We start from the raw sequence: 53549 nt of genomic DNA, 5'->3' as shown, positions 1-53549 counted from the left end.
CATTTTGCATCTCAACCCGACTCCCCTCTCTAATCTCCATTAGTCCTCCCTAGCCTATTTCTTGAAAGCATTGCCTATGTTTTGAAAGCAATTCATAAATTGTCTCAGTTGCCATATGATCTTAAGAAATTACTCTGAGTGGATGGGATGGGTGTGTTGGAATGCAATAAAATTTTTCTGAAATAAATTTTTATTGTAGGTTGTGTTCGAACGTAAGGAATCGCGTTTGAACGCCCTCGTTCGTGCCTGCATATGTTCGCAAATATAGTGGGCGTGTTTAGCATGTTCGAATGCGTTCCAACGCCCCTGATCGAACTTTTGCATACATTCTCAAACACAATAAACGTATTTAGCGCATTAGAATGCGTTCAACCGCGTTTGAACGTGATCGGCAAACCTACACTCTTTCTAGAGCTTTCTTTTGATTGTTTTGCTTGTTAGGTTAGCTTCTAAATATATGGGAGGCAACCTTATGATCATTATTGAATGAATTTGAGTTTTTTTTTCCCTAAATCTTTTCCCATTCTCTCTTATTTTTTTTTGATACACTTAATTATGATATTTTTTTTATTATATTAGGTGTTTATTTTTATTAAAATAAAATTCTTGTATGTTGCGTTCGAACACAGTGGGGTCACGTTCAAACGTTCTTGTGAACGCCTACATCAGGTTCGCAAATACAGAGAACGCATATTGTGCATTCGAACGCGGTCGGGCGAGTTCGAACGCCGCGTTCGAACGCCTCCGTCGCATCGAAAATCCAGAGAAGGGCTTTTTGAGTGCATTCGAACACGATCGGGCGCGTTCGAATGCGATCGACGGGAATCCTCTAGAATTAGGGTTTCATATTGCTTTAGAACTTGTTGGCTAGCCTCTATAAATATGTGGATGACAGCCAACTTCATTATGTTATTGGATTATTGATTTCTTGCCTCCTATCTTCTCTCTAGACTTCTCCCTCTTCCCTCTTTACCATCCTTCCACATCTACCGTTGACAAGATTTCTACTCGCTTCTAATCTCCCTCGACTATCAAGCCACCCCTCTTCTTTAGGATCTCGACCGTTTCGTTTCCTTCATCTACTTCCCTTGATCATTTCCATAATCCACCCTCATCTCCATACCCATCCATAACTATAACATCCACTTCACCCGTCACCACCACCATCACTCACATTATTTCGTATTTTTGTCCCTGCTACAGTTTGAATCTACGAAGGGCGTAAATACAAAAGTTGTAGATCAGGAAGTTACAGATCCAACCTAATTAGTTTCGTAATTTTCTGACTATTATAGAATATCTGACAAATATTTTCCTACGGTTGTGCGGACTATTTCCTATAATAAATTCAGATCTTAAGGAATTGTTCCATAGTTGATCTTTTGGTTCCAGATCCCATTAATTTGGTATCAGAGCAGGCGAACCTCAGATTGCTATTAATGGTTGAGATAAGGAAGATGACATCAACAATGAGACATATGGAGAGCACACTGACAAGAGAGGACTTAATGCACGATGATCTTAACCGTGAGGCCAATTTCGTTGGAGCGACCACGGCAGAACCAAGTCAACCAACGTCCATGGGTTCGAATATGAACGAATTAAGAGGCATGCTCCAAACATTGTTGCATAGAGTTGACAACATACACAAGGATCACAATGAATTCAAGGAATATGTCGTGAATCGATTGGGTTTGTCATCTCATCGACGATGAACGGAGTTTCAAGAAAGACCAATGGTGGGACCCCATAGGTCCAGGTGGGTCATATGAGTGTCAATGATCTCCTCCTACCTATGCCTTCACATCATCCCCCACTTTCGTTACAAAACCCAAGACCGGCGGTGGTGGAACTCGAGAGGCGTGCGGCATCGGTGTGCTTCGTCAATGAGGAGGATTGGCACTTTGAGGATGAGGTTGATCTCTATGGAGATGGTGATGGACGTGCTCGAGGATTTGGAGAAGGTGATCAACATGTACAAAGGTTTAGACCTGAACCGAGGATCTTTCACGAACCTGACATGCTATTCGGGGGAGAACCGCACGTTTGGACTTTCTAAAATTCTACGGCGGTGATCCAACGGATTGGGTATTTCAAGTTGAACAATATTTTGATTATTAAGGTACAGCGGAAGATGCAAAAGTCTAAATGCCAATCTTTCACCTCCAAGGAACGGCATTGTATTAGTATAGATCGATAATTTATGGTGGTGGATTTGTCGGATAGGCTGATTTTTGTAGGAGGATTACATGCAGATTTGGGACAGCGGCATATGAAGATTTTACTGCCACATTAAGCAAGATGGTTCAAAGGATATCCGTATCGGAGTACCAAGTTGAGTTTGAAAGAGTTAGTAGTCATTGTGAGCCACTGGGGCCCGAACGTACATTGATGAGTACATTTATTTCAGGGCTGCGAGAGGAGATACAAGCGGACGTTCGTGCTCTATGTCCTACTACTCTTGAGGAGGCCTTTGAGAAGGTCGTGAGGATGGAATAAAAGCATAGGGCTCTAAAGATGGCAACGAAAACCAATTGGGGCAACCGAGATGGGCAGTTTGCTCCTAGAACGCCGGTTGGAAATTCTGCGGTTTCAAAAACAGCGGCTGCGACTACTAGATCACGACCACCTTTGAGACCTTCCGACGTTAGAGGAGGTACTAGACCCCCCGTTCGAACTCTCACACCTGCCCAAGTGGAAGAGCGAAGAGCGAAGGGCCTTTACTTTCGATGTGATGAGCGTTTCACCCCTGGTCATCGGTGTTCTAAATCGATCGGGAGTGTGATGCTTATCGATGGTCCTGAGGAGGATGATGAGGTAGTTGATGATGGAGAGGGTCTAGAGGAGACCCATGAGGAGATTGTTGAGGAGGGAGTGGAGGAAGATATTCAAGCTGAAATATCGATGCATGCATATTTTGGTACTTCTGCGCCGAGGACGTTACGGGTAAATGAACTCGTTAGAAAACATTGTGTGCACATCCTCATCGATTCGGGGAGTACACAACTTTCTAGACGAGAGGCTAGTGAGGAGATTGGGTTTGGATGCCGAACCGATTAGGGGGTTTGATATTGCTATTGGAGAAGGTATGAAGCTTAGGGCGGAGAACTTGTGTTGTCGAGTCGGTATACGAGTGCAAGGACACGACATCATTATGGAATTGTATCCATTGGCGCTGTGAGGAGCGGACATTATCCTTGGTGCTCAGTGGTTACAGAGTTTAAGACCCGTCACATTTGATTTCTGGAGCATGTGAATGAAATATAAACAAGGAAACAAAGATGTGCGGCTTGATGGTGTTCGGTCTTCATCGATTCCTGCGATGCAGCCTATAGTGGGGCTGCCTTGTGTGTATGATTTGACCTATCTTCTTCAGTTAGGACTAGTAGGAGATGAGTCTCAAACGAGTTCAGGTATTACCATTGAATTGTCTAATTTATTAGAAAACTTTTCTGGACTATTTGACGAGCTGCAGGAGTTGCCATCGAGGAGAGCGGCGGACCATCACATAGAGATTGTACCTGAGGCTGAACGTAAGGCCATATCGGTATCCACATATGCAATAAGAAGTTATCTCAAAGATGGTAGCCAAGATGTTGGAGTAAGGCCTCATACAACAAAGTCATAGTTCATACTCATCCCCCGTGCTATTGGTGCGAAAAAAGGACAGAACACGGCGTTTTTGTATCGACAATTGAGCACTAAACGCTATTACTGTCAAGGACCGGTATCCCATTCCGGTTATCGAGGAGTTGTTGGACGAGCTTGCAGGAGCGACTATATTTAGTAAACTTGACTTGAGGGTCGGGTATCATTAAATTAGAGTTCATTCGGCGGATGTGCACAAAATTGTATTTCGGACTCCGGACGAGCATTACGAGTTTCGAGTGATGCCTTTTGGTCTCACCAATGCTCCAGCTACCTTTCAAGGCCTCATGAATGATATATTTCGGCCTCTTTTGCGAAGGTATGTCTTGGTATTTTTTGACGATATTTTGGTGTATAGTAGGACTGAATTGGAGCATTGGCGACATTTGGAGGACGTGCTGAATTTGTTGGAGCAAAATTAATTGAAGATCAAAAAGTCCAAGTGCCTATGGGGAGTACCAAAGATGAAGTATTTAGGCCACATAATTTCAGTAGATGGTGTAGCGGCAGATCCTCAAAGGGTTGCATGTATAGCCGCTTGGCCTATTCCTACTATTACCATCGGATTGAGAGGATTTTTGGGGCTGACTGGTTATTATTGTCAATTCATCGTTGGGTATGGCAATATCGCTGCTCCTCTCACTTCTTTGTTGAAGGACTCTTTTAGATGGACAGATGAAGCCACTTCAGCTTTTGAAAAATTGAAAACGTCAATGATGACGGCACCCGTTCTAGCGCTACCGAATTTCACCAAAGAATTCATTGTTGAATGTGATGCATCGGGTGTTGGCATAGGAGCTGTACTAATACAAGAAGGACGTCCCATTGCCTATCTTAGCAAGGCTTTATCGCAAAAATCTCAGTAATTATCAACTTATGAGAGAGAGATGATGACAATTCTACATGCGGTGACAAAGTGGAGACCTTATTTGATCGGTAGACGATTTATTATCCGAACCAATTAAAGGAGCCTTCCATACTTTATGCGACAATGCATGGACACTCCGGCACAGCAGCGATGGGTCACAAAATTGCTGGGGTATGATTATGAAATTCAATACAAGAAGGGAATGGAAAATAGAGTGGCGGATGCATTATCGCGCCAACCCGATACCGTCGAGCTTGCAGCCTATTCATCTCGTACCCTTCCCTTCCTTGACGAGCCGAGGTATGCATGTACATCTGACCTAGATATTTTTAGATTGTTGTAGGAGGTGATGGATGATCCGGAGCGCTATTCTGAGTTAGAGAATCGAGGCAGGTTGCTGCTGGATCGCAGATGCATTCGGGTGCCAGCAAATGATAGATTGTGGCAGAAATTGTTGGAGCATTTTCACCACACTCTAGAGGCTGGTCATGAGGGTGTCTTGAGGACTTATTAGAGAATATCTAAGAGTTGCACGTGGCTAGGATTGAGATGGGATGTGAGGAGTTTTATCCATGCTTGTGAAGTCTGTCTAAGGGCTAAAGCTACCACCTTGAAACCGGCCGGATTACTACAGCCTTTACCTATACCGGACTGTGTTTGGGAGGACATTTCTATGGATTTCATAGAGGGTATTCCGCTGGTACATGGTTATTTTGTTATCTTGGTGGTGGTTGACAGATTGAGCAAGTATGCGCGCACCTTTCGGCATTGTCACATCCGTTTTTAGCCAAGACGGTGGCTGAAATTTTTGTTAGAGATATTGCTTGATTACATGGCATGCCACGCACGATTATCTCAGATCGTGATTGTGTATTTATGAACGACTTTTGGACAGAGTTTTTCAGATTGCAGGGGACTCTATTAACTTTCAGTTCGGCCTACCATCCATAGACGGGCGACCAAACCAAGGTGGTTAATCGAGGCATTGAGTAGTATTTGAGGTGCTTTGTTGGAGAAATACCGAGACGATGGTTGGAGTTCTTACCGTGGGCAGAGTGGTCTTATAACACCGCCTACTATAGTAGCATTGGCATGACTCCATTTGAGGTGGTGTATAGACGCACGGCTCTGACGTTACGCGCTTATGATCCAGTGGCATCGGCAGATAGGATGGAGGTGGACTTAGCATTGATGGATAGAGAAACCACATTGAGAAAGTTGCGTGCTCATCTTAACCTTGCTCAAAACCACATGAAGCAAGCTTATGATCGTAGCCATAGAGAGTAGGAGTTTGACATCGGTTTTTTGGGTATTTGTGAGGGTGCAATCGTATCGATAGGTGACCTTACGTCCGATGCGAAACCAAAAGTTAGAACATCGCTACTTTAGTCCATTTCGACTGTTGGAGCGTATTGGTTCGGTTGAATATTGTTTGGAGCTACCGGAGGGGTCGAGAATGCATCCTGTCTTTCATGTTTCATTGTTGAGAGAGCGCGTTGGAGATCATGAGATTGTTGGATTGGTTCTACCGGAGCCATTGGAAGAGAGAGAGATCATAGAGCTAGTTCGAGTACTTGCTAGACGTCGATGACGACATGGTACCAGATTGGAGATGGAGATTCTAGTTAGGTGGCTTGGCAAGCCATCTGATGAGGCGACAGGAGAGTTTGAGACTGATATCTTGGAGCATTTCCCTGACTTTTCACCTTGAGGGTAAGGTGGGGGAAGCATGGTGGGCTGATACACTTAGTTAGGATTTTTTTTTCTTATTGCATTAGGTGTTTATTTTCATTAAAATAAAATTTCTGTAGGTCACGTTCGAATACCTTTATAAACGCTTGCATCAGGTTCGCAAATACAGAGAACACATATTGTTTGTTCGAACGCCTGTGTTGCATTCGCAAATCCAGAGAAGGGGCTTTTTGAGTGCGTTCAAACACGATCGGGCACGTTCGAATGCGATTGGGCGTGTTCGAACGCGATCGACGGGAATCCTCTAGAATTAGGGTTTTCATATTGTTTTACGACTTGTTGGCTAGCCTATAAAAATATGTGGATGGCAGCCAATTTCATTATGCTATTGGATTATTGATTTCTTGCCTCCTATCTTCTCTCTAGACTTCTCCCTCCTCCCTCTTAACCATCCTTCCACATCTACGAATCATGACCGGCCATGCATCTCAATATGCTTGAGATACACGAAGCCTTAATAATACTCTCTACGTGTACGATGACAAAATAAATAAATAAAATAAAAATGTGCTTTATTAAATTTTTAAAACTAATTGTAATAAAGATAAAACAATGGCAATGTTTTTGAGTCTCTAAACTAAATAAATAAAACTTCTAATCTAAAACATAAAATCTAGAAGAGCGAAAAAGTAAATAGGTGAATCCTAAGTGGAGGTGGAGTCCGGGTACATCTCGCTCAGTCGCCCCGCTGACTATTACCTGAGATAGATAAATAAATATAAAAAAAAATAGAATCCATGAGCCAACAACTATAGCTCAATGAGTGGAATTTACTCGAAAACCAAATAAAATTCTACATTATATTAATGCTGAAAAAGATTAAATTAATAGCAACAATATCCATAATAATTTGTAATAAGCATACTCTTTAAATAATAACAATGATTACAATAGAGAGAGTCACTACTTGTAACCTTACATGGTTTCAACATATTAATCTCTTTTTAATATTTATACTGTCATATGTCTCGATGGGTCTAAAACCTGTGGATCCACATCAACTAGAAGTCATCTCGAGATGATGCTTGGGACTTTTCTTCATAGCTGATCCGGTTAGGGTCATCAGATGGTATCATCCTGTGATCAACACACTCTGTCTTTTCCTCTAACCGTTGAGAGAAGTTAGAGTCACCTAGGAAATTTTCTCATTCATCCTAGAACTGTTCCCTAACCCCGCCAGAGTCAACTAAGAAAGTCACCGCAGTGATCTAATTTATGACTTTCCCCTGGACTTCCAGATAGACTTGAGTCACCATGGAAAATCGCAAGCGATTTATACCGGGACTATTCTCTAAGTCATACCAATACTAATCTCATTTTTCTTTTCACAAATTTCAATATTTGCACGAAGTATGATGATGCACTGAGTATAATAATTAAATGCACACAGAAAATATAACAATAAAATTTTCACACATACGGATAAAATAACTAGATTTGTACACAGAAATTGTAACAATTAAATTTTTTTGCACGTAAGGGTGAAATAAATAATTTGCACATAGAAAATTTACATGGTTTGACAAAGGTACGAAATATAATAAATTAAATATGTGAGTGAATCCACTCACCTGAGTCTAGGCAAGACAATCAAAATCTCAATCTTTAGCTCATGTACTAAAAATCACCACCTTAAATAATAAATAATATTCAAAATTTTAATTTGAATAATATCAATATTTCTAAAATTAAAAAAGAACTAAAAGAAAAACTAAATGGGTTTAACCCACCTATTGGATTGGGCTGGGCTGCTGATGGCCCGGCCCAATCCAAAAAGAAATCAATTAAATCGGGTTGGACTGAGGCCTAGCCAAGATTAATTAGGTTGGGCTCGGGCTAACCTGCAGCCCACCCAAATAAGTGGTTCAGATCGGGTCTTTGGATCCGAAATCCAACCCGAACCCAAACCCAAACTTTAAAAGAAAAGGGTTGGCTCGGGTTTAACCCGAGCCCCACCCAAACCCTTCTCTTCTTATGACCAACGCGAGGAAGAGAAGGGTTGAGGGAGGGAGTGACCGTCGGCGACCCTACCGGCGGCCCTACCGACGACGGTTCACGACCACCCTCAACCTCTCGGCTCTCTCTCTCTCTCTTTCTCTCTCTCTTCATTGTCCTCACGAGGTGAAGGAAGACTCACCACCGACGGCCGACGCCGAAGCTGGCGTCGATTGGAGCCACGAGGGCTCTTCCAAAGGCATCCATGGCACAAGGCTAACGACATGGAGCTCTCGAGCACGAGCAACAGCAGCCCGAAGCCGTCGGTCGGCGAGAGTTGCCGGCGAAGCCGAAATCCCCAATTTAGGTATTTTTGATTTACCTTTTTAAATTTAAATTAAACTAGAGGGATGAGAGAGGGCTCACCTGGGAGGAGTGTGGTGGTCCCAAATTCCTTCGGCGATGCTCCAGCGATCCGATTCCACAGCGATAACTCCGACGGTGAGAAAAAAAAGAAAACGAAGGAGGAGAAGAATGCTAGGGGAGGGGGTTGAGGAGAGAGAGAGGATTAGGGTTTAATTTATAGATTAGAAGAGGATCAAATCTAATCTGATTCGGATTAGATGAAATCCCCCTTATCTGCGCCACGTCGCGTGCCAGAAAGGGAGAGGGGAGAGGCTGCACGTGCAGAGCACATGCACTCTCCTCTGTCAACCCCCAATTAATTTTTTTTTCTTTCTCTGGTTCTGACAAGGTTTCTCCTCGTTTCTAATCTCCCTCGACTGTTGAGCCACCCCTCTTCTTTGGGATCTCGACCACTTTGTTTCCTTCGTCTACGTCTACTTCCCTTAATCACTTCCACAATCCACCCTCATCTCCATACCCATCCATAACCCTAACATCCACTTCACCCGTCACCACCACCATCACCCACGTTATTCCGTGTTTTCGTCCTTGCTTCAGTTTGAATCTGTGAAGGGCGTAAATACGAAAGTTGTAGATCAGGAAGTTATGGATCCAACCCAATTGATTTTGTAATTTTCTAACTATTAGAGAATATCTGACAAATATTTTATCACGGTTGCGCGGACTGCTGCTCGCAATAAATTCAGATCTTAAGAAATTGTTCCGTAGCAGATCTTTTGGTTCCAGATCCCATCACTTTCACACCATGGCTACGCCATGTCTAATCTGCTCGTCTGGCCTATCTCCCTAGACCCATAGGAAAGGCCCCCTTCTTTCTCTTCTTTTCTTCTTGTTTATACCTAAATATTTTTCATTGAGATCGAGATCACATAAGTGGTATTAGAGCCACCGGTTCTCGGACTCATGACCACCACAAGAGTAATGGCCAATTGACGCACTACAATGGAGGTACCCATGGAGACCAAACCTAATACGCCCTCAACGTCGGTGGGTAGAGCGGATGCTAGCACGAGCGCGACCTCGACTAGTTCGGCACCTAATGTGGATCCAACCTTGGTCTCCCTCTTCCAACAAATGATAGATCTACAACGCACACAGTAGGAGGAGATGAGAGGCATGAGGGAAGAGTTGTAGAACCTCGCAGCCACCATGCGCATGACAGAAATTCCAGCGCCAACAAATCCAACTGTGACGGTGTTGTCTCTACCAGGAGCTAGGGCAAACCTTGCCCAAAATGAACCTTGCTGCCACCACCCAATGGCCCTAGAAGATCTTACCAAGGTCCCTATGATCTACCAAGGGGCACGAAAGCGGGCGCATCCAAATCTAAATCCCAATTGCGCCGAGGTAGATACAGGTTGGCCGAATCGAGATAATCCCAATTGGCACCATGAGTGAGATGATTGAAGGCGTCAAGAAAACGATGCACCGATTCTACATCCTCCTAACATTGGACCTAAATTCATGTATGATGCAGGGTGTGATAATCTTATGCGAGGAAGAACAACGAGGCTTGAGTTTCCTAAGTTCAAAGGAGGTAATCCTTTGGATTGGATTTTACGTGTTGAACAAATTTTTATGTACTAAGGAACAACGGAAGACGCTAAGGTGTTGTTGGCAAGCTTCCATTTGGAAGGCGCAACATTACATTTGTGTCAATCCGTGAGCGCACACCAACTATTCGGTGGATGGTCAGCGTTCGTAAATGCCCTATCTAGGCGCTTTGGAACCGAGGGCTTTGAGGATTACAACACCACTCTATTAAAGCTTGTCCAAAAGACGTCGGTTATTGCTTACTAGGAGGAGTTTGAACGAATCAGCAGTCGATGACGACCACAATGGCCACAAGAAATCCTAATCAGCACTTTTATTTCTGGGTTATGCCAGGAGGTCCAGGCTCATGTACTTTTTCTACAACCCAGGACCTTGAGCAAGGTCTTTGAAGATGCAATTAGGATGGACCAAAAGCATCAAGCCTTGAGAAATGCTAACAAGTTCGGCTGGAACAATAGGTTTATGCCACGGGCAACCAGGGCAATTGGCACGTCGAGTATGACTACTAGAGCACCAGTGGCCACAACAGGGCTGCGGGCCATTCCAAGGCTTGTTCTAGGAGTACGAGGATGTGGAGCACCCCTCGGGGTCCGTACTCCTACACCTGCACAGGTGGAAGAGCGACGAGCTAAGAGGTTATGTTTCGATTGCAACGGGAGGTTCATTCCGGGCCATTGTTGCGCCAAGGCGACGGGTGCTTTATGTTGATCGATGGGTATGGGGATGACACGGAGGAGCTTGATGGTGATGACTTGGTGTTTAAGGAGGTTAGGGAGGAGACATATGGGGAGCTAGAGGAAGAGGTACCGGTTGAGATATCCATACATGCTTATTCTGGCACGAGCGGCCCAAAGACCCTACAAGTGGACGAAATAGTCAAGAAACAGTATGTACGCCTCCTCATCAACACAAGAAGCTAATACATTTAGTTAGGATCTTTTCTTATTGCATTAGTTGTTTATTATCATTAAAATAAAATTCCTGTAAGTTACGTTCGAACGCCCTTGCGAATGTCTGCATTAGGTTCACAAATACAGAGGACATGAAAAGTGCGTTCGAACAGGGTTGGACGCGTTCGAACGTTTACATCGCGTTCGTACATACAGAGAACGTTTTTTGTGCGTTTAAACGCGATAAGACATGTTCGAACGCGATTGTCAGGATTGCACTAGGATTAGGGTTAGTTATTATATTAGGGCTTATTGGCTAGCCTCTATAAAGGTATGGATGGCAGCTAAATTCATTATGCTATTGAATTATTGATTTCTTGCCTCCTATCTTCTCTTTATTCTCTCTCCCTCCTCCCTCTTCACCAACCTACCACCTCTACCGTTGGCAAGGTCTCTCCTAACTTCTAATTTCTCTCGTCTGTTGATTCCTCTCTCTTCTTTGGGATCTCGACCACTTCTCCCTTCGTCTATATTCCTTAACCACATCCACCATCCACATTCGTCTCTATACCCATCCATAACCTTAACATCCACTCCACCCGTCACCACCATTATCACCCGCGTTCTTTCGTGTTTTCGTCCTAGTTACAGTTCAAATTTGTGAAGGGCGTAAATTCAAAAATTATAGATCAGGGAGTTATGAATCTAATCCACTTGGTTTCGTAATTTTTTTGACTATGAGAGAATATTTGGTGAATATTTTTCCACGATTATGTGGACTGATTCCTATAATAAATTTAGATCTTGAAGGAATCATTCCGTAGCCTATCTTTTAGTACTGTAACCCATCAATTTGGTATCAAAGTCAGGCGAATCTCAGACCTCCATAAATGGTGGAAACAAGGAAGATGACATCAATATAGAGATCAATGGAGAGCACACCGACAAGGGAAGACTCAACCCACGACAACCCTAACCGTAAGGCCGATTCCTTTGGAGCGACCACGGCAAGACCGAGTCAACCAACATCCATGGGTGTGAATATGGACTTGGCAATGAACTTATGGGTATGTTCCAAACATTGCTGCATAGAGTTAACGCAATGCAAAAGGTTCACAATGATTCAAAGGAATATGTCATGAACCTATCGACTTCGTCATCTCCTCAATGAAGATCAATACCTCAAGAAGAACCAGTAGTGGGACCACACCGATCCGATACCCCACAGGTCCAGGTGCGACATGTTAGTGTCAATAATCCTATTTTACCTATGCCTACACATCATCCCCCATATCCGAATGCAAATTTCAAGACCAGCGATGGTGGAACCCGAGAGGCGTGTGGCACCGGTGCGCTTCATCGATGAGGGGGATTGGCAGCACTTTGAAGATGAGGTTGATCCCTTTGGAGATGGTGGTGGACGTGCTTGTGGATTTAGAGAAGGAGATCAACATGCACAAAGGTTCAAATCTAAACCAAGGATCTTTCGTGAACCCGACATTGCTATTCGGGGGAGAACCGCACGCTTGGACTTTCCAAAATTTCAAGGCGGTGATCCACCGGATTGAGTGTTTCAAGTTGAACCATACTTTGATTATTAAGGGACAGCAACAGAGGATGCAAATGTCCAAATGACAAGCTTTCACTTCTAAGGAATGGCATTACATTAGTATAGATTGGTTATTTGGAGTGGAGAATTTACCGATTGGGCTGACTTTTGTAGGAAGAGTACACACAGATTTGGGACGGTGGTATATGAAGAATTTGCTGTCACATTAAGTAAGATAGTTTAGAGGACGACCGTATTGGAGTACCAAGCTGAATTTGAAAGAGTTAATAGTCATTGTATGCCACCTTGGCCCAAGCCGATATTGATGAGCACATTTATTTCAGGGCTGCAGGATGAGATACAAGCAACTGTTCGTGCTCTTTGTCCTACCACTCTTGAAGAGGCTTTTGAGAAGATTGTGAGGATGTAGCAAAAATATAAGGCTCTTAAGATGGTAGCAAAAATGATACGATCTCCCTTTGGGCTAAGGTTAGATCTATCTTGATTTTTAGATCTTGACACGATCTGACACGAAACTTTAAAAATAGATCCCGAAAGATGTAGCCATCGGATCGACGTGAAATTTTGATATGTTATAACCTTGAAAAAGAGCTTTCGAACAAATCTTGCCTCAGGGAAATCGGACTGTGGGATCTCAAAATATTGTGCGATTAGTAGACGAATGTTAAAGAGTCCGTCTTTCGATCCGTGGATGGAGGCACGAGATCCTAGTGATACGATTCGGACTTCACCGACGTCGTATCGAGCATAGATTCACTCTAGGAGTGCTTTTGTTTCATGTTTTAGTGTTTAATTTCCATTAAAATAAGTTTTCTATAAGTCGCGTTCGAAGGCAGGTGGAGTGAGTTCGAACACGGTTTGTGAACAGGGTTGTGAACGTGGGTGAAGAGAGTGCACTATGCGTTCGAACGCGATGCGTTCGAACGCACTGTGAACGCCTGCATCGCATTCACAAATACCGACAGGCGCATTCTATCGTGCGTTCGAACGCCTGCATCGCGTTCGCAAATCCAGAGGAGCGAACTCGGTGCGTTCGAACGTGGTCGGGCAAGTTCGAACGCGGTCGGCAAAAATTGTATTGTTAGGGTTAATTTGAATTGTTGGTTAGCCTCTAACAGGATGTGGATGGCAACCAAAGTCAGGATTAATTATTGAGAATTGAATTTGCCTTGCCTCCGTCTTCTTCGCTCCTGTTCTCTCAATCCCCAGCGACGCCGCTTCTAACCTCCCTCGACCGGCCAATCACCCTAGTCACTTAGGGGCGGCCCTCTCCTCCCCCTTCTTCCAATCTATCCAACACTTGCCCTAACCCTTCCATCAACCATAACCCTTCCACCACCACTTTTCACCGGTGCCACCCTATTAACGTCGGTCCACCTTCAACCACCATTACCTAGGATCACGTGCCTCCATTCACGGATCCAAAACATACCACCCTGACCTTCATCCATTAATCGGATGATATCTTGAGATCCCCACATCCGATTCGCCTGAAACTAGATTTGTTGGAAAGATCTTTTCTGGTATCAAAATTTCACGTCGATCCGACGGCGGCATATTTCGGGATCTTATTTCAAAGTTCTGTGCTAGATCTAGTTCAGATCAGGAAATCGGAAGAGATTGAACCATAGCCCGAGGCGTGATCGTATCAAACTTGGTATCAGAGCTCCATAGCCAGAGGCAAGATCGTATCAATCTTGGTATCAGAGCCATCGTTCCCCAGACAAGCACTTCCTATGACAACCACCAGAGCCATGGTTGCACGGCAAGATGATAAAGAAGAGATTCTCCCAATAGAGAAAGGGGAAACGGTTGTAGGGACGTCCATCCACGGAACCGCCCGATCTAATCGGAATACGGTAGAAACTAGCGTTCAAGCCGTGTTGGGGTCTCTTTCTGAGCAAATGGCCATCAATAATCAAATGATGATGGAGATGATGCGGGAACTACGGGCGACAAGGGAAGCAATGGCGAACGGGAATGCACCCTCGACCCCACGACACGAGTCCACCCCCTTGAACCCACCGCCACCGGTTCAGCCTTTGTAACCACAAGAGCCGCTGCTGCCACCACCCTTTCGGTAGAGGCAAGCAAGGATGGTTACACCAGGTCCAGTTGCAAGTGAACCCATCTGACGAGCGAACCACTATGGAGACCACTTTGGAGATCAAGATTCGTGGGCGGGTCAATACGTACCGGAACCACAGCAAGTTAATCAAAACCAAAGGAGGGATCATCAAACCTTCATGGTGCATCCTCCCCCGGTTAGATAAGGACTTGGACATGATCCAGAACGAGACAACGGCATCCGTGGACAAGTCGTGCGTCTCGAATTCCCCAAGTTCAAAGGTGGCGATCTAATTGATTGGTTGTATAGGGCGGAGCAATTCTTTGCATACCAAGGTACGGCGGAAGAATACAAGTTGACACTTGCGAGCTTCCACCTTGAGGATGCGGCGCTTCATTGGTTTCGAGTAGCTAGTGCCATTGAGGCCATCGAAACTTGGGTTGAATTTTGTGCTGACATCACACGGTGATTTAGAGCGTCGGGGTATGAAGACTTTGATGCTCTCCTCTCCAAGACTGTGCAAAAGACTATGATTGGGGCATACCAAGAAGAATTTGAGAGGATTAGTAGCCGATGTCACCCACCTTGGACGGATCAGCAACTTCGCAGCACCTTCATCTCCAAACTACGGGGTGACATACAAGCCGATGTTAGGGCTTTAAGGTCTAGAACTTTAAAGGAGGCCTTCGAAGATACGGTGCTTATGAAAAACAAACATAGGGCCATGAAGTTACACCTGAAACAGAGTTGGACGAGCCAAGGAAGCCGTAATCAATCTCAACCAACCATAGCGGCAGGAAACATCACCGGAGCACCAAGAGTTGCTGTTGCAGTGGTTCCTCCTCGAGCACCCTTGAAGCCATCCCAAGATGTGAAGTACGCACCTAGAGGTCCGGGACGAGCACTCACACCTGCCCCAAGTGGAGGAACGAAGGGCCAAGGGCCTATGCTTCCATTGTGATGAGAAGTTTGTACCCGAGCATCGCTGCGCTAAACCGATGGGATCGGTGATGCTAATCAATGGATTGGAGGAAGCGGAGGGTGAGTTTGTAGCTGAAAATGAAGGTGTGGCTAGACATCAAAGAGAAGAAGATGAGGAGCAACCCATGGAGGACGTGATAGCCGAAATCTTCCTCCATGCCTACTCGGGGACAGCTGCGCCTAAGACCTTGCGGGTGAACAGTATAGTCAAGAAAACCATAGTGAGAATCTTGATTGACACCGGGTCCACCCACAACTTCATTGACAAGAGGCTCCTTAGGAAGATTGGGCTTGAGTTGGAACCCACGGAAGGGTTTGATGTGACGATTGGAGATGGCATCACATTGTGAGCAGATTTTATTTGTGGAGGGGTGGAATTGAAGGTGCAAGGCCAAACTTTCACATTAGACCTTTAACTTTTGGCCTTGCGAGGTGCCGATATTGTTTTGGGGACTCAATGGTTTCGAAGCTTGGGGCCCGTGACATTTGATTTTACAAGCCTCATATTGACATTTTGGAGAAATGACTAAAGAGTGCTGCTGGATGAAAGTAAACCGCTGCTTGGACTTCCAAACGAAAGGGACGCAAGGGAGCTCGCTTCTTTCTCGGCACCCACCTTTCCTTTCTTCTTAGATCTACGAAGAGCCAGTGTAGAGGATAGTGAGCTGGTCCGACTCATGGAGGAGTTGAGAGAGAACCCCTCAAGCCACCTCGAGCACGAGGAGCGCGATGGGTTAGTACTAGAGCGCGGGCGAATCAAGGTACCCCGGAACGAAGAGCTACGGAGACTATTGATATCACACTTCCATGATACTCTTATAGTGGGTCATGAAGGAGTATTACGTACCTACAAGCGACTGGCCCAAAATTGTACATGGATAGCGATGAAGACGGACGTGAAGAAGCATGTGCGTGAATGTCAAATCTGCCAACGAGTCAAATCGGAGGCACTCAAGCCCAGCGGACTGTTGCAACCACTACCTATATCGGAGCGTATTTGGGAGGATATCCCCATGGACTTCATCGAGGGGCTTCCGGAGGTTCGAGGGCAATCGGTGGTGTTTGTTGTGGTGAATAGACTGAGCAAATATGCTCATTTCATAGCATTGTCTCACCCGTTTTCAGCGAAAAGGATTGCTGAAATTTTTGTTCGAGAAGTGGCACGCTTGCATGGGATGCCTAGGACGATCGTGTCAGACCGGGATCGCATCTTCATCAGCAAGTTTTGGTCCGAGTTCTTCAGATTGCAAGGGACTCAAATCTACCTTAGTTCAGCTTATCACCCCGAGACGGATGGCCAAACCGAGGTGGTGAATTGCGGACTAGAGCAATACTTGCGATGCTTTGTGGCGGACCGACCAAAGGGTTGGGTCAAATTCCTTCCATGGGCTGAGTGGTCATACAATACCGCTCATCACTCTAGCATCGGCATGGCCCCCTTTGAGGCGGTTTATGGGCGCACTCTCCCTGTCTTGCGTGCTTATGATAGACTCACGGCGGCGGATAGGACCGAGCTTGACTTGGAGCTTGCTGATCGAGATGAAACATTGAGGCGGCTCAAGACTCACCTAGCCACAGCCCAAAACCGCATGAAGCAAACTCATGACAAAGGCCGATGTGAGCGAGAATTTGAGGTGGATCAATTGGTGTTCGTTCGAGCTCAACCGTATCGGCAATCCATATTAAGGCCAGTATTGAACCAAAAGTTGGGTTACAAGTACTATGGTTCGTACCGAGTACTACAATGAATCGGTCTAGTAGCTTACCGGTTGGACCTACCTGAAGGAACCAGGATACATCCGGTCTTCCATGTATTGACATTAAAGGCCCAGATCGAGCCTAACCATGTGGTGGGTTCGGCCTTACCCGAACCAATGGAGGAAGATGGCTCCAATGAACCGGTCCGAGTCTTAGGCCATAGGAAAAGACGCCATGGGTCTAGATTAGAGACTGAAGTGCTGATTGAGTGGCTGGGCAAACCTACTGACGAGTCTACATGGGAGCTAGAGTCAGATATCATGGATCGCTTCCCAAATTTCAAACCTTTAGGACAAGGTTGCGGAAGTGTGGTGGATTGATACGATTCGGACTTCACGGACGTCGTCTCGAGCATAGATTCACACTAGGAGTATTTTTGTTTCATGTTGTAGTGTTTAATTTCCATTAAAATAAGTTTTCTATAAGTCGCGTTCGAACGCAGATGGAGTGAGTTCGAACGCGGTTTGTGAACAGGGTTGTGAACGTGGGTGAAGAGAGTGCACTGTGCGTTCGAACACACTATGAACGCCTACATCACGTTCGCAAATACCGACAGGCACGTTTGATCGCGTGTTCGAACGCCTGCATCACGTTCACAAATCCAGAGGAGCGAACTCGATGCGTTCGAACGCGGTCGGGCGAGTTCGAACGCGGTCGGCGAAAATTGTATTGTTAGGGTTAATTTGAGTTGTTGGTTAGCCTCTAAAAGGATGTGGATGGCAACCAAAGTCAGGATTGATTATTGAGAATTGAGTTTGCCTTGCCTCCTTCGTCTTCTTCGCTCCCGTTCTCTCAATCCTCGGCGACGCTGCTTCTAACCTCCCTCGACCGGCCAATCACCCTAGTCCCTTAGGGGCGCCCTCTCCTCCCCCTTCTTCCAATCTATCCAACACTTGCCCTAACCCTTCTATCAACCATAACCCTTCCACCACCACTTTTCATAGCTGCCACCTGATTATCGCCGGACCACGACCAACCACTATCATCTAGGATCTCGTGCCTCCATCCACGGATCCTGATTAGACCCCCCTGATGTTCGTTCACTAATCAAACAATATCTCGAGATCCCCACATCCGATTCGCCTAAACCTGATATGTTGGAAAGATCTTTTTTGGGGCTACAACATATCAAAATTTCACGACGATCCGATGGCGGCATATTTCGGGATCTTATTTCAAAGTTCTGTGCTAGATCTAGTCCAAATCAGAAAATCGGAAGAGATCGAACCATAGCCCGAGGCGTGATCGTATCAAACTTGGTATCAGAGCTCCATAGCTAGAGGCAAGATCGTATCACCTAGGTGATGATGGTTGGTGGTAGACCGATGGTAATCGGGTGGCACCGGTGAATACGTGGAGGTGGAAGGGTTATGGGTGATGGTAGGGGTTAGGACAAAGTGATAAATAGATTGGAAGAAGGGGGAGTGGGCCGCCCCTAAAGTACTAGGGTGAGTGGCCGATCGAGGGAGGCTAGAAGCGATGATGCCGGGGAACGAGAGAACGAGAGAACGAGAGAGAAGAAGATGGAGACTAGGGCAAAACTCAATTCATTCAATAATTCCTTCCATGGTTGCCATCCATACCTTTATAGGCTAACCAAACAATTCAAAAATGATAATTATTAACCCTAAAACAGTAGATTTTTGCCGACCGCGTTCGATCGCGTTCGAATGCACATTTTGGATTCTCTGTATGTGCGAACATGATGCAGACGTTTGCAAGCGCGTTCGAATGCACATTTTGCACTCTTTGTATTTGCGAACTTGATGCAGGCGTTCGCAATCGCGTTCCAACGCACTCCACCCGTGTTTGAACGCAACATACAGAAAACTTATTTTTCTATGAATTAAACACTAAAACAAGAATAAAAGACACCCCTGAAGTGTATATCCATGCTCGAGACGACATTGGTGAAGCCCGAATCTTCTCAATCCACCACGCTTCTACAACCTTGTCCTGAAGGTGTGAAATTGGGGAAGCGGTCCATGATATCTGACTCTAACTCCCAGGTAGACTCGTTAGTGGGCTTGCCTAGCCACTCGATCAGCACTTCTGTCTCTAATCTGAATCCATGGCGTCTTCTCCTACGGCCTAAGACTCGGATCGGTTCAGCTGGGCCATCTTCCTTCATTGGTTCGGGCAAGGTCGAACCCACCACATGGTTAGGCCTTCAATGTCGATACATAAAAAACCGGATGGATCCGGGTTCCCTCAGGTAGGTCCAACCAGTAAGCTACTAGGCCGGTTCGTTGTAGCACTTGGTACAGACCATAGTACTTGTGACCCAACTTCTGGTTCAAAATTGTGATACACTTACTTAAGATCTTTTCTTACTGCATTAGATATTTATTTTTATTAAACTAAAATTTCTGTAGGTCGCGTTCGAACGCAGGTGGGGTCGCGTTTGAACGCCCTTGTGAACGCCTGCATAAGGTAACTTCTAGTAGGTGTGTTTGAACGTAAGTGGATGGCTTTCGAACTCGGCGTTCGAATGCTTGATTCGCGTTCGCATATCTAGAGCCCTGTTTTCGGGCATTCGAACGAGATTGAGGGACCTTCGAACACGCGTCAAATAAGTTGTTTTGTAGCAGGATTTATTTAGGGTTTTGGGGTGACTAGCTAGCCTCCAAATATGTGGAAAAGCAGCCTCTTTAGATTATTGATTATCGGAAGTTGTTTTGCATCTAGACTTGAGCCAACATCTCCCTCATCCTTCCTCCCCCTCGATATTCAACACAAGCTTTCATCTACAGCCGAGGTTAACCCTCCGTCGCTTCTTCCTCCTAACTCCAGGGACCAGCCACACTTAGAAACCCCCTTCTCCCACCTCATCTTATTCAAAGCATTAACCCATCCACCATAACTATCATAATTTTCGATGACCCCAACCAAATAATCCACGTCCATCTTATCACCTCTTGACCTTCAGTCATTGTTTACTATATAACTTTCTATCTACCAACTTGATCGACAAAATTCTAGTTCCATTGGAATTCTAACTTCTAGAGGAACAACATATCTGAATCTCAGATCTTTCCAATGGTTGGATTGATCCCTATTGCCTTCATAAGTTTCATGTTGAGTTCTGTCCAGATTAACAAATTAAATAGACAATCTTTTTTTCACAAAAGGCAACCGTAACACACCAATGTTGGTAGATCAGAAGAAAGACGGCATATGGCAGTTCTGCATCAACTATCAAGTGTTCAACACTATCATCATGAAGGAATGGTATATTGATCATTGAGGATGATATGAACTTGGTCAGATCAGATCCATTCACGACACATTGAGCTCGCTTGGGTTAAATCTAGTTATCTAGTTTAGTCATTTACATCTTTTAGCACCTACTAAATATGGACTCAAGTTATCAATTAGTTAATTAGATTTGCATAAGTCAATTAATTATTTTAGTCGAGTTAGGACATGTATCATGAGTCCTAATACCACTAGGACAAGCCAAGTCACCTTCATTGTCAGTGTCCGAATCTAAGTTAGTCAAGGGTTAGCCTCTATATATACATATGCAGAGCAGCCTTAATTCTCATTAAAGAGAATTATTTGATAAGGCTTGTCGCCCCTTATCTCCTCTCTCCTTCTCTTGGCCGTCACAACTCTCCCCACCTACAATCGAGCCACTTTCTTCCATAGGCAAGGTTCTCGACCAACTTCTAACGCCTCTTCGTCTCTCCTTAATCTTATCCTCAACAATATCTACTCCCTACACTCCATCCAAGAGCACATCAACGTCTGCACTAATTTAGCCATTAAAGGCAACAAGCGTGCAAATCAAACCAAGTAGATCCAGTTCGGACCTTTATCCCACAAGTCTGATTCTCCGACTTTCATCCACTGATTTAATGATATCTCTAGTCTAACTATCAAAATTGTAAGATGTTGATTTGTTAGAAAGCACTCTTCCATAGCTATAACAAGATAATTACATATTTACACACAAAAAAAAATCCATCTCAATTCATCCTCTTTCATCAATTTGCTGTCAATCCAACGACTTAGATCAACCAAAGCAAAGCTGTTCAGGACTGCACCCTTATTACAATTTCACCTTCCTCATAGATAATTGTAATAGGGAGCTACTGGTTGAACTCATAAAGGCAACCTACATCAGCAAGCTTGATGTAAGGGCATTAAAACCACCAAGGTGAGTCCAATAAGATGGCCAATACGAGTTCAAAGTGATGCATTTTGAATTCACGAATGCACCGGCCACCTTTCTGCATTAGTTTTAAATCCTAAAGTTTCAATCTATATCAAATTAATATTCATTTATTTAGGATATAAATTTTATTATCATTTTAATAACCGTATCCACGTATCAAATTTGTATCCAAAGAAAAACAACGCATGCGGACGTGGATTGAAGACAATCCAATCTATCCTCTCCTTTTCTTTTTCTTTCTTGAGTACACACGTGTATGTGGTAAAACTAGCAATGTGCGAGCGGCTGCAACAGCTAAAGCTTATTTCAATTTAATGGACCACAGCTACTGAACAAGAAAAACTGTCCAAACTATTCGAAATAGGTTCATAAAAACAGCTGCTGCAACACCTCCCTTTCTCTCCTGAGATTGATCGCTATTGCTTTTGCTCTGTTTTCTCCTAAGAATGAAACTTCCATCAGAAACCACTGACTTCACGTTTCATACAGAATCATGCGCTGATAAAGTGTTGCAGATGTGATAAGAGTTTATAATGAATACCAGCCAAGGCCTTTGGAACCCGACCAATAAAAATTGGGAACCAATACAATCAATATGTGAAATAAGTAGAGAGATAACGTATCATAATTTCCTTTTAACCCATTGTGATGATATGATTTATACATCAGTGAACTTCAATGATATGTCAACAAGATGGTAAGGTAAATCAAACTTCATGCAAGCCACCATCACCGCTTATTTGCTTTCAGCACAGTTTCCACATAGTAGTATAGCCTCCATAGTGTTACGTTATCCTAAGAAAACAATAAGAAATTGCATTATCCTAATGGAACCATAAAAATGATAACTCATGAATTTATTGCTCTGTTTCCAGTCTCAGCTAGTCAGGGAAGATTTACCTGTTCTTCCAAATTAATGAAGACATTATCGGAATGCTGTCTTGCTGGAAAGTTCCTTACTTCAAAGATCTCCACCACTCGATCAAGTGCTTTCTCAGGAAGCTTCTGTATTCGGCTTCCAAGCTGTTGCTTCTCAGCATGAGTCATCGGTCTGCAGATTGTTGAACATAATCAACCTTCAGAAAATAAATTTACCAGAGAATCTTGAACACAAGCATGCAAGCCACCCTCAAAAAACAACCTATCATAAGAATATGTTACATTGAACAGTATGCAAAAACATCCTTCAGTAATGTGATAATGTGGCAAACACTATTACTTAGTTCTTACTAACTGAAATGTTCTACACTGTATTACATAAAAAGCAAATGAAGTTTGAAAAAGAAGAATACATAGCACCCAAGATCGGAACTCAAGAAGAGATGGGTGCTGGCATAATGACATTAGGATAATGGTGCAAAGATAAAATTGGTGGTTCTGGAAAAAGTTTATGGCAAGCTCTCATGGCTGCAACAATGGAAGTCTTTTATCCTCCAACCTGTGTTTGTGCTTTGGCAACTTATAACGATGTTCAGACTCAATGACCCCATAATGAGCCAAAATCAGCTCTATTGCTCTGGCATTTAACAAGTTGCCATTACATCAAACAAATATTGAGTTGGTATGTCTTCTTGATAGGTGGGTTTGCTGCCCTGTTTATAGATGATGGCATTTCATGCATGGCATTTTTTCCTCAACTAGAGAGATACTATACCTGCAGTGAGACACCACTTCATTTACATATTCATCAAGATCCTGTTCCATCTTGCAAAGCTGAAAAAAGGAAGACGTCTCACACTCCAATCACCATCATTTGTGAAAACTCCATAGATGCTACCATGCACCAAAACAATATCAAAGAAACATTGGTAGGAAAATAATTCAACACTATGATAAGCATGGAGCCACAACAACATGGTTGATGGTACTTTTGGTTCAATGTGGCATTTTAATCCAAATACCTTTCCTAATAATTTGGCAGAATACATTCCCACTGCTTCTTGAGATATTTCACCATCGTCTTGTATAGAATGGATATCTTTATATACCTAATACAAGTTAAGCACCTAAAACTGTTATACTTGATTATGATATCAAACAAAGTTTTGCATTATATCATACAATAGCAGCAGCTAAGTTCAAATATAGCATGTTTCTTTAAAGATCATAAGAAAATCACATACCAAAGTACTGGACTGAGTGATTTCTCAAAAGGCTCGAGCTATTGAACAGTGACATATTAATACTTACCCCTCTCATGTAGCTCAACAATATAGTAATGCCCAAAATTTGTAACTTCAGATATAACAGAACAGAATTATACATGGCAGAAGGTAGATCAAGTGAAACAACCTTGAGAACCTCCTGTTCTGATATCAAATAACTAAACTGATTTCTCCAAAAGCTAAGTTGTTGCACAACTCCAAATTATATTTCTATATGCGCAGAGCAATAACCACCTCAAATGTCTGAAGCTTAAGTTGCAATAGCAAATGGAGGGAAAATTATAAGCCCATCAAGAGCAAAACTTATGCAATTGACAGAAACTACGAAAAAGTTATATTTTCTGTGATGTTCTATGTTACAAGAAAAAAGATATGAGATTGCAGATTTGAAAAAGAGAAGGGCTGATGGAGACTCGGATAGCTCTGACATTAATTTTGATATGAACCAACTTAGGGTATTCGAGCTCTGGTACCAAATTATACTGACCTAACTAAAGATCGTGATCAAATCAGCCTGAGGTGGCAAATAAAGTCTTTGTTATATGACTGATGCACACTGAATCCAGGGTTTATATGTAGTAGATGGCAACTAAATTAGGGCTAGGATTAATGTAGATGATGGTTGTACGTGGGTAATATCTTTGGCAAGGTTGCTCATGGTGAGAGAGTACCGTCGTTGTGAAGGTGAAAGCTACTAATAAGATAGGGCAGCGAAGGAATAGGACATTCTAGATGATAAGAGATAAAGCTAGAGAGACGAGAGATTAAGAGATTGAGGGAGAAAATTCAATTCATAAGAATGCCTAAGGTATAAGCTATAAGGCCATATTTATAGAAAATAAAACAAAAGAATCATAAACCAAATAAAAAACAAATAACTAAACCTATTTAAACTGTCTACCGTCGTCTAACTCCTCTTTGGATTGTAACTCTATTCTACCTCAGATATTGTTTGAAATTGAAGAAAGTCCAAATACAAAAATTGTAGATCATTGACTTCACCAATCTAATCCATCTGGTTTTATGTCGCATGAATATTTTATGAATATTTTCCCTTTCAAAGATTTAGACTACTTTCTTACCCAAAGTCAAATTAGAATTGGATTGTATCAAGGGGACTCTCATGCAAGAGGCTCATGCCTATGCATATGGGAGAGATCTGTGTGCCCCTCACTCACATTTTTGAGATTGCAAATGCTATAAGATAAAAAAGCAAAACTATCGAAAACATTATGTTTTTTGCTTTTATTTTCATTTACATCCTACCATATAGATATTTATCATTCGACCTCGTATATTTTGCCTATCCTCAAAAATACCTTGTCATTAGTTTTGTTAATGGTTAATTATCATATAAATGAGTTAAGATAACTATAGGTGAAAATTGACCATACTACCCTTCTATAAGTTTTTTAGGCCAAATAAACTTGAATGTAGGACTATATTTTAAAGTCAAATGAAAGGCAATTTAGGTTTTCTTTTTTTTAAAAAAGTAATGGAATACATTGTTAATTATCATCTAGATGAGTTAAGATAACTATAGGTGAAAAATGACAATACTATCCTTGTATAAGTTTTTTAGGCCAAGTAAATTTAAATGGAGGAGAATATTTTAAAGTCAAATAAAGGCTAATTTAGGTTTTCTTTTTAAAAAAAGAAAGTAATGGAATATTCTCTATTCCATTACTATTGTTAGGATCAAATTAACCTATGGTGTTTTTAAAGAATTTTAAGCAAAATACAGGTGTTAAATGATAAATATCCATTTGATATAGTGAAAACAATAATAAAGCAAAAGTAAAGGTGTTTTTGATAGATTTCCTAAGATAAAATTAGATGGCACATAAAAATATATAAGAATGAGGAATTTCTTCCTAAGAATAGAAATTTTGCTTGCTTTCATAATGGAATTATTATAAGTTATCTGACGAATAGTTTTCTATCATGAAATCCACAAATAAGTTCTCTTCCTTTAAATTACTCCTAGATTTTTGAACTTACTCAGTAATTCTTCTATGATAGAGTCGAACAAATAGTTACATGTTATGAGTTAGGGTCGCATCATTCATTTTATCAATACTTTTCATCACCTAGGATCTCGTGCCTTCGTTCACAGATCCAAAATCACGTTCTGATCTAAATCTTGCAGATCGGACTCCCTGACATTCGCCCACTTATCCAAAGATATCTCTAGATCCCGCCGTCCAAATCACCCGAGATTAGATTCGTTGGGAAGCTCTTTTTTAGGGCTACGACCTATTAAAATTTTAAGTTGATCCGACGATTATATCTTCAGGAATCTCCTTCTAAAATTCCATGCAAGGTCCTGCCCAAATCTGATAACGAGATAGATCAAACCTAATCCAGGGAAGATCGTATCAGATGGCCTTGTCAGCCGCCTTGTCACCTGCCTTCTCCCTTTCAAAACATTAGTAAGGATCACAACTGGCATAACAAAATTACAAATAATATAATAATAGAATCATGGCCAGTTTTTGCATAATCAAGAAAAAGGTCCATTTTATAGTATATAAACCATAAATTGCCTTGTAGGCTCAGATTCTGTGAAGAGCATCCAAATTTCTCTTTGCATATAATGCCACTTTGTTTCTGGATTCTGCTAATAAGCAAATCAAGATTGCTTCTAGTTGGTTATTAAGCATTTGATTTCCTTCTAAATGAGCTCTAGGATTATGAATTCTCATAAGAAGAGGAGGTGAATTCACTGATAAACTCATGCTACTACCCAGATTGTCTTCCAATTCTCTGATTTATTAATTGTGATATCTATCCAATGATGGATCACAGATTACTTACAAATCCATTGACCAAGCAAGACTAACACATTGACCCAGTTTTCTGTCTCCAACTTCAACAGGAAATGCCTATGCAGCTGTTAGTCCTATATAAGCCTTGAGATCCATGGAAGGCAAAGTAGTTAATTTAGCTTGCATATAATAGGGACTGTCATTCTAGGACTATTAATAATGACTTCTTGAAATGACAGAAAGACACTTACATGCAATCACAGAAAGGTAAGATATGGTTTTGGTCAAACTACTATGCCCGAGAAAATGGATCAAATCAACCAACTTTAGATGGAAAGCTGCCAACTTTCCATGTGCAAGTGAAATGTACTTCTATCCTATGTATTAGAGAGAAGAATAAGCCTATTACATTCAATGGCAAAGCCGGAATTTTTCAATAGGGGGGCAAACATGAACATACAGAAACATGCAAAGTCTGAAAAAATAAATAGATACATAAAAAAAAAACTTAAAGAAAATTAAGTATTAAAAATGATTCATAACTGTCCACGACTAGTCATATTCTGAAATCCTTGCATGGCAGCTTTTGAAATAATATCAATAAATTTTACTTAGATTTCTACAGTGTTTGAAGTTATAGCAAAAATAAACAAACATACACACCTCATTACAAGCAGTAATTTTCATAAACAAATAATAAAAATAAGAAAGCATAAAGTTCATTTATATTGAGTATTTTACAGTCGCAATTCAATTAGATGTTCTAACATTAAATAATAAAGAGGAATGATATATTAATATGAGAGAGGACACTTACACATACAAATTGAGATTAATCAGTTTGCTCATCATTTTCTTCTTAAGCTCGATGTAGAAAAATTGATGAGATAAAGTATAGAATAAGAGTAACGGATTAGATTAGAATATCTTAGATAATTATTGTCTTTGTGGGTTTTTATTTTGGAAAACCAATCACAAAAAGATAGATCAAAGAAAATCTAGTAGTTTTAAACGAAAAGAAAACCTATTCTAAATATTCTATAATCATGTTGCCATTCTGTAAAATTGCGATGTTTTCCTCTCTCTCTAGATAATTGCAAAGCTACCATTTATACAATTAAGAGGGGGCCAAATTGCAAAGCTACATAAATTGAGGAGGCTACATGCAAAATTTTATAACGTTCCTACCTTAATGCATATAATTAAATTTTAAGGGGGCCACAGCTAGCCGTAATCATTGGGAGAGCCGAGTGGAGTTTGAGCTTAGCTTTTCAAGCTTATCGGGCTTAAATATTTGTTCACGGCATGACTCACCAATCACTCAGGCCGAGCCGGGCTAGAATATTTTAGTCCGTTACCATCCACTAGTCCATTAGATATTGAGTTTGGGTTAGATATAATGGGTCTAACATAATGGATTAATATAAAAAATATTATATCTTATTAGGCTGAGTTTAATTGGCTTCTATAAAGAAATTGTAGTTATTTTCATAGGAACATACATATATATTGATATATAGTTTACTAAATAGCCAATGTGGGGCTAAAAAAATATAGAAATATGCATGCATTATGGGTTGGGCCATTAATAAGAGTAGTGGATCGAGCTTTTGGGCTGGACTGGGCGGACAAAGGCTTAATCCATGCTGCGCACTACCATCTCAGGCTCAGGTCGGGCTGGGCCTAAATCGGACTCAGGCCGGGCTTAGCCCGGTTAAAACCGGGTAGGCCAGGTTTGGGCGAATCGAGTCTAATGATCATGTTTAACCATAGAAACCCCACCATGAACGTTGCTCCGCCCTTGATTACAGTAGATATACAGCTGACAAAGTAAATGATTTTGTTCTTCCAAAAGGATTTAAATATGTAATACTCTAGGTACAATACCTGTGTCTACATAACAGCTAATCAAAGAAGAGACAGAAAGGAGAAATGCATACTTGCAAGACAGTGTATGATTTAGGAAAAACATTGCTATAACCAGAAGAGGTGGGGAGGAGGAACTAATATACCTGTTCAATAGTTTCAAAACTTGGAAGGCTAGAAAATTTTTCAGAAGCATTAGACATGAGAGAAGGGGATGCTTTTCTCTTTTTCCTACAAAGTGGACTGGGCACATCCTCATCAGGTCCACTTGCATAGCATGACAACAGCTTTTCCTTTTGATCAGATCCAATCCGGAATGTTGCTAAAATATGACCAAGCATCTGCAATGGTTGTTAGTTGTTACTACTTTTCTTATCTCAAGGCTCCAACAGAAAGACACATTAAACTCATGACTGCAACAGTATACTATTCAATATCACCACAAACAACTGAAACTATGAAGGTACTAAAATGGTTTCTACATTTTGGAGTATAGTCAAGCAAAAGATATCCTTCCACACATCCTATAGTTAAGAACACCTGAAGAGGATTCTCACTTTTCAGACCATCTTGACTACAAAGATCACCAATAAACAAAGATGTTTTAACCATTGAAAAAAGCTTGAAAAGAGAGCTAGGAGAAGGTTAAGAAATTTGCTGCAGACTTTCAGGCATAAAGATTATGTCTACACTCTATATACCAGACTCTTTAAGCAAAATTCGTCAGTACTCAGTTCAATAGCCAAAGCACTCAGAGGAAGAAAGACAATTCCAAGGTAGAAAGCTCCCATCGTTGTACCTCATCAGCTTCTTGATTAAGAGAAACAGCTGTTTCATGGAGAACCGATTTCAACCTTTCCTTCTTATATTCAGGGAAGCCTTTGCCTATCCCTTCTGTAAAAAAAGATACAGAACCACTGTAACTTTTACTTTTTCCACTATCTTGCCTATAAATGCCTTGATCTCCTTTTGAATGCCCCATAGATGGTTCAGCTGATTCCATGACAGGAGAATTGCTCTCCTTGTCGTAAAGCAGCTCCATAAGAAGATGCTTGTAGTAACCAAGATAGTTAGGTCCAAACTCATTTGGCTCAGCAGAAGTATCATTGGACATTTTCAAGGATGAGTGATTCTGCATATGTGAGTTTATTGGAACTTAGCAGAATCCTTTCCAACAAAAATAGGAGAGAATTTTCAAAATTGCATGTGAAAGCAATATGTGTGGTGTTACTTTTCAAAAAAAAAAAAAACTCAAATAATCCGATGTAAGAATAAGAGTAAGAATCATTTCACATATTAAATAGTGAGTTTCAACTATCAATACATAAGGTTGGGAGCATCATCTCTTTCTACATGGAAACACATGTCTGGCACCTTCTTGAGGCAAATCACTAAGTAATAAAATAAACTATTAAAACTTGTTGGAGAATTAAGAACATTATGGGATGTCATGTGACATCTACAATTTTGAACCACTGCTTTATATGGTGAAGGTTACTTATCAACAATGAGAAAATTGTGACTAAATACAACAAAAGAAGCTGTTACATCTTGTGGTGTCTGTGTCAATGTGTTCACTATGATATTACTAGCCTTCTATGAAGATTCGAGACAAATACAGGATATGCATATGACATGGTAATATAGTAAGAGTTGAAAACACAAGGATATGATATGTTGAGGATGCATATTATGTGTGTGTATGTGTAAGGACCTACAAGTGGAATATATATCTCTTGTAACACCCTGAAATTTAAAAAAAAAAAAAAAAAAAAAAACGCCCACACATGCACCGAGCGTGCGTCCTGCTAGCATCCTTCTCCTCTCTTCCTTCTTCTTCTTCTCTTGCCGTGCACGCCACCATCACAGCCCTCTTCTATTTTCCCCCCCACCCCACCATCTCTCCCTCCCTCACCTTCTCTCGGGTTGCCGACGCCGGAGCCAACAAAGCCCTGGACCCAGAGCCGATGAGCCATCCGTATGACCCCCCCTTGATAAGCCCCTACCCCGCCGTTAATTTCAGTTAATTAACCCGGCCCCCTCGCCGTCATTAGAGTCCTCGACGGCTAACGACTTCACGTCTAGCCGCCGGTCCGAGATCTCCGATGGAGGTGGGTTTCTTTACATGGGCTTCGGGCCCTTAGTGAAGGAGGGAGGGGAACCTCCATGGCCAATGGCCATGGGGTGCGCCTCGCCGCCCCGTCAGCCACCCCGGTTGCGGGGCGAGCTACTCCCGCTCCCCCATAGGCGGGGAGGGCGAACAACCGCTCCGCACGGGCTCAGGCTACGCCCCGTCGCCGTCGAGTCCTCCTCCTCTTCCTCTCTTTTCCCTCCCCTTCCCTCCGGCTAGCCACCCACCCCAGGTGAGGGTCACAGGCCGCCAACCTCGAGGGCGGGCTGCCGGCGACGTGGGCCACCGACAGCGCCCGGCCCTTCTTTTCCTTTCTTCCTCCCCCTTCTGTCTCCTTTCCTCAAAAGGAGATGGTGAGGGAGGGTAGGGGTTTGTTTAACCCTAATTGAAAGGAGATGGTTTACAGCCCACCAACCCAAATCTTGGTGGGCTGCCAACCCAAACCTTTGGTGGGCTGCCACTAAACCAAAGATTTGGGTGGGCTACAAACTGCAGCCCACCAATCAATTTTTTGGTGGGCTGCAGTTGGACTACAACCCACCAAGGCCTCTCTTGCCCTATTGGGCTGGGCTCGAGCCCATCCCAACACCCTAGCCTAAGCCCATTGGGGTAATTTGGACCCTATAGCCCCATTTCTCTATCCCACCTAATTATTAGTCTAACCACACTCCTAAAGACAAATTATTATCACCTAAATAGTGTGCGCGAGGAGGATTTTGGAATTCCGAAGAAGCCGGCTAGTTGAGGATAACTAGAGTACTGTGGAGACCCCCCATACGAGTAAAGTTTATACAAGTCTAGAACAATGTAATTGTAGCTGTTATACCTTCCATGACACTATAGGAATGCTATTAATACATACATCTAGTGTACCATGATATATCTTGACATGCGCAGTTATTGATAGTTTACTCATCATGATGTTATGAGAATGTTAAGGTTAGCACATGCATTAGTGTAACGATGATCTACATGTATCCTGTATGAAAAACTCTTGCATAAATATCTGTTATGAATATAGAATGTAACAACCATGATGACTATAACATGACTTATACACCCACAGACACTAGACCATTTTCACCTATCATTAGTAGTTAGGTTCTGACTAGGCAATGCCCCTACTTGCTTAGCCCAGGGTTAAGGATAGAGTATATCATATATGACTTATATTATTAGCGGCCTACACTTGAGATCGGAAGCCTGAGTGGCATTCAAGTAATTATACTACATAATCAAAACTAGATTATAATGATAATAAGAACATAATTGTGAGGCGGAGATATATCTCTAGCGGTATCCGACGACGTAGGGTTAGGGCATCCACTGATGAGCTGAGGGTTCGTGACTATCCCACTGAGGGCGGTGATGATTTAGCGATAGTGAGATATAGGCCTACGACCGGAGTGCTTAGTCTGATGGCCACAGACAACTGATCACATACAGTGTCGCCATGCATGTTTGGGTGACATTACTGCTAAATGTGTATATATTCCTTCTCGATTATGAGATGATGGATGGTTATGTGATGGATGATTTTTGGAGAATATCTATATTATGTGGTGAATGGCTTGGTAAGCTATGATAAAACATGATTAGTACATTAGTGAGTATGTAATGACTAAACCTCCCTGACTTGCGAAAACTACTCTTTTAACTTCTAAGCATAACATGTAAATGTTATGATTGAGATTTGTATGAATAAGATATTACATCAAGTTTTATATTTGTGTAGACTTATCCTGATATGTTTAGGAGTTAGCATGTTCAATAGTACTATATAGTCTTTATCGATTGTATTGATTTAGTAACTAATTGTAAGTCATTTAAGTAAGCTTATTCTATTGTTAGCGACTATAGGCAAACATTGAGATATGCACCTGTGATTTCATTGTTATAGATTGTATAGATTCTACTCGCTAGACTATATGCTCACCATCTCTTGGTAGTATCATTTCAGAGCTAGAAAAAGCAGGTGCGAGTAGCAAGAAGTAGCTGCCTTTATTTTAGTTAGAATTATTTTTATTAGTTGTATTGAGCCCCTGCGAGGGTGTTATTATTGGAGTTGTATTTTGGATGTGTATCTTTGAAGACTTGTTGTGGCCTATAAAACTTGTATCCGGACTCATATTCGCTTGAGATCATTTATGGTATGAACCTATATTTTATGTGCCTTGTGGAAATATATTACTGATAGGTCACGTGATGCACCGTGTGGGGGGATTTTAACCACGCGGTATACACGTGTATTTGGAGGTTTTGGTATTTCACCTCTGTGCAACAGTTGTCCTGCCCAAGGTATAGGACACGCTATATTGAGTGTAGGCATGCCTTAGCATGTCATTGGCACATTAGCACGGCCTTGTCATGCCCTTAATTAAATGTTTATGGCTTTAGAGCTGAAAATAGTTTTTAATAGCTAAATGGGAGTCTTTTAGCCTAGAAATTGGTGTAATACATCCGGTTTTGTTACAAATAGGAATATATGCCATCATCAAGGCATTAAAATGCTATGAAGCTAAAGTTGCATGTTTAAATAATCTTTGAAGGACAGTTTTTGAAACTTGAAACGGGTTAGGGCAAATTATAGTTTATCCCCCTATGAGTTTGGCCCAATTTCAACTTATCTCCATTTACTGCAAACTGTTAAGTTGAACTCCGGCCAAATCACAAGGGGTTAGTTTGTAATTTACCTAATAGATTACCACCTAGAAGGTAAATCTACTAAAATGATATAAGAATTTCGAATCCAAATGGTAATTTTCTCCAATTTCTTTTTAACATTTCTATTCAACTAAGGGAAATTTAGGGCAAAACACAATGTTATATTTATGGTTACAAATTCAACCAATAAATTACAATTTATGGTTGGAAACAAACATATCTCATAGATATACTTGAATTCCACTCCAATTGTCTCTAATTTTATGATTTTCTTGCCTTCCGCACATTTGAGATTAGGGTATAAAATTTGGGAAAAACACTGAAATTATAATTAAACAATCAATAAATCAATTGGTTAAGATCAATAACTCTTACAACCATTAAGATCCTACTTTATGAATTTTTCCTTATATTTTTCTTAACTAGACTTGATACCTAGTGGCACAAAGAGAATCTTTGGGTTGCGTTGCCCTAGTGTCTTATGCTGCTCCATCACGATACATGTCGATCTGCACATCCTTGCTTGTGCCTGATTGCATTTATTTAATTAGGTAATTATTGTTATAACATGTGGTAAGATATACCTAGCCTCATTTTTAATTTACCCATCAGCAAAACTAACAATTTGTAACAAACTAATAAAAACTAATTTCCAAGCAAAGGAGATAATTTGACCTATAGATCATGATGATTGTAGTATGAAATCCTAATTCATAGATCACACCTTTGGCCGAGGTTTATTAAAAACAGCACATTCTTAACCTAAAAATAAAATATTCAATTACATATCTTTGAACTTACAATGTACCCAAGTAGTCATGTTTATAGGATTTATCATTTAAATGCAAAAATGTAAAGGAAATATTTGATAAGTTTCAGTAAACTTCCTAAGTATCGTATCCAATATGGTGTCAATTATAAATCAACAACTTTAGAATTATCCATGGATTTTTTAAAAAAATCCGTACTTTTTAATAATGGATTGCGCAGTCAAAATAAAGATACTCAATTGTTTTTCAGCATATTCTACATTTTTAGTGTGTCTACCTCTAAATCCTTATATAAATTCATCAAAACCAAGTTTATACAGTTGTACCATCTAAGAATGTTCACTGATATACACAAATTGTTTAATCTCTTGCTGGTCCATTAGATCATTCTGAACATATGCTCCAAAATACCATCTTGTGATTACAGACTAGATCTGAAACGATCCGTCCGTAGGATGATGGATGATTATGAAAATTTATGTGAAAATAGCCTCGTGAGTTAGAGTTCTAATGGCTCTAGTTTCACTTAAATCAGAGGTTGAGATTAAAAGATAAAAATAAAATAGTGAAGATATATCAGGGAGGGCAGAACGGTAATTTCCGACGTTGTGGCAATCGTCAGAGGGTGTTGAATGGCTAAGGGTAGTGGTAGACGGCCGTGTAGTAGGGTGGCTACTAGAGATAGGAGGTGACTAGGGTTTGGATACTTGTAAAGGATCAACGATTATAATCTATTCCTATAAAGATAAAAACAATCTAACGACTAATGTAAAAAGATAAGAACGAAAATAATAACCGGCTAAACTCAGATTTCTCTCAATGATTCAATTCAATTCCATCCATAAAATTATCAATACATGTCCACTTCTATTTATAGGAGTAAAAATCTATAGCGGATCGGATCCACATACGGATTATTTAAATTATTTGAAATTCAAACAACAAGATAAAGCCAGCTAACTAATTAAATCAGCCTTCCTTATCTTTCTCGGATTAATCCTTCATTTCACTGTAGATAGATTCTGAATTTGGAGAAGTCGTGAATACCAAAATTGTAAATCTAGAGGTTGGCGATCTTATCCAGCTGGTTTGATATTATTCGGATATTTATAAAATATTCTACGAATATTTTTCCAAAACTGCACAGAATTAGATTTAGCTAATTAAATAAAATGCTAACCTTTTAACTAAACCAAATAAGCAAATAAGATAACTAGACTCAATCCATTGAGTCTAATCTCCTCTTGATGTGATCCGATTTGACCCGGTTCGCATCAATCCACCACACTTCCGACCACCTTATCCTCAAGGTGTCCATGGTGGTTTCTAAACCTTCGTTCGCTCTCGAAATTTATGTCCTCTATCTTCATGTGGGTCTCGTCTACCACAAAGAGAGGCCAATGGTGGGTTTTGCTCTAGGGTCCACCGTTTTGAGCCATAGTTCGTCATAGTCACAGGTGGCTTGAGCCAAAGTCTTAGCACATGAGGTTTAGGCCATGGCTCAAGTGCAGCCGGTCCAAGAAAGGCACTGACAGTGGTGGCTTGGATCGAAAGTACCTGGATCACCATCGGTGGAAACTAGGGTTTCGACCTTTATTTTCCACCTCTACCGGAGAAGATGACAATAGGGCTGTTGCTAGGGGCTGCTCCGGCGTTGCTACAATGGAGGGCTCGATCTGCAAGGATGGAGGGTGATCCACCGCAACTGGGGAAGGGATGGTTGTCGCGGTTTGGATGGTCTCCACGGTTTCACCATTATTAGTGCTTCGAAGGTGAAGGTGGTGCCTGTTCCGCGATGGCCAGCGGTGCAAGTGGTGCAGGGTGGTGGAGGGCGGCTAGTAGGACCTCTATCAAGGTCTGAAACGAGTCCTTAAGGGCGGTTTGGATCTCCTTCGAGTTCTCCTTCTACATAGTCGAAATTTTTTTTAAAAATGCTTTTGCCCATGCTGGCAGCTCGTCGTCGATAGTTGCTGGTTGTGCCAAGAAAACCTCCACAGGGATGGAGACGAGTTCTTGGTCCTCCATGGCTGCGATCTCTCTTGAGTTAGCTTTAGATCATGTGTTCACCATTGTCCGAGAAACATCAGCTCTGATACTAATATTACGGACCAAATCTGGAACGATCCGTCTGTAGGATGATTATAAAAATTTAGGTGAAGGTAGCCTCATGAGTTAGGGCACCTAAATCAGAGGTCGGAGTTAAAAGATAAAAGTAAAATAGTGGAGATATGTCGTGAATACCAAAGTTGTAGATTTGGAGGTTGGCGATCTTATCCTGCTGGTTTGATATTATTCAAATATTTATAAAATATTCTACGAATATTTTTTTCAAAACTGCGCAGAACTAGATTTAGCTAATTAAATAAAATCCTAACCTTCTAACTAAACTAAATAAGCAAATAAGATAACTAGACTCAATCCATTGAGTCTAATTTTCCCTTGATGTGATCCGATCTGACCGGTTCATATCAGGCCGCACCACGTGTTCCTACATGTGCCCCCGGGACATAAGATGCACGTAATCAACCAAATAGTGTACTAAACCCAAAATCTACCATAAACGAAATGGATAATCATTCCATGAATGTCAAAAGCAACATGAGTCCTTCAAGGTAGAACAAATACCAAAAAATAAGATAAATACCAATGCTAAGGTCGTCGCAACAGAACCATCTGCAACTCAATCGAAACCTGCTCGAATCGATCCAAAGGATATATGCACCAATGGTTTCAAATCCAACCAATAATCATCACCTAAAAGTAAATATTAAGTTATAAATCCATCCAATAGGAAAGTACAAATCTATCCAATGAGGCATGTCCACAGGTCATAATTATGTAACATAAATGCAATGCTGTTAAAACTAGGAATGACAAACATACATAGGATTTTTCTTTTTTGGGTGAATTGTTACAACTGTAGTAACACATCTCTAGAGTTCCAATTTGAGACTGAACTCTATCAAATGTATCAAGAGTTAAATTAGCCTTGTTGAATTTTATTCACAAGTTGCTAATCTTTTGAATTATCTAGTCATTGTAGAACAAATCCAATTTATTACAATAATTGGGGTTGTTTGCTTACTATCTGATGCAAAACAACGTCTTGATTGTAGAGTTGAGAAAAAAAAGTAGGGAGAAATAATCAAACCCAAGTAATCCACCAATCGGGGTGTCGGAATCCACCGACGTTGGAATCCACCAACAAACACTCAATAGGCAAAAGCTCTCAAAATATTCATTAACCCATAAAAGATAATTGCAAGCCTTTATATAGGCCAAATAAAGTAAAAGATAAAAGACGAAAATAGCCCTAGAAGGTGACTAGTCACAACCCTCGTTAAGCCAAAGGGCCACGGGTGCAGCCTTTTGTGCTTACGAGAATAAACGTGACAAGAAGTGGTGTCCCCACCAACTCTCTCGGGGTGGAAGAAACTCGACCCAGTCGAGTGGCTCTGATAGTACTCCAAAATATCGGGGTCAAGCTGCTGTAACTCCTCGCGAGTGATCCACGCACACTCAGACTCTAGTCGCCCATGCCATCGAACAAGAAAACGGTGAACCCCTCTTTCTGCAATAGATGTTATTTGATCATCTAAAATAGCGTCTATCTTTTCTTGTGATGTGGATGGGAAAGGAGAAGTGGTAGGTGGAACAGCAGGGATGTCTAGAAGGGTAGTAGATGTAGCATAGAGTTCGGTGGGGATGTACATAGGTGGATGGTAGGCTGCTAGATCCTCAATATTAAAAGTACAACTAATGTCATAATCAGGGAGAATATCAATGACATAAGCATTAGCACCGGCACGTTTCAGAACTTGGAAAGGTCCTGCACTACAGGCATGCAATTTCCGAACAATTCCCAAAGGGAATCGTTCGGGTCTGAGACGAATCATAACATGATCTCCAACATCGAACTCCTTGGCACGTTTGTGCAAGTCAGCATGTATTTTATACTGGTGATTACTTGCCTCAATTCGCTTAGTGATCTCTTAATACAAAGAATGAACATGATGTGCAAATGTTTCGGCAGACTCAGAGACTCTAGAATAAGATGACATAGACAACAAATCTAGAGGTTTGCGTGCTTTAAAACCATGAACAACTTCAAATGGGCTCATGCCAATAGACCTATTAATGAAGTTATTATATGTAAATTGGGCTATAGGAAGAATGGCATTTTTGTTATGATTATCCACGAGACAGCGCAAAAGATTTCCAAGACTACGATTAACAACCTTGGTTTGACCATCGGTTTGAAGATGATAGGCAGTAGAAAATTTTAATTTTGTGCCAACCATATGCCATAAGGTTTTCCAAAAATAGCTCATAAAGCGAACATCCCGGTTGGAAACAATAGTTTTTGAAAGACCATATAACTTGACGATATGGGCAAAGTACAATTTGGCCACTTGTGACGCATCAGAGGTCTTAGCACAAAGAATAAAATGGGCCATCTTAGAGAAGCGATCCACAACCACGAGGATTGAATCATGTTTTCTAAATGTGCGAGGCAAGCCCAGGACAAAATCCATACTAAGGTCCTACCACGGGTGATCAGGCACATGTAACGGAGTGTAAAGTCCAGTGTTTTGTTTTCTGTGCTTTGCTAACTGACAAGTCCTACATTGACCAACTAATTTTGCGATATCACGTTTGAGATTTGGCCAGTAGAATTGGCGCTCCACTTCCTCAATGGTCTTATCACGTCCAAAATGACCCGATAGGCCACCAGCATGGATCTCCCAAACAAGAAAGTCATGCACGGACGTACGGGGAACACAAAGCTTGTTAGCCTTAAATAGGTAACCGTCTTTGAGGGAATAACTATCCAAAGCTAAGTTCGGATCAGTCAGCAAAGTGAGAATGATTTCGCCAAAGTCCGGACAAGTTGTATAATCTTCCTTCATTTTGTCAAACCCAGTGACTTTGATGCTAATGGCAGACAGAAAGTTAACCCTTCGGTTAAGCACATCAGCCGCCTTATTCTCAACCCCAGCTCTATGTTTGAGTACAAAAGTATACTCCTGTAAGAATTCGATCCAACGAGCATGTCTCGAATTTAATTTCTTCTAAGAATTTAGGAATCGAAGAGCTTCGTGGTTGGAATAAAGCACGAATTCATGCGGAAGTAAATAATGGCGCCAATAGCGTAAAGCTTGAATAACCGCATAAAATTCCTTATCGTAAATGGAGTACTTTTGCTAAGCCTCATTTAATTTTTCGCTGAAATAGGCAACAGGATGGCATTCCTGGCTAAGGACACTGTCGATCCTGATGCCTGAGGCATCACATTCTACCTCAAAAGCTTTAGAAAAGTCAGGAAGACGCATTACAGGCGCTATTGTCATTTTCTTCTTAATCTCTTCAAAAGCCTTATTTGCTGCCTTACTCCAATGAAAATCTCCTTTCTTCAAGCAAGCAGTGATCGGCGACATGATAGTACTAAACCCTCGAATGAAGCGATGATAAAAAGTAGCAAGACCATGAAAGCTACGCACATCATGAATATTTCGTGGTTCCAGCCAATCAACAATTGCCTTGACCTTATCAGGGTCAGCGCAGACTCCTTCTGAAGTAACCACAAATCCTAAGAAGATGACTTGATCGAAAGAAAAGAACACTTCTTTCTATTGTCATAGAGTTAGCAGCACGAAGCACTAGACAGACTTGACGCAAATGGTCCAAATGAAGCTCTTTTGAACGGCTATAAATCAAAATGTCATTAAAATACACCACAAGAAATTTGCCCATGAATGGGCGAAGCACTTGTGTCATAACACGCATGAAAGTGCTTAGGGCATTTGATAAACCAAAAGGTATTATCAACCATTCATACAACCCGTCCTTCATTTTAAAAGCAGTTTTCCATTCATCGCCTGGGCGAATTCGGATTTGGTGATAACTACTTTTAAGATCGATCTTAGAGAAAATTGAAGCTCTCGTCATCATATCAAGCATGTCATCAAGTCGTGGAATGGGAAAATGATATTTGACTATTATTTTATTAATGGCTCGACTATCGAGACACATACGCCAGGACCCATCTTTCTTTTGGCGTGAGCAAGGCAAGCACAGCACAAGGACTTAGACTCTCCCTTCATAAGAAGTTCATTTACCTAATGTTGCAGTTCAACATATTCTTTTGGGCTCATTCGATAGTGTGGTAAGTTTGAAAGGGACGCTCTATGGACAAAGTCAATTGCATATTGGATATCGCATAAAGGAGGCAATTGGTCCGGCAGATCATCCGGAAACACATCTTGAAACTCATTAGTATAGGAGCAGATTCGTCGGATGATGGAGTGAGGGTAGTGCTCCCAACTTCATGAGCCACTAAGGCAAACACAATAGAGCCTTGGTTTGCTTCCTTTTTAAATTCTTTAGAATTTATTATGTGCAAACCCTTTTTACTTGGAGCATTTTTCTTATTATCTTTATTAATTATTTTAGGGTGCATAGGATTTATCTTAATCTTTTTGCCTTCAGAATTGAAAGAGCATGAGTTAGAACGCCCAAAAATAGTTACATCATGATCAAATAACCAAGGACGGCCTAAAATGATATGCCCTACATCCATCGGCACTATATCACACCACACATCTTCCTTATAAGAAATGAAAGTGATAGAAACGAGGCATCTCTCATTTATAACAATGGAAGAATCATTTACCCAAGACACCTTATAAGGATTTGGATGAGGTGTAGACTTTAACGCTAGGCGAGATATAACGTTAGAAGAGATGGCGTTAATACAACTCCCACTGTCGATGATGACTTTGCAATCTTTAGTCCCACATTTAATGTAAGTGTGGAATATTGCATTCCTTCGCCAATCATCGATCTCCCGGGGTTGCGTCAAAGCGCAACAAACAACACCAACAAAATGGTCTCCATAATCACGATCTTTGTCACTATCTTGGACATCATCAAGGTCAGGTTTATAAACTTGTTCATCGAGCTCATTTTCCCCGATAATGTCATCCTGTTCCCCAAGATAAAGGGCCTTTCGAGGACAGTTTGAGGCTACATGACCAACTTGTCTACATTTGTAACATCGACGGGGGTCATGAACAGTTGCATTTTCATGGAAGGAAAGGAGGGGCCCCTTCCCTCTGTCAAGTTGGGCAGGTGCGGCAGTTTGGGTAGTTCTGGTAGATACTGACGGTGGTGGAGCTTTTACGCTAGCAGGTGCGTAAATGGAAGGGGTGCGCCCAATTGGTCGCCTAGGCAATTGTTGCCTATTAACCATCTCGTAGTTCAACCCAAGAGTGTAAGCTTGGTCCAAGGAAGTAACCTCCCGGAAAACTAAGTCTCTTTGAATGTCGTCGTTAAGGCTACGCCTAAAACGACTCAGTGTCATCCTCTCATCCTCCACAACATTACAACTCAACATATATTCCTCAAATTGGGAGACATAATCACTCACAGGCCAATTTCCTTGTTTAAAATTATTCCATTGATCCAAAAGGTCACCAAGATAAGAATGTGGCAAATATTTTTCTTTTAATTTTTCTTTCATTTCATGCCAATGAATTATGGGAGGTTGGTTTCGTCGCACTAATAGTTGTTCTATACTTTGCCAAAACAGTTTGGCTCGGCCGACTAGTTTTATTTGGGCAAATCTAACACGTCGGTTTTTTGGTAGATCATACCACTCAAAGAAGTGGTCCATCTCACGGAGCCAGTCAGTAAATACAGCAAGATCTAAGCGACCGTCAAAAGTTGGGGCATCCACCTTAATATTTTTTATAATTTGATTGTCATGGTTTTGAGATTCTCTAAAGGCGACATTGCCTCTAAACCCCCTGTTATTTTGAAAATCAAATGTATCTTCACGATAATTTTGCCTATGAGGTTCTCTCTCAGGACCTCTCTCATGGTGAGGGTAGTATAGAGCCTGTCGATAGGTCTCGACATTAGGAGCGGCACGCGTGACACCCGTGTTGGATGTACCGACATCACTCCTATTCTCATGTTAGTCATGACCCATCTCAATAGCCTCAAGACGAGCATTGAAGTAGTCCAATCTGGTAGTAATGGTTTCAATGGACTCTTATAAAAATCGACAAAAATCTTTCATGGTATTGGGTTCCATAACAGACTGGGATGAAGGGTGAGAGACTCTCCTACCACTACAAAGGTTCATATAAAGTCTCTACCACTAAAGAAATAAATACAATAAATGAATGATAATATGCAAGCTAAGAGATCACAGCGAACAATAAGAGAGTAATAACCAGAATAACCTACAGCCACTTATGAAGTTTTCAGTAAGAGCCAGTCAGACTCAGAAGAAAAATTGCAAACCAGTAGTACAAGCTCTCGAGATCGAGACGGGGACTGCAGATATGTCAAGACTTTCCCTCTAACCTAGCTAGTTCTACCATTAATATTAATTATTTTTTTTTTGTAACAAACAAAAAGAAGTAGGTAGGCAATATCAGGCACAAGCGCTTGTTGAAATAAAACAAATGAATTAAGCAACGTAAATAGGTAGGCAATAGCAGGCAATAACAGGCTCAATATGGTTATGATCCACACCAACAGAAAGAAAGTTGCTATTTTAAGACTAACAAATAATAGTAAAGAAAGGATGGATGTTACCGAATGTCGCACATCCACTATAGATGGTGGTCGTGATAACGGTGGCCGGAATCCGACAACAGCGATGGCGGCGACGGCTGCGGTGGTAGGGACAGCAGCGGTGGCTGCGGTGGCAGGGAGCTACAAGAATGGCAGCGACGACTGTGATGAAGCAGTGGCAGGCCCGCGCATGGGCTACAACGACGGCAGTAGTAGAGCGGCGACGACGGTGAAGATGGGCTGTGGCAGGGGCGATAGAAAGATGGCTGCGGATGGGCAGCTGCGATTGGAAATTGCAGCTGCGATTGGAAATTGCAGCAACGGGTGGCTGCGGTAGCGGCGACCGCGGCAAGGGCTGCAAGGGCAGCGGTGGTGTCGTCCGTGGAGGTCGGCGAACAGAGAAAGAAAGGATAATAGATGTGAGTGGCGGCTGGAGTTAAAGAGGAGGAAGATGACGATGGGTTTGGAATGGGTTGCGGGTAAACAGGTCGATTTTTGGGTAGGTTTCTACCGATTCACTAAGGCTAAAAGATGGGCTAGGTTAGGGTGGTGGGCTTAGTTGGTTAGTGGTCTTTGGGTTTTGGAATGAGGAGAGGTTTAGGCTAGTGGGTTAATAGGTTTAGGTCTTGGGTTGGTAGGGATTAAGTTTGGGAAGTAGATAAGATAGGTATTTATCCTAAAATGAGGGAACTACTTTTTAAAAATTATGGAAACTAATCTCTAAAATTATGGAAACTAATCCCGAAAATTATGGAAACTAATCCCTAAAATTTTGGAAACTAATCCCCAAAATTATGGAAATTAATCCCAAAATTATAGAAACTAATTTCCTAAAATTAAGGAAAGGTAAATAAGAAAAAGAAGAAAAAAATATCTTCTAAAATTAATTTTGAAATTTTCGAAATTCAAAATTAAAGATAAAGATGAAACATAAACTAAATTTCGGATTTTTTTTCTCTCTGTTTTCTTTTTTATTTCAGAGAGCTCTTTCTTTCTTTTTTTTTCTCTTTCTTTTTTTTTTAATCTAAAATGGGGAAAGAAAATCTATTGAATAAAGCTTACTTGTGATTATCTCCTTGTGATGGTAATGGTTTATTGTTTTCCTCCTTGAGAGTGATCTTCTCGCGTAACTCGGATCCGGATCCTAATGTTATTGGGCGACGGATCTCGTAGCGATCTGGTGTTCGTGGAGCAATTGATCTGACGAAGAAAAGATGAGACGCTGTGTAGAATCCAGGTGGTAGAGCGTCCATAAACTAGGAAACGATCCGCTCTGATACCAAAGCTGATGCAGAACAACGTCTTGATTGTAGAGTTGAGAAGAAAAAGTAGGGAGAAAGAATCAAACTCGAGGAATCCACCAATCGGGGTGTCGGAATCCATCGACGTTGGAATCCACCAACAAACACTCAATAGGCAAAAGCTCTCAAAATATTCATTAACCCATAAAAGATGATTACAAGCCTTTATATAGGCTAAATAAAATAACCCTAGAAGGTGACTAGTCACAACCCTCGTTAAGCCAAAGGGCCACGGGTGCAGCCTTTTTGTGCTTACGAGAATAAACGTGATAAGAAGTGGTGTCCCCACCACTATCGTAATTGTTCAAAGTTTGTACACTTCATGATGGCAATCAATGATTCTAGATTATGAGTATACTTTACTTTACTACAAGATAATGATGTGATCCAACTAGCTCAGATATCACAACTTTGATACTAAATTGATGCGACTCAGTAAAGAATTGCACCAATTAGCTAAGAATCATTGATTGCCATATCGATGCAGGTTGGAGAACTAACTAGGGGAAGGCGGATACGAATGAGGCTTTAGGTGGAATTTCTAAGAATTGTAGGAGGTTGTGGGGTGGCATTTGGACTCAAGAGAAGGTTATGGAAAGACTTAGCTAGGTGGTACTAAGATCTAGAGTTTGGATACGTTAAACAAATAGCTAAAGCTAATGCGGATGATGGTAGAAGACAACTAGGGATGTGGTTGTGGTACGACCAAATATGGAGGTTGATCGTGGGGTGCAAGTGAGGATGGATTGGAGGCCGAGTAGTTGATGGAAGTGGTTCAGTAAGAAATGGTGATGATAGCTTGTGGATGTAATAGATGGCTAAAGATTATAATTAGCTTGCAATTGTGGCAAGGATAAAGACAATACTATACGGGAGGTATAGACACTAAGACAAAGAGAGATAAAAGAGGGAGAAGTCATGGACAAAAGATAAGGCTAAGGCCAAGAGATACAGAGAGATAGAACGATAAAGAGAAATAGAAAAAAAAATTAATCTATTCAATAATTCAATGCATACCTAAAATACAAGCCATAAAACCCTATTTATAGAAAATAAAAATAGAAATCCTAAGGTAACCAAAACTGAATAAGAAACAAACTAATAAGCTTATTTAAACCAATCTCCATATCTCCTTCAGATTGGATCATGCTTATTATATATAATAATAATAATAATAATTATGAACTCTATAACAATCCAAATCAAGGAAATAGATTTAACAAATTACATAATTATAAAACAGAAGACAAACTTAAACATAAATGTGTTGTTTGGTTGCTTATAAATTCAGTCAAATTATTCTATAGGCAGGAATTCCAAAAATAACCATGAGTAGAGAATATAATAGTTGCAAAATGAAATTATAAAATTCATTTACATTAAACAAAAGAAAGGGCAATAAAGCCAATTTGATCATTTTTATCCCTTATCTCAACATCGTATCCAAATATCATTTTTATCCTATATTTTTATCTCGTTAAATTTATCCTTTTTTCTTCCTTTCAAACACCAAAAAAATTTGGGATATTTACATTAAACAAAAAATGGCAATAAGGCCAATTTAATCATTTTTATCCCTTATCCCGACTTATCATAACCAAACATTATTCTTATCCCATATTTTTATCTCATACACCGTTACATTTATCCGTCTTTTTCAAACCAAACACCAACAAATAAATAGGGATACTGACATCAAATTGGGATACTAAAATCCCTTTATCCCGTGATAAGTCATCCATCTTTTATCTCTATCCCACTAAAATCCCTTTATCCCGTGATAAGTCATCCATCTTTTATCTCTATCCCAATAAAATCCCTTTATCCCGTGATAAGTCATCCATCTTTTATCTCTATCCCAATTTTACCTTATCATACACCGTTACATTTATACTAAAATACCTTATCTCTATCCCAATTTTACCTTAGAAGAAGAAACGTAAAAGAAGAGAGACGGTGAGGGGTTACCTGGAGGGATTGTTGCTGGAGTCCGGGAAAGGCGACAGGCCGTGAGAGGCGGCGGATGGAGGTTCGGGGTTAAGAGGAGAACGACAGAACTGAGAGAAAAGGAGGTAGGTTTTAATAATGATCCGCTGAGTTTGTTGGAATCCCAAAATAGGTGGAATTCAATTGTATTAAGTGACGTGATCCATTTTAATTTACTCCGGTAATTTCACTCAAATTTTTAAAAATAATAAGATTGTCCTTGAACCACTTATGAAAAATATCTGGTTGCAATTAAAGGGAACTTTTAACCAAACTAGACCTGATTTAATTTATATACTTTATAAGAGAGTTTTTGACCAAATTAGATCTATTTTTAAAATTTATATACGGATGGTTTACACCACAAATTTAATACAAAAAATAGTCTATTTCACTAAAATGTTAAGCATTTTATCTAGCCAAAAATAAAACGTTAATTAGATCAGTGATTCATATCAGTGTTTTTATTGAAAAAAGAAAATATCAAATAATTCAGTGATTTATTAGAAACAGAGGATACATATAAAACATTGAAAATTTAAGTGTTTTATTATTAAAAATACTAAACGAGAAAGATATAGGTGAAACTCTAATATTATAACTTTGTACTCGGTTGTCTATTTTAGTTATAAAATATATCGTTATAAAAAGAGTCCTATAACTTGAAATAATATAGTGATTTCCCGAAGCTAACTACACTCAAATTGAGAAAAGAAAAGGTCCATAGCTCCTTCAAATTTTACTTCAAAATTTTTTTTAGTTCATTTTGATAAAATGCTCTTCAACATTTTGTAAAGATAAAAAGTGGAAAGTTGAGCATTTTATAAAAATAAACTTTTTGATATTCTCATCTAAAAGTAAACACTTAACTTATCAGTATTTTACCTAGGGCTACAGTGTCACAGACCCATTTTAGTATTATGATACGACTCGGTCAGATTAGATTCACTTGCAACATTGGGTTCATTGGGATAAGCTTATTTATCTAGTTTGATTTTGCTTAAGAAAATAAGGCCTTTTGCTAGGGAGCGTTCGAATGCCGAGGACCTACATTCGAACGGGCCATGCGAATGTGATACATTTAGTTAAGAACTTTTCTTATTGCATTAGTTATTTATTTTCATTAAAATAAAATTTCTATAGGTCGTGTTCGAACACAGGAGGGGTCGCGTTTGAACGCCCTTGCGAACACCTACATTAGGTTGGCAAATATAGAGGACACGAAAAGTGTGTTCGAACGTGGTCGGGCGAGTTCGAATGCCTGCATCACGTTCGCACATACAGAAAATATTTTTTGTACGTTGAAACGCGATCGACGGGAATCCTCTAGAATAAGGGTTACTTATTGTTATTAGGACTTGTTGGTTAGCATCTATAAGTATGTGGATGACAGCCAAATTCATAATGAAATTGGATTATTGATTTCTTACCTCCTATCTTCTCTCTAGACTCTCTCCCTCCTCCCTTTTCACCAACCTACCACCTTTACTATTGGCAAAGTTTCTCCTAACTTCTAACCTCCCTTGTCTGTCGAGTCCTCCCTTTTCTTTGGAATCTCGACCACTTCTTCTCTTTCATCTATATCCCTTAACCACATCCACCATCCACCTTCATCTCTATACCCATCTATAACCCTAACATCCACTCCACTCGTCACCACCATTGTCACCCACATTATTTCTTATTTTCGTCCTAGTTATAGTTTGAATCTGCAAAAGATGTAAATACAACAATTGTAGATCAGGGAGTTACAAATCTAATATATTTAGTTTTGTAATTTTCTGACTATGGAAGAATATTTGGTGAATATTTTTCCTTGATTGTGCGGACTGCTTCCTATAATAAATTTAGATCTTAAAAGAATTATTCCATAACCTACCTTTTGATACCGTAACCCATGCCTCCATACGTTCACAAAAAGAAGAACGAGAATTGTGCGTTCGAACGTTCAAACAACTGCACGCGTTCGCAAAAACAGAGAACAATATTTATGCATTCGAACGCGATCGGGCATGTTCGAATGCACTGCGGCGAGGACTGTTGGTTTTATAAGGTTTTAATTTGGTTGTTTGGGTCAAAAGAGTGAGCATCTATAAATATGTGAAAAAGACCCTAATTGGAGTTTATCTGATAAGTAGATCGGCATTGTTATCCTTATCTCCCTCCTTTTTGCTCTAGCTATTAGCACCCTCTCCCTACCCCAAGTCCTTTTGGCTTCCAATTCTGCCCAAGTAGCGTCCTAGGGTGGTTTGGCCTCCTCTTGGATTCGTTGGACTCTCTTCAAGAGTAATTCCTGTTTTCACAGTTTTTTTTTAATTTGAGAAAAGTCTATAGGCAAAGATTTTATTTATTCAATAACTTCTACTCTGCCCATAAAGATGGAGAAAATCACCTCTAAATCTCCTTGTTAAGCAGCACAGCTAAAGCAGATATCTTGGTTACAGCCATATGTCTCACGGCACACTGATCTGCAAATGATTTGTTTGTTGAGTTGTTGAGGAGCCAGGTGCAAGAAGGTCTGAAAGAAATAGCTCAAGAAAGTATCAAGCTAGGGTCTTGACCTAACCTTTAATCATTATTTGGCCGATCTTGAGATCAATCCTCTTCTTATGAGATGATAAAGATCCGCGAAACCCTAAGATCTTGGATTCTTTCTCATGGCATGCGATATATTAAGTTGGAATTCTCTATCTAAAGTTATGTCATTAAATCTATCCAGAACCGTTTGAGTAAATGAAATATAAAAGAGGGCTAATTTGGTTAAAAACTCCATTAAATGCACTAAGATCTTGTATCCTTCCTTTATAAAAAAAAATTATATTTTTTCTAGTCCTCTCATTTTTTCTAGCAAAAAATTAAAAAAATCTTGTAAAAAAAGATATTTGCTTTCCCGACCTATCATTTTCGTCCTTCCATAAACTGTAAACTCTCTTCTTACGTTAATTATCTATCATGTAGGTTTTTATTGTAATTTGGACCTAATTGGGACACATTAGAGCAAGTAAGCCTCAATGGATCGAGTCTATTTAGGTTATTTGACTTATTTGTTATTTGGCTTAGTCGGAGTACTAATTGTTTAAGTAATTTACTTATTTAATTTAATCAATTATGTAACGCCCCCGTTCGGCACAGGCACGTGCACATTCACACGCTCACACGACACGCGCGGTGCACACGACAAGTCGGATAAGGCCCATCACGCACAGATATACTCATGTGCACATATAATCATGATATCATCAAATAAAACCCGCTAACCTATCCATGATCACATAATCCATCACCAAAATATACTATTAACCAAATAAACCTATTAACATATGAATATCCAAGTCTACAATAATATACACTAGACCACTATATAATCTGACAAGACCCACACAGGCTACGACAAACCATCAAAATACAACTAAAATAACTAATACAAGAATACACTATGATTCGACTTGTATTATAAAAATCATCGTCTAATACAAAAGAGTACAAATATCAAATACTAGTACAACTCATTTTCTATATAAACTATCAACAACTCAATTTTTTTATAAACTATCATCTATACCGTCTCGCATCTATAGCTCATCTCATTATTGCTCTAAAATATCTTCTCAAGATATCTCAGGTCGCTATCACGTACCATATATCTGAGTGGGTTAGAAAAGAAATAAAGATAGTCATGAACAAAATGCTCAGTAAATAGACCTTATCCCGAATTAGTGATGCCAAATAGAGAGTAAATCATATACTGGATAATATGAATCAGAAAGAGCATCATATCATGAATGAATATATGAATGTATCCTCAATACTATATAAATGAAAAGTAGATAACATGTCATAATTGATAAAAATATATAATCCTCGATAATGAGTAAACAAATCTCCATGTCATACTATCATCATAACTTTCTCTCAAATATGTCACATGATGCATGCCGATCATGACCATGCTATGATATCAAATGTAACCATATATGATGTATATTGATCACTCGATAATCAGGTAATCAGATGATAATGAAATCATATGCATTTCTCAACATCTCAGTCATCAATGTCATCTTTATATGTCATTATCATAATAGACCACTAATAGGCTCTGATACTAATTTGTTAAAGCTCGGATACCAATTGATGGGATCTAGAATCAAAAGATCGGCTACAGAACAATTCCTTAAGATCTGAATTTATTGTAGGAAACAGTCCGTAAAACCGTGGGAAAATATTCGTCAGATATTCTCCGGTAGTTATAAAACTACGAAACTAATTGGGTTGGATCTATATCTTCCTAATCTACAACTTTCGTATTTACACCCTTTGTAGGTTCGAACTATAGCAGGGACGAAAATACGAAATAACGTGGGTGATGGTGACGGGTGGAGTGGATGTTAGGGTTATGGATGGGTATGGAGATGAGAGTGGATTGTGGAAGTGATTAAGGGAAGTAGACGAAGGGAACGAAGTGGTTGAGATCCCAAAGAAGAGGGGTGGCTCAACAGTCAAGGGAGATTAAAAGCGAGAAGAAACCTTACCAACGGTAGAGATGGAAGAATGGTGAAGAGGGAGGAGGGAGAAGTCTAGAGAGAAGATAGGAGGCAAGAAATCAAGAATCTAATAACAATGTAAAATTGGGTGCCATCCACATATTTATAGAGGCTAGCTAACTAGTCCTAAAACAATATGAAACCCTAACAAACCAACTAAACCAGTATTCCTTATCTTCTCCGAATACCTTTTGGATTAAGCTTTCATTTTGTCATAAATATATTCTGAATCTATAGAAGTCATGAATATAAAAGTTGTAGATCTAGAGGTTTTTGACCTTATCAAACTAGTTTGATATTATTTGGATATGTGACAAATATTCTACAAATATTTTTCCAAAATTGCACAGAGTTGGATTTAGCTAACTAGATAAAATCCTAACTAAGTGTATCAACCACTGTGCATAGTTAACACCTGGTGCCCGGTCTCAACATCATGTCCGAAGGCTTAGAACATACTCCGCCACCCACAAGAGTATCTCAAATATAACCATACCCCACCACCCGCAAGGGTATCAACATCAATCCAGACCGGGCACCCTCTTAGCTGATAGAAACCTCGTGAGGATAATTTGCCACATATGCCCTGGCGACTATGTCGAGTGATCAATCATCTCCAGGCACGCCCTAACCCTCGCGTCCACTCGGGTAACCTCATACTTTTTATTAACTATCCTATCAATCACATTTTATGCTTTCTTTCTAAATGCCAGATCATATGTATATATCTAGTACGATAGCAAATCAATGTGTAACAGGAATTTAGGTAGAATAGGAATCAAGAGAAAAATGATGCAATGTAGTCTCCAACCATATATCTAACATATGCATACTCCTACTAGTCTATCACATGCACACTCATGCTAGAGATTATCTTGGTATAAAATCATAATAGTATAATCATCTCTAATCATCTCTATATATCACCAATGTATTCATATCCCAGATCAGCCTAATCAAATGTATGATAAAATATGTTTGACTAAAATCATCTCTAGATAAAATCATATAATCATGCTGGAGGCCAAAACATGTATGTACATAATATATAATATATTGTAATTTGAGAAAGACGTCTAGGGGATAAGACTACTCATATCTGATCAGAAGACACCAATCACGTATCCCTCATATCCGGCAACTGAGCGACAACTCGTCTTAACAGGGTCCACAGGACCTATCATAAGGGGCTCGGGATCTAAAAATATTTAAGTAGTATGAAGTTAGCCGTTCATCTAATTAAAATCCGTTCATGTAATATAAGATGATTTAGTAGGTTTTAGAATTTCTACTTATCTTTATAAGTAGCTAGATTTTTTATTATAAATAAAAATAAAAATATAAATATAGATAAGAACCTAATTATAATTATATCTTGATTAATTAGAGACTATATAATCATTACTTCATAAAATAATAAATAAATACATAAGCCTAGTATTTTATTTGTTACAAAATAATAATATATAATAAATTATTAGAATTACTTAAAATGTATCTCATAAGAATATTAGTATATAAATTTGACAATTATAATTTACAAATCTATATATTAATCTAATAGAGATATAGATAATAAATATAAGTATTATCTATATTTATACCTAATTAATCATTAATTATATAAAATATAATTAATAATAATTATATTGAAGAATATATAATATTATTAAAATAGTTAATGTCTAAATAATCTATTCGCATTAATTATGAAGAAAATACCTAAATAAATAACATAAATAAAATAATAAATCACTGCCATCAGTGATGGGCTCCCTACTATAGTGCTAGGCTGAGCCCAACACTGTGTAGAAAGAGAAGGAGAAGAAGCCGAGGAAGAAGAAGTAGAAGAAAGGAAAAAGAAAAAGAAAGAAGAAGAAGAAGAAGAAGAAGAAGAAGAAGAAGAAGAAGAAGAAGAAGAAGAGAAGAAGGGAGGAGGGGACCTGGTAGCGGGGAGGGGCTCGGTCGTTGCTGGCTAACCAGCGGTTGGCTTCTCATCGATGTCTTTGTTTTGACAAACCTGAGAGAGAGAGACGGAGCGAGAGAGAGGGAGAGAGATAAAGGGAGAGAAAAGAAGGGAGGGGATGAGGGAGCACCGGTCGCTTCTCAATGACGGGTCGAGTGGTCAAAGAAGACGGTAGTAGAGAAAAAGAGAGAGGGAGAGAAATAGAGAGAAACAGAGAAAGAAAGAGGGAGAGAGAAAAGAAGGGAGAGGAAGAGGCTCACCGGTATCGGTAGCACGGCGGTGGAAGCGACGGCGATGGTCCGAAGTGGCTGGCGTCGACATACCGAGATAGGGAAGCTTAAGAGAGAGGAACGAGAGAGAGAGAGAGAGAGAGAGCATTTGAGAAGGAGAGAGAGAGAGAATGAGAGAGAAATAGATAAAGAGAGAGAGGCGGTGGCGGAGACGGGTAGCGGCGATAGGGGCCCCGCCCCGGCCAGCTGGCCATAGCCAGTTGGCTGCGGCAATGGCAGCTGGGGTGCGTGGCACCCTCCCCATGCAAGCTGCTCATGCAGCTTGCATGGGAATGAGGCCGGCCACGTCGTGCCCAAATTTTTTTTTCTTTAAGGTTGGGTTGTTACAAATTAATTATCTATATTAGTCAAAGTGTTATGAACTGACTTGATTCAATTCGTAGCGGTTAAGATTCAGGTTTGCACGAGATTTGGGATTCGTGGGTGGAGACACGGATTCCTAGGTATAGAATAGAGGTGATGATGGAGTGAAGGTCGAGTAGCTGATGGAGGTGGCTCGACAATAGATAATGATGGTGGCTTGCAGATACGGATGCGATAGATGGTTGAAAGCTATGATTGGTTTACGACTGCAGTAAAAATCGTACGTGAGGTAGAGATGATTAAGATCAAGAAACGAAGGGGGAGAAGTAGGTCTGCCCTAAAGGACTAAGGGGATCGACAGAAAAGGGAGATTATAAGCTAGACGAAACCGTGCCAACGAAAGAGGTGGCGCTAGTTGGTGAAAAGAGAAGAGGGAGATGTAAAGGCCGGTGGCCTAGTTGAGAGAGATGCCAGGACAAAAGTCAATTAATCTTTCATTCTAAGTATGCCTAAGATTCAAGTCATAAGGCCCTATTTATAGAGATTAAATTAAAAAGTCTAAAATAAATTTAACTAAAC

At 40.5% G+C, this 53549-nt stretch overlaps 1 protein-coding gene across 5 annotated transcripts; it reads right to left on the bottom strand.

Annotated features, from left to right (window-relative positions):
• Positions 1 to 22029: 22029 nt before the first annotated feature.
• LOC140769131 (uncharacterized) lies at positions 22030 to 45980 on the bottom strand. Of its 5 annotated transcripts, none has more exons than XM_073109697.1 (8): positions 45850 to 45980; positions 36639 to 36748; positions 29229 to 29561; positions 28576 to 28770; positions 23532 to 23618; positions 23285 to 23343; positions 22531 to 22681; positions 22036 to 22425 (listed from the first exon to the last, which is right to left on the bottom strand). In XM_073109697.1, the coding sequence occupies exons 3-8, from the start codon at positions 29541 to 29543 to the stop codon at positions 22360 to 22362; spliced, it is 873 nt and encodes a 290-aa protein (XP_072965798.1). In that variant the 5' UTR covers positions 29544 to 29561; positions 36639 to 36748; positions 45850 to 45980; the 3' UTR covers positions 22036 to 22359. The 5 variants fall into 5 exon arrangements, with proteins under 5 accessions (XP_072965802.1, XP_072965801.1, XP_072965798.1 ...); XM_073109699.1 differs by lacking the exon at positions 45850 to 45980 and adding an exon at positions 42602 to 44893; XM_073109701.1 differs by lacking the exon at positions 23532 to 23618 and having other exon boundaries at positions 22030 to 22425.
• Positions 45981 to 53549: the final 7569 nt, after the last annotated feature.

This window comes from Typha angustifolia, chromosome 10, assembly GCF_048772165.1.
Source record: "Typha angustifolia cultivar Huaian chromosome 10, ASM4877216v1, whole genome shotgun sequence".
NCBI classification, from domain to species: domain Eukaryota; kingdom Viridiplantae; phylum Streptophyta; class Magnoliopsida; order Poales; family Typhaceae; genus Typha; species Typha angustifolia.
The sequence above is the reverse complement of the archived record's forward strand: the minus strand, read 5'-3'. Positions and strand labels throughout refer to the sequence as shown.

What these genes read in the sequence shown, in the direction of transcription:
- LOC140769131 (XM_073109697.1), bottom strand. Translation starts at nt 29,543, where the DNA reads ATGTCCAATGATACTTCTGCTGAGCCAAATGAGTTTGGACCTAACTAT. An exon ending in CTGCCAAATTATTAGGAAAG is followed by an intron (nt 23,344 to 23,531) that starts GTATTTGGATTA and finishes TCCTTTTTTCAG; the next exon opens with CTTTGCAAGATGGAACAGGA. An exon ending in GAAGTGGTGTCTCACTGCAG is followed by an intron (nt 22,682 to 23,284) that starts GTATAGTATCTC and finishes AACAATCTGCAG; the next exon opens with ACCGATGACTCATGCTGAGA.